This window comes from Pangasianodon hypophthalmus, chromosome 25 (assembly GCF_027358585.1).
Source record: "Pangasianodon hypophthalmus isolate fPanHyp1 chromosome 25, fPanHyp1.pri, whole genome shotgun sequence".
NCBI classification, from domain to species: Eukaryota; Metazoa; Chordata; class Actinopteri; order Siluriformes; family Pangasiidae; genus Pangasianodon; species Pangasianodon hypophthalmus.
Genome location: NC_069734.1, coordinates 18,076,862 through 18,148,950, shown reverse-complemented (window position 1 = coordinate 18,148,950; position 72,089 = coordinate 18,076,862). Strand labels below are relative to the sequence as shown.

At 44.7% G+C, this 72,089-nt stretch overlaps 1 protein-coding gene and 1 long non-coding RNA gene across 2 annotated transcripts in view; both read right to left on the bottom strand.

The window, feature by feature from the left end:
* The window catches only part of LOC113524260 (uncharacterized), a 95,448-nt gene extending 85,927 nt beyond the window's left edge, over positions 1 to 9,521 (bottom strand). Inside the window, exon 1 of the long non-coding RNA XR_003402524.3 lies at positions 9,235 to 9,521. This is a non-coding gene — a long non-coding RNA (uncharacterized LOC113524260). The remainder of the gene's footprint in view (positions 1 to 9,234) is intronic.
* A 12,953-nt stretch (positions 9,522 to 22,474) lies between these two features.
* Positions 22,475 to 71,234, bottom strand: bcor (BCL6 corepressor). Its single transcript, XM_053229369.1, is given in 15 exon segments — positions 22,475 to 23,669; positions 27,576 to 27,729; positions 30,486 to 30,563; positions 33,199 to 33,344; positions 35,088 to 35,254; positions 44,227 to 44,379; positions 44,381 to 44,428; positions 47,429 to 47,628; positions 51,613 to 51,894; positions 52,948 to 53,169; positions 56,410 to 56,599; positions 56,893 to 56,949; positions 58,276 to 61,311; positions 62,007 to 62,085; positions 71,164 to 71,234. Coding segments are annotated over 14 exon segments (5,019 nt in total). The 5' UTR covers positions 62,010 to 62,085; positions 71,164 to 71,234; the 3' UTR covers positions 22,475 to 23,386.
* Between the last annotated feature and the right edge of the window lie 855 nt (positions 71,235 to 72,089).

Here is a 72,089-nt window from a genome sequence, read left to right as displayed (position 1 = left end):
TCATTGCACTCCTAATTTGCACATGACGCCTCAACACGCCGGGCCATTACTCATTTGTACAGCTCCGGTTTAAAAACGCCTGAGCCAGCAGCCCTGGACACACACACACACACACACACACACACACACACACACACAGAGAGAGAGAGAGACGTGTGTGTACAAGCACACACGAAACACAAACCAAAAACCACTAGACAAGCACAGAAGCATAAAAACACCCACACACCCACAACACACACATGGACAAAATTAGCATAACAAACTGGATTTCCAGATTTGACCGAGCGAAGAGTCCCTGGGTCAACATGGGCGGGGCTTGGGTTAAACACGAGCTGTCAATCACAAACTTGATCATGTGACTTCACCCGCTAGTTTTTTCTTTTCCCTTCTTCTGCCTGATGGAGTGTTTTGAAATTTGAACTTAGCTACATGGTTTATATTAATATTAAACAATGAAATAGTTATCTTAAATGTTAGCTAGTTAAGCTAGTTAACTAGTTAATCTAATGTTAGCTAGCTTGCTAGAGAGGGTCAGTTTTAATTACAGAATAAAACAGCTCATATATCTTTACCCTATGTCCACACTTAGCAAGTACCAAGTCACTCGTGTCACTTGTAGTTTGTCCTGTGAGTTTGTCGCGAAAGATAATGATGTCACTTGTGGGCGTGGCCTGCCTAGCTTTTTTTTTTAAGAAATGGCAGCGGCTGTATGTAGCTTCTAAGGCTAACTAGTTAAAGACAAATTAAACAACGCTCTAATCAGTGTGAAAATCAGTTGCGTGATTTACATGTCAGGCTTCGTAGCTTCGCTCTCAGATTAGATTAGCAAATTAAGCTAGCTGTACTAGCTACGCACATTCACCAGACGATCTCTGCTACTTCCGTCCTAGGTTTATTTTTCTTCTTTCTCTATACACATTTAATGAGAGGTATAGGACCATAGGATTGGTCCGAGGAATCATTCGAGACAATCGTTTAGATTGATTTATCGCATCAAAAAATATGCACAGAATTGAGAAAATCGCAGTTTGAATGTCACTTGTTGCGTTGTTGTCCTTGTTACGTACTTACGTAGAAAATAAAGTCGTCTGTCGCTTTGTCTCATGCTAGTATGAATGTAGGATGAACCTGCTACTGTGGACATTTTAATGCTAGTTAAGCTAACTATTTAGCACTGTGTTGTATTTAAGGAAGCTGGCTAGCTTAGCTAATGCTAATGTTGGTAAATTGTTAAAGTGTGAAAAATAAATCCAGTATTTTGTCCTGAGCACTACACGAAGTGGACGAAATGAAGAGAAAAGCGCACAATCACATTCTCAACTCATCGATCGAAGTTAACGTAAACCGTCGCGGTTTTAAAATAACCCGTCGATCCGACTTCATCCTCGCTCTTTTCGCCGACTGTCGATCTCAGACGATTCTTCGATTCACATACGGACTCCTACAGTAACCTGCAGGCAGGCTGAAAGGTCAAGGTCAAAGGTCACCGACCCTGAGGGAGCGTGTCTGACGCAGGCCAGCTTGTTTCAAAACGGTGGAGCGTAATAAACGCTTCCCGCCTGTCAATCAGCGCAGACGCACGCGCGCGCACATGAACAGGCCACGCACCATTAGGCCTACACACACACACACACACACACACACACCTGCATGCACTCGCAAAGACACACACACACACACAGGTCTGCGTCAGATCGGTCCCCGCGTTTATGAACGCATAAATCCTGCGCTCGCGGGGTGGAGGCTGGGAGGATTCGTGAAACGCGCGCGCGCCCCGACGAGCCCTCCTCGCGCGAGAGAGTAATCGAATCGCGCTGTCACGCGGAAAGAATTATTCCCCCCGTATCGCCGAGCAGCCGGTAATTGGATACGATTTAACATTCGCCGCTGCTAGACTGGTTACACACACACACACACACACAGCGCGCGCACGCACACATTTATTTATTTATATTAACGTGGAGAAAAATCCCGCTGAGGCTTGTACCCCCACCCACCCACCCACCCACCCACCCACACACACACACACACACACACACACACACACACACACACATCGAGCGGCGCGAGGGAGGCTGTGGCGGAGGAATCATCTTTCAGCGCTCGTAAAGCACGCCTCGCCGTGACAAACGGATTAACGGCGGTGTGTGTGTGTGTGTGTGTGTGTGAGCGAGGCTGCGGGGGGGGTGTGTGTGTGCGCGCGCGCGCGCGCTCCGCGTTTAACCCACACACTCACACACACACACACACACAGAAGCACGCGCACAGGTTAAAGAACATTTGGCAGCCAATGGAACAGAAGAGTTAAAAGGCGAAAAGAGGGAAGAGGGCCGCGCGCGCGTCTGTGTGTTTGTGAGATCTGCCTTTAAGGGCCCGCAGTCTCACACACACGCACACGCGCACACACACACACACACTGAGCGAAGAGACCTTCACGCACTGAGGGAATGCGTGTGTGCGTGCGAGCTCGAGCGAATGACGGTTTAAAAAAAAGTGCCTCATAAAGTCCCGCTTTAACGAGACCCAGGCTCGTTAAAGCTCCGCGTTTCTCAGGCAGTCCAGTGAAAGCTGACCAAACGAGCTCCTCTCTCCTGCACTCGGACCTGAGGAGGAAGCCAGAGCGATCAGGAAACGCAAACTGTACAGATTATGACGTCACAACACGCTATTCACCTCTTCACTTACGCAAACTTATTTAAATGAAGGAATAAGACACTGTGTCGGAGTGCCGTTACAGGAAAACAATCGGCGACAATTATTTTCCGACAACACGCTGACGCTGGAGACTCCTTCCAGAAACGTTAAACAAACGTCTCCGTACAAAAAACTTCACCATATCAGCGATGCGCTCGTTCCGATACGCTGACGTGGAGTTCATCACACGTGTACTTCATGTCTGCACCGATCGTAACGTTGTGACGTTAGTAAGCGCTACGCTCACGGTTAAGCCTAGCTAGCTCTCAATTTGCGCAATTTTAAAGCTAGTAACGTGGCCACATTGTAAAGTCTTTTCTACTTATCTCGGGTTCATCCTTCAGTCTCAACACTCAGAGATACAGCGTGAATTTAGCATTTTTCAAGTCACCGAGTTACGCTGAAGAACACTTCAAGTTCTAGATTTCTGCGCCTTCTTTGAGTTCCTGCCTTTCTGTAGTGCAAAAGCCTTTTAAGGGGCTCGAAAAAGGAATGCGTGTGTGTGTGTGTGTGTGTGTGTGTGCGCGCGTGAGAGTGTGTGTGTGAGCGTGTGAGACGCTTGCTGGCGCTGCGGGAGTTTCCAGAGGGATTGGCCCTTTGTGCATTCATGTCAGCCTGTGAATTTATTGCCTCTCCGCCTCCACAGCCTCGATTGCAGCCATCTGGAGTTTCGCCTAATCTGGATCTGCTGCAGTTTCACCACGGAAGGAGATCGGACCGGCTCCGATTCACATCCTGAGTCTATACGCTGTGTAAATATTATCATGTGACAACGACAAAACCCCATCTCTTGCGTAGCAGTTAGATTTTTTTTGTTTTGTTTCATCGATCCCTTCATTTTGACCACCGGGTTCGTAGCTAGCGTTTGACTTGAACCTCAGAAGCTACCAATGAGAGATCAGCACACGATTACGCAAAACCCAAGGCTGTTTCCAAACATTTTGTGAGCTTCACACACGTCATATAACTATATATCCAAGAATAAAGAGAATTCATCATCTCGGATGAGAGACAAACAAATAATAAAAAAAACAGCAGCACAAAAAGGAATTAAAAGTTGGCTTGATTCTTTCAGTCGGTTCTAACACGGACGAAACCTCGTAACGCCTCCTTACAGCACCTGAAAACGCACCATTAGACCATTACGCTACTTAGCATTTCGTCATTGGTCACGATGATCTGAGTTGCTACGGTTCTGGAAAGAACTGTAGATGATTGACGTTTCGCCACATGAGCCGTGATTTTAAAGATGATCATTATAGCTAGGCGTAACAAGCTAGCAATTTCATGTGTGCGAGACTAACACTTTTTACTCCAGATACTAGCTAGCTCCCTAGCTAGTCACTAACTTTTCCCAGTTCAATTACCTCAACGAGAAACTTGAAGCAAGAACGCAGACAAAATTTATTAGCATAACATTCTTACCATTTTTTTTGTTTGCGTTTTCCAATCTAGACAGATAAAGCTATAAACGCTTCACGATCGCAGCTTTTTCGTAATTTTCTGACAGTACTTATCTAATTTTATTGCGTTGTTTTCTTTTTATACCAAAGGAGGTGCAAAGTGACTGTCTGATACGTAAACCTTTTCGCAAAAAAACTAGCTTTTTTGCATATCTATTTTAAAAATCATGGCGCCCTCTGGTGGTGTGGAGGCCATAAGCGAACGCTAATAGCAAGAAATCTTTACTTTGAAGAATGCTGTGTTTATGCGCAAGCTGATTTCTGCATCACGCTGATCGACGACGTAAACGGTGCACAACACAGTCATTTTCTTTAATCGCGGGTCTATCATTAGAGGATCTTCACCGTTTAATCTGACATGCAGACGTTAACACACCTTATCACGCAGTCTGGGACAGAATTAGGGCAAGACTTTACTGGGGTCTCGTACAGTGTGATGACAGGTTTAAAAGATCGTGGAAATCGCACAACTAAAAACGACTAGAAACAGAGGTGCAGTGGATCCAGTCGGAAAGAAATCAATGTCCCTCTTGACGTACCGGCTATTCTTAGCGTCCAAAACCCAGAGCATCCAAACCCGTGCACCTCCTTCATTGACCAGCTCCAAATTCAATACCCCTCCCCAAAAAAAGAAAAAACACGTCTATGCACGGGCCTCGAGGCTTTTTGCTCACGCTGCTGAAAAAGCCTCTAATGCAAACATTCTGTACGTGCAGAGAATAGGAAGAGAGCAGAAAGAGGTGTGTGTGTGTGTGTGTGTGTGTGTGAGAGAGAGAGAGGGAGAGAGAGAAAGAAAGCGAAGACAGCAAGGAACCCGACGCTCTGCTCAGGCAAGACGAAAAGAAGAAATATTGCCCTCGGGGAGCGGCGCAGCGCGAGGCGGGTGAGGAGGAGGGCTCAGATCCAAAATAACGAAATTAGCGAGGCGACGGGAAGCTCCTGAGGGTAATCGTCATCCGGATTCCCAGCACTGTTTCAAAGAGAAGACAGAACAGGCTGAGATAACGCTGTGATATCGAGCGGCCTCGAACTCCAGGTGATAAGACGTCGCCTGAATTCACAAAACCTCCGCCATGGAAGAAAAAACATTCCTTCGTGAAGGACGTCTGTCTTTTTTTTTTGTCTGGTTTAAATCACAGCCACTAGAGAAAGCAGACGTTGTTGAAAAATAAAGTTGGAATCCAAACCCTGATTCATGAATATCTGGTAAATGATTTATAAAAGCTGGACTTCAGGACTTTCTGTTGAAAGGAAAGTGATGAAAGCCACAAGAACCAACCATGTTTAGGTCCAACGGATCATTTTAAAGTAACTGGCACTGAAGGCATCAGATACGGAGAGCTCAATTTATGATAAGATGTTCCTGGTTTGCTAGCTAGTTAGCCTAATAAATGGCCAGGGCATAGACTACTTTGTATGCATCGTTGTGTGGTTGAACATAAAGATATGTCTTTTGTATAGCCGTAAATGAATCTCTAGCTAACTTGCTAGAACACCTGCAAGTACAACAGCAAGCAATCATTTATCAGTGGTTCAGTAAAGTTGTATGAAAATGTTTTCATATCCAAATGGAACTTACAAATATTTTGCTGACCTTCTTCTGTGCGTATGTTGATAAATGATAAAACCAGCCTGCTTACAGAGAGCTAAAACCGAGAAAAAGCACCTAAGCACGGCATGTGCTAAAATCTTCCAGTAATACAGCTAACTAATACACACTAACGCTTCCTCCTTTGATAGGGTGCCATTACTTTTGTCACAACTGAAGTATAGTTCTATTTGACATACGGTTACCTGGCTTCACATCTTTTCAAACGGCTGCTCATGCTGTATCACAGGACAGCGCAACACAATTGAAGGAAAGCGCTATCCGCCCTTTTCCGCATATATGAACTCACAGAAGTTGACGATTGGCTAGCATCGCTGTGATTGACAGGAGAGAGAGAGAGTTTGCCCCTCCCACCCAGACAGCACAACCAATTCTGGAGGGTCAGTTGAAACTTTTCCAGCATCGGTGCTACCTGCCCTAAGAGGAGAGCGTAGCCTACAGCACTGTTTACGCAACTTCTATAGCCTACACACAGGTTATATAACGCGGGAGGCTAGAAACGAGAGCCTGAGTTCAGCTGTATGCTATGCTAAGCTTGTTACACTGACTGCTAAACTGAGCGCTCTAATGTCATTACAGCAACCGGATTTGCATGCGTCTCTTCAGTGTGTGTGTGTGTGTGTGTGTGTGTGTGTGTGTGTGTGTGTGTGTGTGGAGGAAATATAGACTTTGGATTCCCAGGGGGTGCAGATGCAGTTTAGTGGGGTGTATTAACATTATCACTGCTCACGTGACGATTTGGACACCTCATGCACGCTCACGTGGCGAGACAATTTTACAATTCACCCGAGGTTTTTTGTTGTTTTTTTTTCCCCCAAATCAGGACAGTGAGAAGTCCTTGTTGATGAATTTCTTGCAGTGCTCTTTTTTTTCTTTTGTGACTAGCCTACCAGCAGGTCAAAGGTTAAAGGTTAAAGGTCAGGGTCAGGGTCAGGGTCGTTCTCAAGGGTTAGCCCTGCATTCACGCTAGAGTTTCACGCCGTTCCTCTTCACAAACAATCAGATTAGGACGCGCTCGAGCCGCCGTGTGTGAATCAGAGGCGCCTGCTCTTCACACTTCACCGCTTTCTGATTTTCCATTCGCTCGCGCGCATGAGAGGGCGAAACGAACGAACGGAGGAGCAGCACTCGCGCCCCGCGCCTCCCTCCGTTTCTCTTTCTCTCTCTTTCATTCTTGCGGGCGCAGACTCGGTGCCAGAGGTTTCTCACAGCGAGACGCTTGAAAGTGTTTATAGGCGCAGTCTCGAGGCTGCCGCCGCCAACACACACACACACACACACACACATAACAGGCTGCCAGAGAGCGAAGACAAGGTTTATCTCGGTTCCGGTTATACCACAGACTGAAAAAGACCGTAAATCCGATTGTTTTAAAAAACCACACACTCGCGTTCCGACATAAAAACACAAGAGCGGGCCAAAAAAAACCTCCCGGATGTAGACTAACTCAATTTAAATATCCGTTAGCCTGGAAATAAAAGTTGTTGGCAGTGTTTTAACATTTCTACAATGAAGATCAGGGGAAAGTAGCTAACGCATGCTCAAAAAGTCGCCAGATGATGTCATAGACTCATTTCCAGGTTCACTGTCACAATCGTTTGCATATCAAAATGTGTTACATGAAGGAGGAGTATTTTCTGAAGACACATAAGAATAGAAGTTGTCTGGTCAGGATACCACAAAACTAACTATTTATATATTTATAAAATTTTATAATTTCTATCAAGGATGAAACAACAGTGAGCAGTGATTGGCTGTTAGGAGCAGTGGGGAGCAGTGGTTGGCTGGTAGGAGCAGCGGGGAGCGGGGATTGGCTGGTAGGAGCAGCGGGGAGCGGGGATTGGCTGGTAGGAGCAGCGGGGAGCGGGGATTGGCTGGTAGGAGCAGCGGGGAGCGGGGATTGGCTGGTAGGAGCAGCGGGGAGCGGGGATTGGCTGTTAGGAGCAGGGATTGGCTGTTAGGAGCAGGGATTGGCTGGTAGGAGCAGCGGTGAGCGGGGATTGGCTGGTAGGAGCAGCGGTGAGCGGGGATTGGCTGGTAGGAGCAGCGGGGAGCGGGGATTGGCTGGTAGGAGCAGCGGGGAGCGGGGATTGGCTGGTAGGAGCAGCGGGGAGCGGGGATTGGCTGGTAGGAGCAGCGGGGAGCGGGGATTGGCTGGTAGGAGCAGCGGGGAGCAGTGGTTGGTGATTAGTGATTAACTCAGTCAGATATTACATGCTGGTGGTAAACTGACTGAACCTGGGGTCTCATTTATAGTGCGTGTACCATAGTTTTGTGTGTAAACTGCATATACACATTTCCATGCACAGAATGCGATTTATCTAGTTATTCTTGTGTGTGAGGATGTGCGTATATTTAGAACTAGTCGATTTCATTTGCCCAGCACAGTTTTAGTTGATCTCTGCCAGCAACTCGGCCCATTTTTGGAGAGGCCAACAACACATAGAGCAATAGCATCCCTGTGGAGACTCTAGATCTTTCTACTGTAGGGTTTCAGCCGCGGGCACATTTCAACAAGAAACTGGAGGCAGGTCTGGCACTTTCCAAACAGCTATGAGCCAAAAAAATGATACATCTTACATGGATTCACATCACTCATGCCACAATACATTACAGTTCCATATACAGCAGTGGAAAATAAAACAATCAGGAATTTTTACACCATCTCAGCGTTTGTAAATGCAACAGTAACATGAACACACAGCTATAAAATTACCCTTTTAAAGCAAAGTTGGTTAACATATGGTGACTTGGGGCTTTTCTTTATATAAATGTGTGTGGCATCGGCGTAGCACAGGAACACACACACGGCAAAAACCTTAAACTTATTTATCATGCAGCAAGACCTTAGTCAAACTTTATAAATGTACAGAAATCACAGACATCATGTTCCCTCCATCTCCCCATTTATGGGGATAAAAAGACACCAAGTCTAATGACAAAAATCACAAAGACAGCAACACTAACACTAAAGTCACCCACTTTTTACTTTTCCCCCTAAGGGATGTCCTGAAGATGTTTGTCCCAGTGTTCTCCTGCTCCAGCATGACAACTGGCCACGCACACACACACACACACACACACGCACGCACGCACACACGCACACACCCTTCATATTTCATAAACAGTGAGCTGGTGCTCTTTACACCTGCTTAACATGCAGCACTTTCACACAGATACACACTACTGCACCATGATGTTCAGTGCTTTAAAAACCCAGCTCTGTAGAAACACACTAACAAATGAGCAAACAACAAACAACAACAACAACAACAGTCACGTGACTCAGCCATTCCCAGGCCTTGACTTTCCTTTCAGCAAATGGTGGCATTTAAATGAGTTACAGCAACAAAAACATCAATAAATCATAACCTGCACTGTTAGCTAACTCATTAGCAGACGCATTAAAAGCACCAAACTGTTCATTAGCCTTTGCTACCAGAGTTGTGAGAGTTTAGCACTTACCAGGAGCAGAGAGAGAGAGAGAGACCAGGTACCAGAAGCACCAAATGATCCAAACACTGACAGCTTTCCACTTTCCACCTTCCACTGCTTTGTCTTTCCTCTTTCTTCACACTTCTGCTCCATTTTCATCAAACTCATTCTGATATTTCCGTCTGCTGCGCGGTTACAAACAAACAGCTCCTACTTAGCCACGTGACGTCATTAGACTTCATTAGCGCCTTCACCTGATCACGTGATCTAATTAGACGCATCCGATTGGCTAGAATGTGCGTCTCTCAGCTCTGTACATAATCAAGAACACCTTGAAATATAAATGCCACAGCTTTAACACAAAATAAAGGAATAGTTCATGAGGGAAAGTTGTAATATTTTATATTGGTGTCATAGAAAATTAAGTTATAATCATGAAGTAGATTTATTTGTTATGCTATTAAACAGGAAGAGATTAAACAGACTAATTGAAGATTAGCAGTGTGCTGTTATCCACACTACCACACTGCACAGGCAGTAATTAAGCACACAGTCATATCACCTGGTACTGAGGAGAATCCGGCTCTTTTCACTGAATCGAATCATTTGACTCGATTCACTACTAAGAGTCGACTCTTTCCACTCCTTGGGATTCCTTGGCATTTTTTTCTCTTTGTGATATTGTTCTTTTTTACCTAACTATGGCTGAAATGATTCCCTGAAATCTTACTTTACTTTCTAATGAACAAAATAACATTACTTCACACTGACCTAGTGAAGTGTTGAGTTGTAAATCGTGTGTGTGTGTTTGTGCGTGTGATACGTTCAGGTTAGCTATTTAGCTAGTCTTGATATTATTATTTTCATTTCCTGCATAGCATCATACACACTTGACACTACACAGTAACCAGTCATAAAGGATGTTAATAGGCTAATACTACTAGCTAGTGGATAAAATGCTATAAAATTCTTCACTGCCATGAATGCATCGTCTTGTAATGCGTAACGTGACGCGCTCACCAGTTGCCATTGCGACCAAAGATGGCCGACGAGAAAGTTCTGTCGGTATGAGAAATTTTTTGTTTAAAATCTCAGAGTGTGAGCGCTGCTACGACGCTTGTCTAAAATCGACCAATAGGATGATGCCAAACTCAGGGGACAGCTACATATACGGTAGCGGCGATGGTAAAACGTAAACAAACGTAAATAAACACGCATGGACAGGGAAAAAACCTCTTTGTTACCTCAGGCTCACGTTGAAGAATGTTCGTTTTTATGCGAATTTTCTAATCACACTGACGTAAGCAGAACATAGTCATTTTCTTTATCACAGGTCTATCGGAAGAGAATCTTCATCGTATAATCTGACCTGGAGAACACACGTTATCGTACGGTCTGTAGCCGACATTTTTTAGGAATCTCGTACAGTGTGACAAGTAATAATCTTAAAAGACTATCAGTTAATCAATCATTTTTTTATGAGTGTTTATATAGTGAAAAGTCACGACGTGAAAAACACACAAAACAAGTCACAACGCAAATGTCACAGTCTGTAGGCGAGCCTAAAGGAGCTTGTTCGTGAATGCGGTGTAAACGAGAATTAGAAAAAGAAAATATTAAATAGTAATATGGCAGCTATGGTAATCTTGGGAACCAGTGGTGGTGTTTTATTTTGACACATGGTTTAATATAGTAGGTGTAGTGTGCGGTTTGGGACAGAGCCGACGAACAATTCCAACTCGCTCCCAGTGGCTGAGCTCAACAAAGCCTTGAGCTCTGCAGGGGTATTTTCTTATCCATGAAATTAAACGGCAATTAATCAGCTGGGTGAATAAGTCAGTGTGTGTGTGTGTGTGCGTGTTTGTGTATCTTGGGGGATAGGGAGTTTCTGTAAATTATACCAACCAATCCATAACGATCTGCAGGTGGAATGTAGAGAGAGAGAGAGAGAGAGAGAGAGAGAGAGAGAGAGAGAAGAGTGCATAGGCCTCTGCGTGTCTATGTGTGTGTGTGTGTGTGTGTGTGTGATCATCCTGATTGATAACGGCTGCTGGAGGCGCCGCTGCGTGCAAAGAGCTTCCTGCAACCTGAACCTCAAGCGCTCTCTTTATATCTCTCTCTCTCATATCTCTCCTTCTTTTGCTCTCTCTCTCTCTCTCTCTCTCTCTCTCTCTCTCTCTCTCTCTCTCTCTCTCTCTCTCTCTCTCACTTCCGGTGTGATTGTTGGGGGTGAGCGTGTGGACTGAGTGGTGTGAGTGCGTTTGGATTCTGTGAGTGAATCTTTTTTCTCTTTTCTTGGCTTTTCTCTCTGTTAGTTGTTTTTGTGTGTTTTTGGTTTACGGTGCAGTTGTTTTGGGCCGCGTGCTACCTGTTTTCTCGGGAGCATGCCGGCCCCGCGCTCGCAGTGTTTGAGTTCACTGACCCGGCGTCATGGAGTGAAAGTGGCGTCCGGGGTTAGTGTAGAGAAATGCTGCCTGGCAGTGGGTGATGTTGTTGGGCATGAAAACATATTGTCTGCCTCCAGGATGAATAACGCTACGGTTATATTTCTCAGCACTACTGAAAAGGCTAACGAACTAGTTGAGACAGGGATTGTTATTGATGATTTTTTTACCTTTGTGCTTCCACTTTCTGCACCATCAAAGAAAGTCACATTGTCCAATGTACCACCGTTTTTAAGTGATGAGGTATTAGCTAAAGCTTTGTCTCGTTACGGTAAACTGGTTTCTCCTATTAAAAAGATCCCCATCAGTAGCGAATCGCCTTTCCTGAAGCATGTTGTCTCGTTTAGGCGCTTTGTTTACATGATTATGAATGACGATGCTGAGTTAGATGTGTCCTTGCACTTTCGGGTTGATGAGTATGATTACATTATTTACGTAACAACTGATAAAATGAAATGTTTTAATTGTGGGCAATCTGGTCATTTAATCCGTGCTTGTCCCGCAAAAAACTCAAACGACCCGTCAGCTGATGGTGACGTTGCCGCTGTCGGAAGTGACGTGGTAGTTAACGCTGAACCCGATGAAGCAGGACCGTCAGACGAGGCCCCGGGTGTATCAGGGATAGGAGTAGTGAAGGATAAGAATGATGATGCTTTACCTGTGATCACACCAACTGATGCTAAAGAATTAGCAGCTGAAAACACAGTTTCTGGTGTAGAAGTGTCTAATGCTCAGGCGGAGATAGCCGTTACTGAGACAGATATCCTTTTAAACGATGCTTTCCACAATGACTTGCAATCTACTGTGAGTAATGTACATGATGACAGTCGAATGGAAACAGAGCAGGCAGATTTTAAAGTCCCATTAAAAAGAAAGAAGTCTGGTAAAGCTCCGATTGTTAGACATGCAAAGAAAGCAGATATAACCGAGCCAAGTGATCAGGATGAAACGGAAAGTGACAGTGAGTTTTCTGATTCGAGTGTTAGTCTTTCTCAGAGTGATTTTTCTGGACGTCATTATGAGGTAGATGACATTAAACTGTTCCTCAGAGCTACGAAGAATAAGAGAGGAGTGCGCATTAACGAATACTTTCCTGACATAAAGCAGTTTGTTGAGAAAACAAGGTGCTTCATGATGGAGGGCTCCTTTACAAATAAAGAGGTTTATCGATTGAAAAAGACATTGAGCAAACTTAACTCTGAGCTCAGTAATGAGGACAGTGAGAAAGCCTAATGCCAGGTATTGTAATAGAATGTTCCTGTGGGCAGGGATTTTTTTCTTTTCCTTAAGTATGTGTCATGTTAATGTTGCTACCCTGAATCTGAATGGTGCTAGAGATATGCACAAAAGAGCTTCATTATTTGAAGTAATTTATCAGAAAAAAATTGATGTCACTCTGTTACAGGAAACACACACTGATGTTAATAATGCTGCTGATTGGGCAGTAGAATGGAATGGGATTGCTGTTCTAAGTCACAATACTTCACTGAGTGGTGGAGTTGCTATTCTTTTTGCTAAGAGTTTCAGCCCACGCTCTTATCAGATTGAAGAGGTTATTAAAGGGAGACTTTTGAAAGTAAGAGCCTCTTTTGAAAATGTTGTATTTGTTTTTATTTGTGTATATACACCAACTTCAGCTGTTGAAAGAATGCTATTTCTAAATACTTTGTGCTCTGTTTTACAAAATGTTGGTGTTGATGAATATTTATTTTTGGGTGGTGATTTTAATTGCACAGAGTCCAACTTGGATAGAAATCACATTGAACCCCATTTACCTTCACGTCAACGTCTTGTTCAGCTAACAAAAACACATGAATTAATTGATATTTGGAGACAGCTTAATGGAGAACAAAGACAATACACTTGGACCCATGTTCGTGATAACACGATTTCATTGGCAAGACTGGATAGGTTTTATGTTTTTAAACATCATGGTAGTATTGTTCAGAGTTGTGTTATTATCCCATCATGTCTTTCAGATCATAGTATGGTGCAGTGTTGTATCTTTTTAAACTCTATTAAGCCAAAGAGTGCTTATTGGCATCTAAATACCACCTTATTGGATGATAAGTGTTTTAAAGAAAGTTTTAAAAATTTCTGGGATGTTTTTAAAACTACAAAGAATTCTTTTAGAACACTGCAGCAATGGTGGGATTTTGGGAAAGTTCAGATAAAACAGTTTTGTCAACAATACTCCCAGAATATCACTAGAGAGATAACCCTGACTTTGAACACCTTAGAGACTGATATTTTAAAATTGCAAGAATTGGCTCACTTGCCTGGGAATCAAAGTAATGTGGAGTCTCTTATAAAAAACAAGAAAACTCAGTTGTCTGATCTACTAGGGGTTAAAACACAGGGTGCTCTGGTCAGGTCACGTTTTTTAAGTGTAAATGAGATGGATGTACCCTCAAGGTTTTTTTTCAGTTTGGAAAGAAAAAATGGACAGAACAGGGTTATTCATGCTTTACGTTCTGAATCTGGGGTATTGCTGACTGACCCCAAAGACATTCGTAAGAGAGCAGTCACTTTTTACGAGTCTTTATATAAAAATGAACTGAGTCCAGATTATAGGCATGATAGTGATTTCTTTGACAACCTTCCTCAAGTGTCAGAGGAAGTTAACGCAAAGATTTCAGGTGCCTTGACCATGGGGGAACTCTGGAAGGCCCTCCAAGGTATGGAGCTGGGAAAAGCACCAGGGATGGATGGCCTGCCAGTCGACGTCTATAAGTCATTTTGGTCAGAGCTTGGAGAAGACTTGCTGGAGGTACTGAATGACAGTTTAGCCGGAGGGCTATTGCCGTTGAGCTGCCGCAGAGCAGTCTTGACTCTCCTACCCAAGAAGGGTGACCTGACGGACATCAAGTGCTGGCGGCCGGTCTCCCTCCTGTGCAGTGACTACAAGCTGCTCTCTAAGGTTTTAGCTAATCGGTTGGCAGAGGTTATGGACAAGGTCATACATCCTGACCAGACATACTGTGTCCCTGGTAGGTCAATCTTTGATAATGTTTCCCTGATTAGAGATCTTCTCGATGTCTCTAAGGTGCTAAATCTAGATTGTGGTTTAATATCATTGGATCAAGAGAAAGCCTTTGATCGTGTTGAACATGTTTATTTATGGAGAGTTTTGAAAGCCTTTGGTTTTTGTAAAAAATTTATAGATCAGGTGAAAGTTCTCTATAGTGATGTTCAGAGCATTCTCAAGGTCAATGGTGGTTTGTGTGCTCCTTTTGGAGCCTGTAGAGGTATCAGACAGGGGTGTTCACTTTCTGGTATGCTTTATTCTTTGGCCATAGAGCCTTTGTTACAACAAATAAGAATGAAACTTCATGGTATATCTTTGCCAAACTGTGATGGCAATTTCTTATTATCAGCGTATGCTGATGATATAGTAGTTATGATCAGTAAGCAAAATGATGTACAGGTTTTATCTGAATTGCTTGGAAAATTTAAAGTTTTATCTTCTGCTAATATAAATTGGAATAAAAGTGAAGCACTACTGATAGGAAGCTGGAAAAGTGGAAAACCGAAACTTCCTGCTGGTTTACATTGGGGAAAAGAAGGTTTTAAATATTTGGGGGTCTTTTTAGGCAATGACACAACAGTGCAGAAAAACTGGGAAGGTTTAATAGAAAAAGTCAAAGGACGCCTAGAAAAATGGAAGTCTTTGTCCCCAAAATTGTCATACAGAGGACGCATTTTAGTTATTAATAATTTGGTGGCATCTTCCTTATGGCATAAGTTTGCCTGTGTAGATCCTCCTTTGCAGCTGCTATCAAAAATCCAGGCTACCCTGGTGGACTTCTTTTGGGATAAATTACATTGGGTCTCACAAAATGTTCTGTTCTTGCCCAAGGAGGAAGGTGGTCAAGGACTAATTCATCTCCAGAGCAGAATTGCAACCTTTCGTCTGCAGTTTGTGCAAAGACTGTTGGATGGACCATCACGTTTTAGCTGGCGTGCTGTTTCATGCCTGATTTTACGTAGTTTTGCAGGTTTGGGGCTGGACAAAGCACTTTTTTTGATGGATCCCCTAAAACTGGACACCTCCACGTTGCCAATTTTTTACAAGAACATTTTTAAAGTTTGGAGTCTCTTTGCTGTTCAACGACCAGAAAAATCACATTCTCTTCATTGGTTACTGGAGGAGCCTTTAATCTGTGGCTCCCGGTTGGACCTAACAGACAGTTCCTTTTTCCCTGGACTTAGTAGGTTGCTGATTGAACACAACATTATTACTCTGAGTCAGCTACTGAACACTGTAGGGCCGGATTTCAAGAACAAAGCAGCATTAGCTCAACATTTGGGAATCAGGTCTATTCGTCTGGTTACCCAGTTGCTCATGAAATGGAAAGCGGCGTTTAAGACAACTGAAATGGACTTGCTAGCAGAGTATTGTGCTGGTTCCCGAGTTCCTGATCCTAAAGACTCTTTTCCTTGTCTACTACTGTCTGTAAATGTTGAAGGGATTACATCTCCTTTCATTGAAAATGTTACATCTCTGTGTAAAGACTTCTTTTTAAGTACTGGTAAATCTTTGTACAGGTCTTGTGTTTTGGTTTTTAGCAAAAAGGTTTTAAATGGGAAAGTTGATACTCCCTGGCGTGATGTTTTTAAACTGGATCAAAACACAAGACCTGAGTGGAGATCCTTGTATAAACCACCGTTGACCAAGAGAACAGGTGATTTGCAATGGAGAATTATTCATGGTGCTGTCGCGGTCAATGCTTTTATCTCAGTTCTAAACCCTGAGGTTACTTCTACATGTCCTTTCTGTTCTGACAGAGAAACCATCTTTCATGCTTTTATGAATTGTTGTAGATTGCAACCTCTATTTCTAGCTGTAGGTAATGTTTTCAGGAGTTGTAATGAGACCTTTTCTCTAGAGACTTTTATTTTGGGGTACAAATATGTGAGGAAGAAAAGATTTGTCTGTCAACTACTGAATTTTGTCTTAGGCCAAGCAAAACTGGCCATTTATACAAGTAGGAAAAAGAAAATAGAACAAAACTTAAATCAGAACATAGTAGCCTTGTTTTTTAACTTGGTGAAGTCAAGAGTTTTGATTGATTTTCTTTATTATAAGTCTATTGATGATTTTGTCACTTTTAAATGTATTTGGTGTTGTAATGAGGCTCTGTGCTCTGTTTTTGAGGGTGAACTGATTTTTATGCATACTTTGTGATTTTTTTTTTTTTTTTTTTTTTTTTTTTTTTTTTTTCCTCCCCCTCCCCCCCACCTAAACTTACTGTGTTGTAGGAGTGTATTGTGAATAGGAGAGGTTTTTTTTTGTAATAAAAGTCTTGTTAAAATTCAATTCTCTCATATCTCTCCTTCTTTTGCTCTCTCTCTCTCTCTCTCTCTCTCTCTCTCTCTCTCTCTCTCTCTCTCTCTCTCTCTGGCTCAGTGCCAGAGCCCTTGTTCCAGCTCGCAGCCACACAAGCCTTAAAGCTTTGGCTACCGCCGTGTGTGTGTGTGTGTGTGTGTGCGCCAGACTCTGATTGCACCAACAGATGGCTGGATCGGTGTTACCTACTGGAGAGCAAAACTCCTACGAGCCGTGACTACGAGCTGTGTGTGTGTGTGTGTGTGTGTGTGTGTGTACTTCCCCTTCCCCGTCAACACGCCGTTAGAGCGGCACTCTCTCACCCGCAACAAATCCCACCTGATCCTGCCTGCCCCGCCCAGTCCTACTGCTAATACCCCGTGTGTGTGTGTGTGTGTGTGTGTGTGTGTGTGTGTCATGAGTTGTGACGTGTTTGTGACAGGTGAAGCCCACGGGGACGGCAGCCTCGTGTGAGGCAAAGGCAACAACATCTGGATCTACTCTCTCTCTCTCTCTCTCTCTCTCTCTCACACACACACACACACACACACACATCTTACCCATTTCCCTCTAATCCTCGAGCCGCTCATTTTCCACCCCCCTCTGAACCCCCTTCCATCGACGCGCACTTAAAACAGCCCCGGCATCGCCGAGCTCGCGCGCTGTGCTATTACAACACGCCGCCGTGGTCCCGCGAGACCCCCTGCGCGCTCTCTGATTTCCTTCACGCCGCAGAATATAATACCGTCCTTTCAGCCTCGCGCTCCCCCCCCCCTCTCTCTCTCTCTCTCTCTCTCTCTCCATCCCTCTCTCCCTCTCTCTCTCTCCCTCCCTCCTCCTCCTCCGCTGCCGATCTGGCTCGCTGGTTCGCAGCACCGCGTGACGCCGAGAGCGCGCGCGGGCCTCTGAAGGGCCTCCGCAGAATTAATGAGTTTAGAAGCGTTTAGCCCGATCCGCGCGAGAGCTTTCTAACTCCGTGCCCCGAAACACGGAAACAGTCACGTGCAAAGTAGACTCCTTAATAAGGTCCAATCACTCCGGCTTTTTTTTTTTTTTTTTTTGCGTTAACTCCCGTGATTGATCACCCCGACTGGGTGGAATTTGCATCATTGATCAATAGCCGCCTTTGGTTGCGATATCCTCTTAAAAGATCCAAAATAGAGGAAATGCGCATTTTAGCAAATACGTGGTGTGCACGTGCGGTTAGGAGGCTGCATTATTCTGCGTTCAGAGCTGAGATTTCAGCAACAAAGCGACATTCGAATTGGATTTTTCTCAACTCTGTGCAAATTACGTATGTCACATAAGGCGACAAATCCAAACGTTTGTCTCAAACGATTCCTCGGATCAGTCCTATGGCACGCGTGGTCCGACGTTTCTTCGGTTCCCCGCTCACAACTTTAGTTCCTACCTGCGATTAAGTTCGCGTTTATTGTTTGACGCAAAAATTAAAAAACATATAACCGTGGTTTTGTCTTATCCTGTCACATAGGCTACGATCTTTCTTTAAGTGTGTATACTACAGAGTGATTAAGACAAAAAAAAAAGCTTGGAGCGAAAAATCAGCGATCGTTAAGTGTACATAGCTAGTAGCCTACAGGTAGCTTATTTTGCTAATCTGCCAACAAAACTGGTACGAATCCTGGCACAGTGCGTTAACAATTTTCACACCGATTAGTGCGTTGTTGCGTAATGTGTGTTTAAATAGTTAGAGATAGAAGCTACATATAGCTACTTTCTTGGACGTAAACAAACAAACAAAAAAAACGCTGGACAGGTAAGGCCACGCCCACAAGAGGCAAACTAAAAGGCACACAAATGATTGTTGGTTGCTATAGTAACCGCAGGGCTAGCTGAGTATTTCTTAGCTACTTTGCACAGAAAATGAAGAAATGAGAAAATCTTTGGATGTTTAGTGTTCTCTTTAGGTCACACACACACACACACACACACACACACATGCAAATTTACCTCCTGGCAGCTGTAGTAAATTGACCCCCCCCCCCTTTTAAACGCTCCGGTATGGCAGCTCCGCTCGCGGGCGAGGCAGACAGATGTGTCAGCGCTCGTGCAGCTGCTCGCCCTCCGTCTCTCCTCTCGGTCTCGCTCGCGCTCTCCACCGGTCGAGTGTCCTCAGTGTCACGGCTAATAGATAAAGAGCGGATTAGCCATCGCGACACGGAATCTGCGCGTGGAGGGAGGGGTGTAATTACCGAGCCTAATGTAATTGAATTGTTTTTTAATTAGAAGCCGACGCTTTTCTCCCCTATAGACTGCTTAAAGATGGAGTCCGGCGGATCAGCAGGCCTCGTCCTTATCTGTACAGCCACACGTATTCCTTTCCTTCTTTCTCTTTACACTTTTTATATTAATAAATACAATTACACCCATCCATAGTTAGTTTTTTTTTTGTTGTGCAAAATTGAACTTATCAGCTTCATATCATCTTGTTTTTAATAGGCAATATAAATTATATAAAACTAGTACAATTAGCTTATTATAGCAATAACTGCATGGCTAATTAATGTTTTCACATTTTCACAGCACACATTTCTGGAATAATGATCTAGAGCCCTGGTTCTCAGAGTGGTGTCACTATTTTATTTCATTATTATTATTTATTTGATTACAGTGTTGGACATCACAACATCACAGTGTGTGGCTGGAAATAATGTCAAACTGAATCTAATGCCAGTTTTAATGGGGTTTTAAATGGGTTCTATGGGCAGAAATGTCAGAAATTAAAAAAAGAAAAAAAAAAAACAACTCTCAGTGTTATTGTTGTAAGTGTTATTGTTGTAAGTGTTATTGTACACAATATGCCAAGGCTAATTTTTGGAATTTTTTGTTTGTAGAATAAATCTGTACTAAGAGGTCTGTGATTGATTGATTGATTGATTGATTGATTGATTGATTGATTGATTGATTGATTGATTTGTTTGTTTGTTTGTTTGTTTGTTTATTGGCTTGATTATTTATTTATTTATTTATTAATTTTACAAATAAAATGCTCTCTGAAAGTTTAAGAACCCCTGTTCTAGACAATATTAGGAATATAAAACCAATAGGTGTGTTTTTATTTATTTATTTATTTTATTATTATTATAGGATTAAATAATAATAATAACGTAGCCTGCTGGTGTTGTTATTCATGGTCTTATATGTTACTTAAATAAATTCTAATTTTTTAATGATTTGTATTTATTTTAATATACTCATGTTAATTTTAACATTAATTGTAGATTGTTGTATTTGTTGGTTTTAGCAGTGGAGCGCAGTGAGGACAGCAGTAGGCTACTGTAGCTCGGTATAAACACAGAGAGTGATTATTCATATTATAAAATACTAAATCCAAATGATTTTTTCCTCCTCCGTCTGTTTCCCCCTCTGCGGCTCCTCCGCGTATGAAAACACGTCGGCGGGATTTTCTGTCTTTCCGCAGTGACCGGGATGAACTCGTGCACCGATCAATCGCGTGCGCGCGCCCGCTGCCTAGTCACGTGATCCACCGGGCCAGCGGCTGTTGCCTTAAGTCAGTGTTTGCTGTTCATACGTCATAAACAAACAAACAAACAAAAATAAATGGCCTAAACAAACAAAGAAAGAAACAAATAAATAAATACATAAATAAGTAAATGGCCTAAACAAACAAACTAGTAGATAGATAAATAGCCTAAATAAATGAATAAATAAACAAATAAATAAAGCAGATTTATTAATGAACCAATTAATCGATTAATCAATTAATTAATTCGATACGAGAAATGCGAGACAGAAATGAATAAAATGAATAAAGTGAATATTCCTCTTTCTGCTTAGCAGCTCCATTAGGTGCAGGATTTAGCCTAAAAAACCCTTTTAAAATCCCAAAACATTCAGCTAAAATCCAGTTTAAAGTTATTTACAAGGTTAAACGCATGGAAAAGCATTTTTGTGAGTTTATTTTCGACTGAAAAGGTGAACACATGTCTCTAGGTCAGGACTCGTGAAGTGGATGAAATCGTGACTGTTGCTAGGGTCATGGCTGCTAAGCGTGAGCTAGCTAATGACTAAGGCATTTTCGCTAGCTACCACGTAGCATTTGAATATTTCATACAAACACTGACGGAACGAAAGCGGAAATTAGACAGAACTATTGAAAACAGCAACATTTTCCTCAGATGTGTTGGTAAATTGTAAAGAAAACACTCCATATGGTTAAAATTACCGTGTAATGACACTTAGCATTCACCGCTAACCTGAGTTCCACAGTAGCTACCTCAGACACAACGAACAGCTGAACAAATTAAACAACTGATTATTGATGCTTCTTATTAAAAGGTATTTATCTTCTAATATACTTTACTGTAATATGTAATATATGTTATATTTATTATGTCTATATAAGCATATAAGGAATAAAACACGACATGGCATGCCGTCGTAGGAAAATAATCAAGGATAAGGTGTTGTGGTGAAGCACCCAGTTAGCACCCAGAAGTGGATTATTCTCCTATAACACCACAACCAGAAGTGTTTTATTCCTCTTATACCACAGTGTTTTGCCAAAAACTGCTAATTTTAATTTATTAATGAACTACATGCAGTGCTTTTTAACCATTAATGGTTACATTTAATGTTGTGCAATGTCCACGAGACAAGCTGGTTCCTGTTCTCACTTACATTATAGCAGCTGTAAACAATCGTTCCTTCGCCAGCCTCTGTTAAAAAAAAGAGGCAGATTCTCATGTTATCGAGAAACCGTAAAGCGTTGACTTGTTTAGAAATGTTACAGCTTTACCTCTGATACTGTTACAAAGCTCTGACACTGGAGACTCCTTCCATAAATGTTAAATAACCGTCTCCTTACAGAAATTTCACCATGTCAATGATTATGTTTTTCTTTCTTTTTTTAAACACTTTTATACTTTAGCTTCCATTTGAACGAGTAGTTATTATAGGAACAGAATGACTGTCACGGCTGCTTTTATAGAAAATGAACCTGCACCTTCCGACCAATCAGGTTCGAGAATTCAGTGGTGACGTGCAAGTCTGCCAAAGGCCATAAATTCAGATGTGTATATATTGTTTAGCCTACATCATATTACCGTGTGAGAAAAGTTCCCCCAGTGTTATAGAGTCCCTGTGTGGGGTGTGTTATCAGTTTCTAACAGCCTGTATCATCGTTTTTCCATCGCCACTCTGGTTTTCAACAAAACTCTGTCCCTACGGCCATTTCCCCTACAGCACCGCTCTGGTCCTCTCATTTCCGGCTATTCTCCAGTCATTTCCGGTTCTATCCTGCAAAACAGGAAATGGAGCTCAGGTGTTCCGGTATAGATCAGAGCGATGGCAGGGGGAAAGGCTGCTGCCTGCTTTTAATGGTGGACACAGCACACTCTGCACACTCCTATTTATTCCCTTAACACACACACTGGGAAAATGTGTTTTCCCTTTAGATTGGTTACTGCCTAGAAAACTTTAGATCTAGATTGGAAAAATTGAGTCAGCAAGTTCATACAAGATGGAGGGGATCTTTTATTGCCATTTATCTAAAGGAATTTTTTGTAAAATATAAATACAAATGATAGCGCATGTAAATTACAAAGTTTCGACACGTCTCCAAAAACAATAGACACACAAGTCGGAAAACAAGTTACTGAAATCTCTGCCTCATTATGTACAACTTCGACTGTGTCCTGTTTCCTAACAAAGCTTCAATATTAGTATCTTACACTTATCTTTAATATTTACCCCCGAAAAGCCACATTTAAAATATCTTAAATTTTTTTTTGTAATCATAAATAAGAGACCAAAAAAAAAACAAAAAACAAAAAAAAAAAACAAAACAAAAAAAAAAGCTCACAAAGCTGACTAGCCTACAAAACTGTGTCTGCTAGTTAGGACCAAAAAACAAACAAACAAAACAAAACAAAACAAAACAAAACAAAAAAACGCTCCAAACTCAAACTTTGCTGAAATTGTCCCGGGAGGACAAACAAACGAGGGAACTCCATCAAGAAGTGCACTAGTTTAAGTCACAAACTACCGCACACACAGTTGTACGCTAGTCTCCCGCAGATTAGCGGTTAGAATTCAACGGAAAAAAACTTCATATATATATTTATATTTAGATCTATATATATAATCACAAATAAAATACAGCGATTGTATATTTATATATGTATATTTTTATAAAACATCTCAAACAAAAGTTCTTCTCTATGACTGAGTCTGTTTCTCCACGTAGCTGGGAGAGTAATCCACGTCCGAGATTCGTCCTCTTGCGCTATGTACACTTTGTACAGGTTTTGAAAGCATTCATTTTATCTAAGGAGTTCCAAACGCCTCCGCTGGCGGAAATGTTAATCTCCTCATTGTCCGTGGTTCTGACACTCCTGGAAGAAGTCCGTGTTAGCGTGTTGTAGTGTCATGAGCGCGGCTCCCAGCGGTTGTCCAGGTACTCGAGCGAGGAGCCGAGCAGTGCAGCGAGCTCGGCGCTGATCTCCACTAGGTCTAGCAGCTCCTTGCTGTCAGGCAGGAAGCCGTCAAGTTCCTCGGGGCACGAGAAGAGCGGGCTGAGCGACACCTGCTTGTAGAACTCGGCTTCGGCGATCGTCACCACCTCGATGTGCGAGAAGGTGGAGCGGAAGGTGCGAGCCGACATCTTCAGGCGCTTCAGCACGTCAGAGAGCAGCAGCCAGTTTCTGGGCCTGAGGGGGAAAAAAAAAAAGTGAGAACTTTAGAAATGTGGTGGAGAAGACTGATAGAAGACTTCTGTTACGTCCAAGATTTCAAATTCTTTCTGTACATCAATTTCCAATACTTCAGAACTTCAGAAGCTAGAACGATATAAAGGTGACCATATATATATGATAAAAAAAAAAATCTAACTTATTGTAAGTGTGATGCCACAAAAAAAATTCTAGATGTGAAAAGCAAGCTAGCTAGCTAGCAGAGTCAACCACCAAACACAGCGTAGCAAGTATGGATGCTAATTACGAAGAACATAACGATATGTTGCTACTGCAGTATACACTCAATCGGAAATTTTAATTTGTTACTGCTGATAACATTAAGCTACACTTGTATTGATGATGTCACGACAGTAAAAATATTTTCATGAATGAGATGCGAAAATCGTAGGAATCATTATTTCCAAGCGAAATGAACTATTGCGAAGGGATGCCTTGTGTTCCCGCCCTCATTCCAAGTGAATTAGCTTTTCCACCAGGTAAAGTTTATTATTGTTTACGTCACGTCGGAATTACGCAAATTACGAGATGATGACTTTGAGGTTCTACTTAACTTTGTACTTGGAAAATGATTCTATGGGAAAGCAAACGACAGCAAAATGGACACTTTTGTGTTGGTGATAGCGATCAGTTAGCTAGCTAAATTTGTAGCTAGACTACGTTATACTGTATAACATGTTGTGAGGTCATCTTAAGAGAATGTGTGCGAGATGCTTGGAGTTAAATCCTAACTAACTGGAAGCCGCTGATGTCGCTTCAGTCCCTGTCGCGATTTTTCGGTAAATTCAGGAAGACGGAGAAGACATGTTTGAGAGTTGTGTTACGCTTTCTTACAAAAGGGAAAGGTAAAACGACTGTAATTCAGACATGACAGGAATGCGCTGTTACGTAAGCTCAGTCATGTAATGCGTCTGTTTTTAAAAATGATAAATTCAGTGAAGAAACTGTTAGAATAAACTCTCGCGGTGCAGCGCTGGTGTTAGACAGCGTTCGTTGTAGACAAGAGCGCAGTGTTAGATCGAAAGCTACGATGCTGCAGAGACGTTCTGCTCTAAAGCTGCTCTGGCTGGAGGAAAGCTGGTGGGTGGATTCTGCTTTTTTCATTCCTTCCGTAGCAAGAGTGTGTTTTCGCATCCGACGTCAAAACCAAGTTTATGCAGATGTTCTCTGTCTCACAGGCGCACACAAAAACACACACACAAAATTACGAAAGCAGCCTCAAATGCACAAAAGATGCTTGGCCTCTCGCTCGCCCTGAAATACAATAGGTTACAGACGCACAAAAAGCCGAGACAAAGCCTGTCTGATGTGAACGCGCACACACGCGCGCACACACACACACACACACACGCGCACACACGCGCACACACACACGGGGGAGAGAGCGGTAACAGGCAGCGCTCGGTCGATGGCACTTGAGGCGGTGTGTGGGTCTTGCTGAGCGCCGGCAGGATGAATAGGGAGAGAGAGAGGGAGCGAGGGAGGGAGGAAATGCGAGGAGAGTGTGTGTGTGTGTGTGTGTGTGCGTGTGTGTGTGTGTGTGGGGCAGAGCGGAGAGGCCCCGGAGGCACAAGAGAGCCATTAATACTGCATCAGCCGGCAGCGCACAGCGCGAGCGAGAGAGAGAGCGAGAGAAGGATGGAGATAGAACGGAGACGGGGGAGGGGAAGCGAAAATTACACAGAACGACGAGCGCAGCAGCTGAGAGCGAGCTAGCGTGTGTGTGTGTGTGTGTGTGTGTGTGTCAGTAAAGCTGGGACGGAGACGGAGTGGGAGGTAATTAGCCGTGTCTGTTTAGCGGCACGTCGCTGGGATTCGAGCGTGCGGAGCCTCTCTGCCTGTCTGTCTCTTTCAGTTCTGTCTAACCGTGTCTCTCTCTCTCTCTCTCTCTCTCTCTCTCTGCCTGTCTGTCTCTTTCAGTTCTGTCTAACCGTGTCTCTCTCTCTCTCTCTCTCTCTCTCTCTCTGCCTGTCTGTCTCTTTCAGTTCTGTCTAACCGTGTCTCTCTCTCTCTCTGCCTGTCTGTCTCTTTCAGTTCTGTCTAACCGTGTCTCTCTCTCTCTCTCTCTCTCTCTCTCTCTCTCTCTGCCTGTCTGTCTCTTTCAGTTCTGTCTAACCGTGTCTCTCTCTCTCTCTCTCTCTCTGCCTGTCTGTCTCTTTCAGTTCTGTCTAACCGTGTCTCTCTCTCTCTCTCTGCCTGTCTCTCTCTTTCTGTTCTGTCTACCAGTCAGTCAGAGTCTCTCTCTCTCTCTCTCTCTCTCTGCCTTTCTGTCTTGCTCAGGCCATCTCTTTTCCATGTTTCTCAGCCTGTCTCTTTCAGTTCTGTCTTTCTAGCTCTGTCTCTGTGTATCACTTTCTCTCTCTCTCTGCATGTGTCTCTCTTTCTCCATCTCTCTGGCAGTCTCACTCTCTGTCTCTCCACGTGTCTCTCGTTCTCGGTGTCTCTCTCTGCATCTCTTTTTCCATATGTCCCTGTCCCACTTTCTCAGCCCATCTCTTTCAGGTGTCTCTCTGTGTCTCGCAGGATGCCTTTCTGAATTTTTCTCTGTGTGCCTACATGCGTCTCTTTGGCTGTCTCTCTATTTATTTCTCTTTCTCTGTGTCTCTCTTTCAGTTCTGCATCTCTCTATTTGCCTCTCATTCTCACTTTCTCCCCCCCTCCTCTCTCTCGCTCTCTCTCTCTCGCAGACAGGCCGTTCTGTCTGTCGCTATCTCTTTCAGACACTTTCTCTACCTCTTTCTTTCCATCTTATCTTCTTTCAGTCTCCCCTTCCTGTCTGTCTCTTTCAGTTCTGTTTCAGTTCACTCGTTCTCTCTCAGCTCATCTCTTTTTTCACTCGTCTGTCACCTCTGGGCTCTCTGTCTCTTGTTCCGTCACTCCTTTACACTCTTCTTTTTTTGTATTTCAGTCTGTTGCTTTTTCAGTCCTCCTTCTGTGTATGTTGCATCTTTCTTTCTTCCGCCTTCAGTCCATGTTTTTTTGTCTGTCTCTTTCTCTCTTTCCATCAACCTGTCTTTTTTGATCTCTTTCTAGATCTCTCTGTATCTGTTTCAGTTTGTGTTTTTCCGTCTTCCGCTCTCCCCCGTGTCTCGTTCAGTCTGAATGCTAACGCCAATCCAACAGTGTACCGTACTTCCTCTCTCCCACGTTCTGCTCCAAGTTCTTTTACGCTACACATAGCAGGGGCGTTGCCATGTTCTGGAAAAGTCACCACTCTGTGGCAATGTTTACTGAACAAATCAATCAAAGCGACTGCCAGATTCTCCATTACACTGACTAATGACGATCTGATTGCTCAGGAATGTCTAGCTAACCGTAACTAGCCACAAGAAGTGTGACCTGAGATGTAGGAAGTTTGACAGCAAGGACACGTCGATAACAGGCCGAGTTCATTTGCGTAGTTTTGTCTAGTTTCCATTGCCATTCTATCATTGTTTATATGAACGATTTAAAGGTTACATGATATTTAGCAAACTGATAGTCTCAATCATTAGCTATCTTATGCTTAGCAACTGTAATTCCCAGTTGCCTAGCAACAGTCTGACTCCTCATAGTTCGTGATAGTTTTGCCTTGTTTCCAACATTATAGTGTCTTTTATGCTGTCGGTATGAAAACCCAAATATAAATCGTTTGCCTCAGTCGTTACCTAGCTTAAGCTTGCCGTACATATTTTTAGTTTCCTAGCAACAGCTTAGCTTTAACTGTTTAAACAGAGAGTGTATTGTCCGTTCACGTTCCATAAGGTTCTAGAAAGTCTACCAAGTTCCACTCCTACTGTGTTTCTTAAGTTCTGAAGTATAGCACAATGCGGGCGGAACACCAATCCAATGCAAACACACACACACACACACACACACACTCACCCTTGTGAGAGGGACACCTGGATGTTGTAGCAGGGGAGCAGCGGTCGGTCAGAGAACTCAAACTCAAACACGTCCCTCTGCTCCTCCTCATCGTCCTCCTCCGGACCAGGAGGGTCGGCCAGGACGTCAAACGCTGCAGCGTCCTCAGCAGGCTCTGAGAGAGAGACAATATAAGTAATGTTCATGGATATAACATGGTACATTGAATCATCAATGTTCAAGAACATATTCATGAATACTTCATGCATATGCAAATCCAAAACAGAGTTATGTTCATATAATTGAGCCAGTGCGCTGTCAGACCCGGTAAAGGAAGTGAAAGAGGCGTGGCCTCTGTGCTTGTGTCACTGTACAGGTGATAAAGGAGGTGTGGCCTTTAGGCTAATCATTCTCAGAAAGAGGCGTGGCCTCTGTGCCTATCAGCCTCGGTACAGGTGGCGAAGGAGGCGTGGCCTGTGTGTGAACGTGGTGTGTGTAAAAGGAGGTGACTGAGGAGTAGCCTCTGTGCCCGTCGATCTCTCTACAGGTGGTTATGGAGGCGTGGCCTATATGCTGATCACTGCCAGTCAAGTAGGTGTGGCCTGTTAATACTCGAGTCATTATTTAATTTCTATAAAATTTTGCACATGATCCAGTGCTGCACAAACAGATTTCAGTTTTATTGTGCTGACTCAGCTGCTATAAATGTATTTTTATAGTATTTTATTGTTCAGTCACCTGATATTCACACATATTCAAATCCTCTTTACACACACACATGAACACTCACACAGTAAAAGACCTTGGCCTTGAATAGCTGCACCCATGTGACGTGAATAAAGCTCTGTGTGTGTGTGTGTGTGTGCGTGTGTGATAGGGCAGCGGTACAAAGCCTCATTTGTTTAGAGGGCTCGCACTGTTATCAGCTGCTCCCTCCCCCACTCAGCTCTCCGCTCGCCGTGCCTCCCTCCCCCTCGCTCGCAAACTTTATTACCGCTCCCTCCATCTCACGCCTCTCCAAACGAGAGCGGCAACTGAGAGAAGCTTCCTGTCGATTTCCTTCATCTCGGGTCGTCCTTGATTAAAAAATAAGGACACTTCAGAACCATTTCATCTCGTTGTGTGTGCGCTACGCTTTTCTAGGTGGTTTTCGAACTGGGAACCTTCTACTGATTGATCCACATGCTTCACTGTCCCGGGTTGCACCAATCCACAATTACAGTTCACCGTGTATAGTAGGCTATGCTAGGTTCACTTCTTATACTCACTAGGTTAGCTTTTTGTACTCGCTACGTTTCACTTACTAACTTGCTCTGATTTTGATAACGCTGTTCACTTGTGATTGGTCAGAGTGAAACTTACACAAGGTTAGCCCCACCCACTTTATCCTGAACAAATTCTGATGTTCATGTAGATTCAGACTTTATGGTGCAGATTGTAACCACAAGACCAACATTAACCTCATTAAACTACGAGCATGCATTTATGTTTATGGGGCAAAATGGTAAACTAGCTAGCTAATATTAGCTGCTCACGGAACCAACGCGTTCCCATCCCACGTGAAATGACATCCGGACCGCTAGAGGCATGACAGCTACTTTTGTTCTTGATTTTTTTTGAGACGTTACTGCAAACGCTGAACGATTTGGTATTTTTCTCTGTCTTGAACAACTTGCGACACCATGTTTCACTTCGAAAATTTTGCAACACTGCTACTATGAAAAGTCGCCCACACGTGTGCTTCGTCTCACGTGACCTACCCACCAGGAAGTGACACCTCCTGTCGACTACGGAAAATATCGCCGGCGCTCGCTCGATGGGCCACTCTTTCTCACTGTGCTCTCTCTCTCTCTCTCTCTCTCTGTCTCGCTCGCTCGCTCACGCAGGTGTTGTTGTCGTGAGAGCTTCCTGAACATTCCGCTCCACCGCTCTCTCCCAGAGGACGCCCCCCCCACCCCCCACTTCCTCTCTCCCTCCCTTCCTCTGTCCTTCACTCGCTCCCTCTCTTCCGCCCCTTCTCTCTCTCTCTCTCTCTCTCTCTCACTTGCTTTTCCGGAGTCCTTCTCACGTCGCTCGCGCTACGCCGGCTCCTATTAACGCTGCCTTCCATTAAGCTGCACTGCACGATGAGAGAGTGTGTGTGTGTGTGTGTGTGTGTGTGAAAGCTCTTCACTCTTTCCAGTGCGTGTTGGCTTCAGCGCAAAGCCTCAAAGCGAACGAGGGGAAAATCAGACCCCCCCCTTTTTCTCTTTCAGTCTCTCTCTGTTTTATAGTCAGGGTTTTTCCGAGGCGGCGCTTTAGCAGAGAGAGGCTCCCAAAAATAGCCGTCTGTCTGTCTGTCTGTCTCTCTCTCTCTCTCTCTCCATCTGTCTCTATGCCTATCTCTCTCCAGCCATGACTGATCCCTAGTCTCTGTCTCATTTTCTCAAATATTCCAGGAATTCCCAAAAGTGTTTGGCAGCGTTGCGCCTGTTTGAGACCAACTGAAGAGCTGACAACCCCACACCCCCGAACACACACACACACAGGTCACTGACACATGGCAGCCTGAGAAGTTTTTTTTTTTTTTTTTTTTTTTTTTTTAAATGTACCCCCGTGTGCATGTTTTGGGGGGAAAAGGACAGCAAGTTCTGTTTTATTGGAGAGACAGACAGAGAGACAGACAGAGAGACAGACAGAGAGACAGACAGGCAGAGCGAGATGATGAAAGCAGACGCACTTCTGTTTTCACTTCCTGTCTCTCGGACAGATGAGGAAGACTCAGACTTGCCCTTGGGCTGCGTCTGTCCCTCTCAGTGATTCTGCTCACGCTCGTGTGCGTGTGTGTGTGTGTGTGTGTGTGTGTGTGTGTGTGTGTGTGTGTGAGAGAGAGAGAGAGAGAGAGAGAGAGAGAGAGAGAGAGGGAGGGAGGACGAGAAAATCAGCACTCACCACACACAGCGCTGCCGTAAAACTCCCAGTACACGCCGGGGTCGTCGTCCTCTCGGCCCTGCAGGTCTGCAAAGTAGTCTGGAGGGACAGAGACACAGATTAGAGACGATTAGAGATGACAGAAAGTAGACGCCACTCGCTCCGACTTTTCCTGCCAGCGCGGACATTAAAACCTCTCACGGTAAACTCTGTCCACTCGGCGGCCATGTTGCTGACCCTCAAAAGACCAGACCTCAAAATCAGAACCGCAAACCTGAACCTGACGTTTTAAATCACGGACGTTACAGTTACAGCCCGAAAAACAACGCCAGAAATAATTTGTGGCTGAAATATCAGAGGTTTTTAGCACGTATTTCCATAAGAAGGGTGGAAAGGTGGACGGTAACCGTCATCGTCAGACCAGAGAGTGGATCGAATGCTAAATGACTTCTTATTCTCTATATACGTGCACTACGTAGGGTGTACAAGCTATTTTGTCATACCCTATATACCGGTTTCACAGCTAGCTAAAAATCAGCGAAGTGACAGTAACGCTAGATAGTTGAGGAAATGTAAATTTATGCACGAAATATGAATTGCGTACTGTATTTATTTATTTACTGTTTATCTACCGATTTTTATAAAGTAACACAACTAATGTGAGCTCACAGTTTTAACTCACTAGTCGGTCTTACATAGCTATTTAGCTAGCTAGCTATTTTAGTCAGTGACCAGTAATCTAGTTGTGTTCAGCAACACAAAATTAGCTATTGCTAGTGTAGGATCCTTCATTAAATGGCAAACTCGTGAGTGACTGCAAATAAACATAATTAAAAATTTTTAGAAGTTATGATCTTCGAAGATTTCGAAGACCCTGCTGATCACCGGAGGTCCTTTTCTTCGGTTAAAATGACACTCAAGGAGACAGAGAACTTCAAAGGATGTGGCTACTAGAGCGACCGATCCGAAACGTTCTCACAGTTTGTGAGCATTCGTTAAGCGAGGGAGAGTGAGACAAAGAGACAGATAGGTAGATAGTGAGAGAGACACAGAGAGACAGAAGGAGAGAGAGAAAGAGTAAGCAGTAGACAGATAAAGAGGGACAGATAGGGAGGGAGAGAGACAGAGACAAATAGGTAGACAGAGAGAGAGAAGGACAGATAAGTAGATAGAGGGAGAAACAGAAAGACTTAAGTAAATAGATAGAGAGATAGAAAGACAGGGAAAGAGACAAAAAGAGAGAAAGACTGAAAGAGAGAGAGAGAGAGAGAGAGAGCGACACAGACCAGGAGAGCGAGGCTTTAAATGGCAGACGGGGTGGAGGGGGACGTTTTAAATGCTAAGTAGGAAGAAGTGATTAGAGAGCGAGAGAGCGAGAGAGAGAGAGAGAGAGAGCGCGCTCTGATTGCTTTGCCTCAAAGGGCTCGGTGCAGCTCCACGTGACTAAGAAGGCGCACACACACTCGCGCACACACATTCGCGCGCACACACTCGCGCGCACACACTCGCGCGCACACACTCGCGTGGAGCACGGTTGAATGCGTGGAGGGCTCAGTGGAGGGCTCATCTCCCACTGAGAGCCCTTCACCTCACACACACACCTGAATGTGTGCTCCAGCTCTAAACTAGCCATCTCGCTAGTCGTGTTTTTAATGTGTGTGTGTGTGTGTGTGTGTGTGTGTGTGTGTGTGTGTGTGTGTCTAACCAGCTAGCTGTGTGTGTTTAGCTAACATGCTGTTTAGGCAAATTAACACGAAACTCATGCAAACTCGTGGGCTTCAAACAGTTTTCCTGGTTTTAATCATTCAAAACTATTTTCCAGTTTAATCATACACGAGTATGACGAGTGTGTGAGAAAGCAGTGTGAGCACCATGTGATAGATTTCAGCCAATGAAACGGCATCTAAGACCACTGCACGCTTCACATCATATACTAATATCAAGCCAAAGCTCTGTAGAGTGTGTGCGTGTGTGTGTGTGTGTGTCTCTGTGTGTGTGTGCATGTCTGTTTTCAGAAGTTAGTTCCCTTCAGGTTTTGAGTAAAAAAAAAAATCCCCAAACCCATTTGAGATTAACACACACACACACACGTAAAACCTTGTAGAGTGACACCATGTTCCGGCGCAGATAACGACAGGAGGCCAGATTACTGCTCAGCCAAACCAACCAGACACACACACACACACACACACACACACACACACACACACACACACACACAAACAATTCCCAGATAACACAATCAGAAGCAAACACACAAACACACACACAGATGGTTCGCTAAAATGGCTCCTTTGGGGAAACACTCAGCTTTCCCAAATACCACCATGAGAGAAACACACACACACACACACACACACGCACACACACACACACACACACACACACATAGACAGAATATACACAGCTGTTCCAAATAACACACACCCAAGCACACATGGTTTTCCCAAATAATGCAATCGGCAACACACACGCGCACACACACGAGTCATAGTTTTCTGGAATTATCCGTTTGCCTAAATAACAACACTGAAGCAGTGAACGCACATTTTTTATTTTATTTTTTTTAATTTAAGCTAAGGTTCTAAATGTACAAATATTTAAGCTAAGCTATTGTTCTGACAGGCAGCAGTTGCTTAGTAACCACCTCCTACGAAGCCACACCCAGGAAAGAGGGATAAAAAGGAGGAAGAGAGAGAGAGAGGGAGAGAGGGAGAGAGAGGAAGGTACTGACCGGAGAGGAAGGTCTCCATGACGTCGCTGTGCGTCATCTTGAGCAGGCCGCGGCCCGAATACGTGGCGAGCGTTGGATCGGCGCCGTACGACAACAAGAGCCTCACAACGTCCAGGTGATCGTTCTCCACTGCGTCGTGTAGAGGCCTGTGCAACACACACACACACACGGTTCATTTAACAAGTCTCACTAGAGAACCCCACACATGAACGTGACTCACATGTCCCAGTTTCATATGATAGCGGGATCACAAAATGATTAAATATTAATAAAACAAAAGCATAAAATCATACATGTAAATAATGTAATAAAAATGATAATGTAAAAAATGTTAAAAAAGCATCCTGGAATTTAAAACCAATGTAAAATAATACAAATAAAATTTGTTTTTATTGACACAATGTCATATGCTGACAACGATTTTTTTTTCCAGTTTTAAGTAAAAAAATATTGAATTAAAAACAAAATTGAAAAAATAAAAACAATACATGAAAAAATACAAATAAAAAACAATGATCTGTGATTAATTTGAATCAATATATTTAAATAAATTCTAGCTAACAGATATTTGTGTGTGTATATATGCACACACATTTTATATATATATATATATTTAATACATATAAGCAGTTAAATAATTTGATTTTAAAGAACATATTTATTATCAGGCAGGCAATATTCAGAACACCAGAATGAAATAAACAATACTAAATATTAAACAAGTTTTCCCGCAATATTTCTCAATCGTGTTAAATCAGAATAAACCGACGATATTTCCAGATCGTCATGTCGCCAAATTCACATTACAACGCGACCGTAATTACGGTCATTAATTGTCGGCGTGCTTTATCGTACGGCTGTAAACAGCACCGTGGCTAATTAGTGCGGTGTTTTTTAGCACGACTGTGAAGTGTTAAAAGTTAAACGTGAAGCGATGTGAAGACTGACCCGTCTGTCCTGATCGATCTCGCGCTCTCTAATTATCCGACGCTCACACACACCCTGTTATTACTCACCGTGTAATTACACGCTCCGGGTATGTGTGTGTATGTGTGTGTGTGTGTGTACGCGTGCGTGAGCGCATGTGGGTTGTGTAATTAACGCTGGAGTTACACACTCAGAAACACACACCCACAAAACAGAAAAGGAATTCCAGTATTCAACAAGGCACGTGAGTACTAGTTTGTACCATATATAGTTTATAGACTAGTCATAACTGTGTTAAAACTCTTCTGGAAAATTTATTTCCCTCAACGTTTCTCAATATGGCGGAACAAACGAAAGTCAATGCTAAGTATCATTTCTGTGTAATTTTACTGAAAGGAAGTGTTTTCTCAGTAATTTTCTAACACATCTGAGGTAAAAGTTGATGTTCTAGATGGTTTTGTATCCTTTACACTTTCACTGAGTCTTTACTGTCCATAAAAAACACACAGCTAGCTGGAAACTAGCTTAAGCATGGCTCCGTATTTCCCAGTTGCCTAGCAACAGCATTCTCACAACTTTAACCAGAACAGCAAATGTTTTCTTGGTAATTTTCCAACACATTTGCGGTAAATGTTGACATTCTGGATGGTTTTATATCGTTTCTATTGTCACTGGGTCTTGATTGTTCATTTAAAAAAACAAAAAAACAAAAACCACACAGCTACCTGTTAAATAGCTTAACCTTGGCTCCATATTTCCCAGTTGCCTAGCAACAGTTTTTTCACAACTTTATCCAGAACAGTGAGTCAGCTGTGAGTGTTACTTCCCATGTCGAAAGCCTGAATTCATGACTCACTTAAAGTGTGACTGAATAAATGTGTGAGAGAGTAAGATGTGCGTGCGTGTGTGTGTGCGTGTGTGTGTGTGTGCGCGTGTGTGTATGTGTGTGTGTGTGTGTGTACCTAGTGCCGTCTTGCGCGCTGCAGTTGATGTCGGCTCCGTGCTCCAGCAGGTGCTGCACGATGTTGATCCAGCCACGGGCGCACGCTTCATGCAGTGCGCAGTAACCGGCGTTGTCACGGTGATTCACATCACACACTTTATTCTCCAAACAGTACAGCACTACCTCCTGTGCAAAGAGAGGGGGCGGGGCCAAGAGAGAGTTTGTGTTACAGACAAATCGAGACCACGTTAACTACGTAGTTAATGCGCTGTCTAGGAAGCACACCCTTTTGTGGTTCATGTCTGAAAGCACAGTAGAGAAGATTCCTGAAATCCCAGAATGCACTGCAATTGCTAAATGCAAACCCACGTTCACACTAGTGAGCGTATTTTCTACGTATGGACGTGACACAAATGCAATTTTGGTGTCATTTGAAATGAGATTTTCTGGATTCTATGCAAATGAGGTATGACGTGGTAAAGAGACAAATCCAAATGACCGGTTCGAATGATTCCTCGGACCAATCCTGTGGCACGTGTGGTCCGACGTTTCTAGCTACAGCTAGCTAATCTGCCAACAAAGCTAGTACAAAATCTAGAACGTAACACAAACTGATTTTCACGGTGATTAGTGCGTTATTTAATTCGTGTTTAACTAGTTTAACTAGCTTTAGAAGCAATACATAGCTACTACTATTTCTGATCGGAACAGGAGCAGGCTACAACCGACAAAAAAACAAACTACAAAATACACCAGGGACTTGTCACTTGTTAGTGTGAACGTTGCGGACTGATGATGGGGTTCATCATGTGACCGTACAGTCAAAGAAATGTTAGCGTACAACGCCATCCTTTACTAGTGCGCTACGTAGTGCCCTTGAATTTTGAACGTAAGGGACAGGGGAATAGGGAGCGAAAATAATGAAACACAGCATAAAGGAAAAGTGGACACACAGGACTCTGCAAGCTGCAGCTCCCCTTTCAATAAAACCGGACCTTTTAATATAAGTTATTTTCATTGGGGAGCAGTTACAGCAAGCTGACTGGGGAGCTGAGCTGTCAATCACAGTTCAGGGGGCGTGGCCTATTGGTGTGAGAAGACTTGTGGGATAACACGGATTTCACAGAACTGCTGACTTGTTTTGGAAGGCTGTATGTGTATACATACACACACACACACACACACACATACACACACACTCTTCTCCCAAGTGATACACCCCCTCCCCCTGCTCACCCGCTTACTCGGTTTCCAGGATACGGCATGTTGTGTGCATGTGCTCCGAAACAAGACGAGCGTACAGGCGCCACTAATGAAGCCCGACTGCACGCACGCACAACTTACGCTACCACTATTGCAAGCCCGGACACACACACACACACACACACACTCAAAAACATACCAGATTAAAAACACACACACAAGCAATTAGCAACACAGTGATGTCGGCGTGTTTTTCATTTCCTTTCTAATTTCTACCGAAAGGCAGATTTCTGCACCGGCATGGAAATTTTCTCTCTCTCTCTCTCTCACACACACACACACACACTTACACACACACTCCCACACGTGGTGCGTTGGCAGCCTGAGGAGCCCAGCGATGCATTATACAGACAATAAAGCTGCATTTAACACCCCAGAGAGAGAGAGAGAGAGAGAGAGAGAGAGAGAGAGACGGATAGAGAGAAAGGGACGAAGAAGGAGAAAAGTAGTGGTGGAATGCAGTAAAGGCATGAGACCCCCTCCAACACACACACACACACACACGCACACACACACACACACACACAAAACCAATCCTCCTCCACTTTTAATCTCCCTCAATAAACACAGCTTCAGGCGAGGGATCGCAATCAACACATCACTCATTTTCTCTCTCTCTCTCTCTCTCTCTCTCTCTCACTGACTCACTCACTCACTCACACACACACACACACACACACACACACACACACACACACGAACTAGCACAGCCGGACACATCCCACACTTTAGCCTAAGTGGAAGCCGGAGGGGACAAGAGACAGAGAAAAAAATCTAAAACGCAGATAAAAAGATATGAGGAAAACTGAGAGAGACCAAGACAGAGAGAAAAGAGAAAAGAGACAGAGAGACAGAGAGAAAGAGAGAGAGAGAGACAGAGACAGAGAGAGGCTGGTGGAACAGAGCACACTGCTCTGACGAACGTTCTAAATTTACACACACACACACACACACACACACACACACAAAGCTCGGGAACAAAAACAACAGGCCCGGGGCGATGCAGACGGATGTCACAGCGGCTCAGGAAGCACGAGGGAAGTGGAGGGTCGAGCGAGAGAGAGAGAGAGAGAGAGAGAGAGAGAAAGAGAGAGAGAGAGAGAGGACGGAAGAAAAACAAAGACGGCGGAACAATGAGAATGAGAGAGAGAGACAGAGAAAGAGAGGGAGAGAAAAGATAGAGGAGGGAGAGAGAGAGAGAGAGGGAGAAAAGATAGAGGAGGGAGAGAGAGAGAGCGAGAAAGGGGAAAAGAGAGAGAAAGGAGGAGAGAGAGAGGAAGAGAAAGGGAGAGAAAGGAGAGAGAGAGGGAGAGAGAGAGAGGGAGAAAAGATAGAGGAGGGAGAGAGAGTGAGCGAGAAAGGGGAAAAGAGAGAGAAAGGAGGAGAGAGAGAGGAAGAGAAAGGGAGAGAAAGGAGAGAGAGAGGGAGAAAAGATAGAGGAGGGAGAGAGAGTGAGCGAGAAAGGGGAAAAGAGAGAGAAAGGAGGAGAGAGAGAGGAAGAGAAAGGGAGAGAAAGGAGAGAGAGAGGGAGAAAAGATAGAGGAGGGAGAGAGAGTGAGCGAGAAAGGGGAAAAGAGAGAGAAAGGAGAGAGAGAGAGGAAGAGAAAGGGAGAGAAAGGAGAGAGAGAGAGGAAGAGAAAGGGAGAGAAAGGAGAGAGAGAGAGGAAGAGAAAGGGAGAGAAAGGAGAGAGAGAGAGGAAGAGAAAGGGAGAGAAAGGAGAGAGAGAGCACTCTGAAGCACTCATGATGTACAACTTATGATGTTTAATTAATAAAAATTGTAATGGCTGGCAAACTGGTGTGGTGTAAGAGGAATAAAACACTTGGGGACACGCGGTTTTAGGAAACTAATCGTTTCATCACACCACTCTGTCACTCGGCGTTTTGCTCTAACGGCACATCCTGAAGAGTTTTATTTCTCTTATACTACAGCGATTTGGCGACAGTTACAAATTTTGTTTTTATTAAAGAACAACGCATCATAGTTTTTATCCATTTGTAGTTACACTTAACATTGTGGAACATCCATAAAACAAGTTCTCACTTACGTTATAGCAGCTATAAACAGTCGTTCCCTCACCAACTAAAAAACCCTGCAGCTCGTCATGTTACGAATAAACCGTAAACTCCTGTCAGGAAGAGTTACAGCTTTACCTCTGACACTGGAGACTCCTTCCCTAAATATTCTCTTACAGAGAACTTCATCGGATCATACAATTTATTATTATTATTGTTATTATTATTATTACTATTACCTCTTTAATAGTTAGTGTCGTATGGCCGAGCACAATGATTCCTTCTGACAACTTGTCAATCAAAACAACAAAAAAACTTGGCACGTGACTTTTTGGCGCGCGCTGCTCCGGTAAAAGAGCAGTACTTTTGTCTAGGCGTGATCAAAAGAGTTTCATATCATTTTTCTGGTTTAATGATATTTACTGGTGCTGGTGGTTGCTGGTTAAAAAAAAGTCCAGCTCGCTTTGATGCAATCTCAAAAAAAAAACAAAAAAAAAAAAAGAGAGAAAAGAGAAGCACGCGAGCGCAATAGCACGCGCTGAAATGCGTAGCCTACACGCGCACACCGGTTTCTTTCCTTTTCTTTCTTTCTTTTTTTTTTTTAAACAGACCGCACCGATTTTTCCACTCGAGCTCAAACCCTGCGGAGTGCATCCGGAATAAATCAGACATGAGCCCAGACCGCTATTTCTCTCTCTCTCTCTCCCTCTCTCTCCCACCACACACAGACGGATTGCCTGGAGGAGAATCACGCTGCGAGCGATTTGTTTTGGAAGCGGCTGAATGAGAGAGAGAGAGAGAGAGAGAGAGAGAGAGAGGAGGAAAAGAGGAAAAATGGAGCGAGGGAGGGAAAAAAAAAGAGCTCGTGCGAAAGCGTTGGCTGGCTGCGTAATGTTTCCGTGTTTACTGCTGCTCTTAGGTGTGTGCGCGCGCTGCTCAACCACACACACACACACACACGCACGCACACGCACAGAGAGGGCCGAGCGGCGTGTTGAAAGGCTCGAGCGCGCAGCCTTGTCATATTTCAAAGCGGCGGCAGCGCCACACAGCCGCTTGTGGCTTCACACACACACACACACACACACACACACACACAGCGCGTTGAAGAGTGCTGGCAGGGCAGTCAGCTCTAGCGGCTTATCTCGCGCGCACACACACACACACACGAACGCAAGCACGCACACACACACACACACACACACACACACCGAGCGCGCGGCTTCCTGTCTAAAAGCCGAGGGGGGCGCGAGGGAGGGGCAGGAAAAAGCAAGGACTAGAAAAACAAGACACTGCCAACAGACTGAGAACACACACACACACACACACACACACACACACGTCCAGGCTGTCCTCGACCGTTAAGGCCAGCGAAAGGGCGGGCGCGCGAGCTCGAGAGAAAGATATTAAAGCTGGCGGAGAGGGATGAATACTAGACGTCACGGGATTACATTGTGTGTGTGCGTGCGTGCGTACGTGTGTGTGTGTGTGTGTGTGTGTGCGCCCCCTTTGCCCTGAGCGCTCCGCTCCTTTCTCTCGCGACTCTTTTAAAGAGTAGCGCACGCGGGGCTCTGCTCAGCTCAGCTCCGAGCGCAGCGCTGTCACCGCGCGCGCATTATAAAGGCATTAGAGCGGAATTAGAGCTCGCGCGCTCTTATGGGAAAGGACGGGAAGGGGGGGGATTGGGAAGAGGGGGGGTTTCGGAGATCACGCTCGTGCAAAGGCGTCGGAAAGATTGGCGGGAAAAGAAAGCCCAAACGGAGCTTTAAAGCCCTCGCGCCAGCCGAGGAATTTCTTCCCAAAACGGCTCTCCGTAGCTACAAGCCCGCCATGCGCGTGTCGACGTTTGTTTTTATTTATTGTTGACGTATAGCACGTGCGATCGTGTATACGTTGGTGAAGGCGTTCGAGGCCATTACCGTCCCACGCGCGCGCGTTTTTCCCCCCCACATCCCCTCCCCCCCTTTCCACCCCCCCCCCCCCCCCTCCCTCACCCCAACCGGCGGTGTTAATTAGTGCTGCGCGCGGCACGGTGAGAGCGAGAGGCGCGGCGCGCGGGCAGCTAATGGCCTAAAAACCTCGCGCATTTAGCGCCTCCGGGCCGGTGATTAATTAAAACGGAGATCAGGACGAGACCTTTAATGGCCGCGCGCCAGTCGGGGGGCGGGGAGAGAGAGAGAGAGAGAGAGAGAGAGAGAGAGAGAGAGAGCGAGCCTGAGACAGTAGACTACAAGTCAAATCCATAACGTTCGCACATACAACTGTTACCATGACAACAACGCAATAACGACTGCGTGACTGCGTAAAAACAAAACAAAATCACTTCCGTAGTGAATATTAAAATGGCTATACTGATGTATTTTGACGTATATGTTCACTACTCCATAAATCAAACAATTTTCACAACTCCATGCTGTGACGCACTGCTGGTCACGCTTCTCAAAATGGCGGAAACCCGCTAGCAGTCGATGCTAACAGTCATTACAGGGTCATTTCTACTTATAAGGAGTTTTTTCCACAGTATCCAACCATCACATCTGAGGAAAATGTTTCCCCGAAAATTCTCTGCCCCTATAAAAGACTTAACAGCTAGCTGGCTAGTCATTAGCTTCAGATTCGGTGACAATGTTCATTTTCCTAGGCACTAACTAGCCTACAAGTTAGGATACAAACACGGGTAGTGTATTAACCTACAGGCAAGTAGTCATGAGATTACTCAAAAGGCCCTTCAGCATCAGTATGATGTTGAATACATAGACTACAGTGGCTTTAGCTAAATTTAATGAGTAAGGTAGCTATTAGCTAGCTAACAAAGAATCTGAGGTGAATGGATACAGTACTTGAGAGACATGGCTTAGCAGAGCAACTGTCTTCCCCCTACACATCACCGCAATGTAATTCACCACTCAAAAAAGTAATTTAACACAACAAAAAAAGTGTGGTCTTCCCAGATCAAGTAAAGTCGATATTTATAATATCTGGAAACATCATTTATTATTTATTTTGTAAACGCTAATCAACAATAAAAAGTGAAAAATGTAGCTAAGGGCATGATAGGAAAACTGGTTGCCATCCCACTATCTCTGATAAAAAAAATTTGCTTGTAAATACTAATCAATCAATAAAAAAAACCATTCTGGTTGTTGTCCAAGTTAAACTGACTTTTTAAAAGCAGCATATTGACATGTTTGGGGTAAGCCAAGCGATGGTGGCCAGGATTTCTGCGAACTAGCTAAACATGCTAGTCAGAACACAAACACGCAGGCTGGAGCGTAGCCACATAGATGGAGGGGGACATGCAGGTTGTTATTGACAAAACTGGACATGGAGATGGTTATGCTAAGCTTGGATCTCAGGCCAGTAAAAGAAGAAAAGAAAGAAAAATAAGTGCATGTCACTGTCTTAGGCGGCAGAGTGTCCTTCACTGCTTTTCCTTCACTTTTCATTCACGGGTGGAGAGAAAGACAGGGAGAGGGACGACGAGAGAATAAAGTCGACGGTGTGCAAACAGAGAGCTGACTGGGGGAGGGCAGGCTGTCACTGGCGTGCGTGCATGTGTGTGTGTGTGTGTTATCAGAGTCTTGCATGATATAAAGGTAGACGGCTCCAGTAAACAAGCGCGGTGACACAAAGTAAACACACACATACGCAAACACACCTAAACCATACGCCTACATCAAACAGGAAGGGAAAACGGCTACACCCCGAGTGGAACGAGAGAGAGAGACAGATGGAGAAACGGAAAAATGCAACCACAAACAACCCCTCCTCTGTCCGTCACTTTCGCCCTACCGAGTCCTGCTTCAGGGAACATCACTTTCTCTCAGCTCTGCCACGTGAGGAAGGAAATGAGGGAGAGAGAGAGCGAGGACGAGAGAGCACGAAGAGCGAGTGAAACGCCTCGAGAGAGAGAAAGAGGGAGCGAGCGATCATGCGCTCGCTGCAGTAATCGCTCATTTCCTGTGCTCTGTGCCAGTCCTTTCAGCCTCGCTGCCGGAACTAATCCAGCTCGCCATTAATCTGCCTAAATCAGGCACACAACGCCAAGCGCGCAATTACACACAGCCATGGAAACGCCGCTGCAAAACGCAACATCAACCGGACACCTCAGTTTCACAGAAATGCAATTGCTACTTCACACAAAGAAAAAAAAAACAACAACAACAAAAAAACACACACAGCTAACAGCTATTTAGAAAGCTATGCTCGCCTGTCTGTGATTCGTCAGTTGTAACGTTAACAATGAATCACAACGATTCTAGCAATGACAGACTTATCGCAAAAAAGCTACGATAGCAATCGTCACATCAACTGACAAAATTACAGAAGCAAATCTAGTTAATTTTCATCATCGCTAGCCAGAAAACAAATGCTACGAACATTATTTACGATAGAAATTTACATAGACAGTTATTTACTCATTATAATACTGTAAATTGGCTAGCTGCTTTATAGCTACTTTATAGCTAGCCCTTAGTCAAAATTTTTGTTGGTAGATGCCTTGAAATTTATTCTATTTTGAATTGTAAAGCAAAGCATCTTGGGAAATATCTTGGCATTCCTCAGCTATAGAAATCTGAAACGCTAGTACAAAACTATAGAAAGAAAAGTAAATTGTTAAACAAATACAAAGCTACTTTAAAGCTATTAAATAAATGCTACACTGAAAAAAAAAAAACCAACAATTGCGAATAAACAAAATAGAGTCCGGAATAAAAAATAAAATCCGGAAATGAAAACCAAAAACATAGCTAACAGATAACAGCAAGGAAATTTCCTTTTAGCCGTAAATGTGAAAGTATAACAACGCAAAAAAAAAAAAAAAAAAAAAAATTTTAAAATTGTCTAATACGTACTATTGCTAGCTAGCTAGGTTGGCAGCCATGTTAAATTTGACAAAACTATTCAAATATTTCTAAATCTCCTAACATTCCTGATAAAATGACTAATTACTAAATTATATGTGATTGGTGTGTTTCCTGTGTAGTACGACTGTATTACTGCGCAACGGTAAATGCTACAGAAATGCACGACGAAATCCGAAGTGTCAAGAATTACGATTTCATTTTTTTTTAAAGCTTTAAGCATGATTTTGCTGTTAGTTACTCCTACTTGTAAGGATATATGTACAGCATATATAACCCAAGATCCATTTGATGCTATATTTGAGCAATGTTTAAAAAAAAAACAAAAAAAAAAACAAAACCTACTCTCTTTTTTGTATAGAAAAAGGCAGACTAAACTTCCTAGTAAGAAATTCTGCTTTATTTTAGAAATTGTTTCTCTGAGGTTGAGACTCCGAGAAGAGAACAGTGAAGGGAGGAAGGAAAGAGTTAAAGATTTTCCGGCGAGAGCGCCAGGAGAGCGCAAATCGTTTAGAGAAAGCGAGCGAGACAGAGTGTGTATGTGTGTGCGTGCGAGTGAAAGCGTGTGTGCGTGTGTGTGTGTGTGTGTGTGCGCGAAAGCGAAAAGAGAAGAGAGAGAGAGAGAGTGGGAGAGAGAGCGTGCGAGGGAGAAACGAGACAGCGAGATATAAAAAGGAAAAGGGAGGGAGAGGCCTTGCGCACGCCAGCGGAGGAGGAGGAAGGGGAACGAGCGCACAGGGTGTGTGTGTGCGCGTGTGTGTGTGTGTGCGCTAAGCGATCGCTCCGTGCCTGTCAGGGGCTCTCACATGTCACACTCCGTCTCGCGCGGAATTAATGAGATGCGAACGGGGAGAGGGAGGGAGGGGAGAGATACAGAGAGAGAGAGATACAGAGAGACAGAGAGAGAGAGAGAGAGCACAACCGATTTTGGGGGGGGGGGGGGGGGGGGGGGGGGACTACGAGAAAGGAGAAAAACACACACACACACACACACACACACACAAAGCAGCTTACCTCATAGCCCAGGCGAGCTGCTCTCTGCAGCAGCGTCTCTCCGGCGTTTTTGTTCACGATGAGTCTGCGAGCCTCAGGGGGCATCGGAGCAGGCGCAGACGTCGCCGTGGCGACAGCAGCGGGCACAGTGGTGACAGCGGCGGGCACAGGGGGGTGACGGCTTGGGCTCGTAATCTGACTTCTGAGAGCTGCGCTTCGCAACCTGCGGGCAAGAAACACACGTCTCAGGGAGGAAGTTGGTTCACACACACACACATGAGCAGTTTAAAATAAACAACACCCACGCACAAACAGTTCGAGGCACAGAGAGGTCACACACCGTGTATAAGTGTGAGTGTGTGTGTGTGTGTGTGTGTGTGTGCGCGCATGTGTGCACGTGTGTAAGTTTGTGTGTGTGTGTGTGTGTGTGTGTGTGTGTGTGTGTGTGTGTGTGTGTGTGTGTGTGGCTGACTGGAAACCACAGCTCGGCAGACGTTCCTCCATCAGCGTGCGCTCTCTGCCAGGGAAAGCTAAACAGGAAACATGCGCGCACACACACACATACACACACTCTCACGTTCGCTATCTATGGAGACCAGCAGGGCGGAAGAGAGGAGGGAGAATGGAAAATGTGTGCGTGTGTGTGTGCGTGTGTGTAAGCCAGCGGGCCAGTGAGATCATGCGAGCTGAGCAAGGCCTGGGAGTCCGCCCAGCCCAGAGGAGCAGCGCAGCAAAGCAGCTGTCAACACACACGCATGCGCGCACACACACACACACACACACACACACGGAGCACAGCGCTGTGAGGGCTGCGTTCAATATGAGCGAGAACGAGACCGCCAAATCCGCGCCTACGAACATAAAACTCACCCTCGCCGGAATAACGCAATCCTGTTGCGCTAATTCCAGACGGCGCTGTCTGGACGTGCTGAAACCGGTTCTTACATTTCAGGGAACTGCAACTGTTTTTTCCCCTTCTTAAAATACGACCTTTCCATAGCCAAGCGGAGCCGGACGACGTTCTTAGTCATAGTTAAACTAACCACTTTTTTTTTTTCCATTCTTAATCACAGAACTGAGTTATGGGGACTGTTTTGATCTCCTCATAAACTACAACTGAGCTAAAATTGTTGAGTTGCTGAGCTAAACAACAAGTAAAGTACAACGCAATGTAAAAGACAACTCAATGTAAAATGCACCGTAATGTATAAAAGATAATGGAAAGAAAAAAAGACAACACAACGTTAAATAAAATACAGCTTGAGAAAAAGACAACTCAAGTGAAAGACAACTCGCGTAAAAGCCAACTCAAGCAAAAGCCAGGTCGAGCAAAACCCAGGTCGAGTAAAATACAGCTCGCGTAAAAGCCAACTCGAGTAAAATACAGCTCGCGTAAAAGCCAACTCGAGTAAAATACAGCTCGAGCAAAAGCCAACTCGAGTAAAATACAGCTCGAGTAAAATACAGCTCAAGCAAAAGCCAACTCGAGCAAAATACAGCTCGAGCAAAAGCCAACTCGAGCAAAATACAGCTCGAGCAAAAGCCAACTCGAGTAAAATACAGCTCGAGCAAAAGCCAACTCGAGTAAAATACAGCTCGAGTAAAATACAGCTCAAGCAAAAGCCAACTCGAGCAAAATACAGCTCGAGTAAAATACAGCTCGAGTAAAAGCCAAGTCGAGTAAAATACAGCTCGAGTAAAATACAGCTCGAGTAAAAGCCAAGTCGAGTAAAATACAGCTCGAGTAAAAGCCAAGTCGAGTAAAATACAGCTCGAGTAAAATACAGCTCGAGTAAAAGCCAAGTCGAGTAAAAGCCAGCTCGAGTAAGATAACTCAAGTAAAATACAGCTTGAGTGAAATACAGCTCAAGTAAAAGACAACTCGTATAAAATACAGCTTGAGTAAAAGACAACTCAGGGAAAAGCCAGCTCGAGTAAGACAACGCAAGTCAAATACAGCTTGAGTAAAATACAGCTTAAGTAAGACAAATCAAGCAAAAGACAACTTGATGTAAGCCAACTCGAGTAAAATACAGCTCAAGTAAAAGGCAACTCAAGTAAAAGTCAATAAGAATTCTCTCATTCTCTTCCACATCAGATCCAGATGATTTTGCGAAGTTGAGGTTAGTCACTTCCTGGTATTTATTCTGGGTGCCGTTTTGCACCAGAGGATGTCAGATGCTACAACTAGCGGAGTTCATGAACAGCTAAGCAAACTTAGGATTTTTTTACATTTCTGTAGACAACTCGCGGGCAACACGCAGCCTGCGAGTTATTTAAAAAAAATTTTGCAATATTTGAGCCAATAATTTGAGGGAATAATTGCTTTACATCTTCTTTTAACCACAATTTGGAAAAAAATAAATAAATCTTGTGTTAGCACTAAAGGAGTTGGAACAGCTGGAATCCTTGTGTATAAATACGCAAATAAAACACTGCTATTTTACAAAATGTGCTTAAAAATGGAATTAAGGAGGTTAATGATGTTTGAAGCAAGTATATAAAGATTTGGGCAAGAATTTACAGAAAAGATTTTGAGTGAGACAGCCTTCCATTACGTTCACTACATTAGCCCCATAGCTCCAGTACAAACATCGGAAACTAACCACGTCTTGGCTGGAAAGTGGTGTAAATTTGATTTTTTTTTTCGCCCATCTGTCCCTTTAAGATTGGAAAGCTGCGTAAACGAGCGTTTTGGAGGCCAGCGTGGAGAAGAACGGCGGTAATTTATGTTCCCGTAATCACTTTTCAAGTCAATGCCTGTGCGCTCATACAGGCACGTTCAGGGCAATAAAACGTGGGCTGAGAGTGTGCGAGCCGGTCAAAGAATCTGCTTCGCGAGGGAGACATTTCACTCCGGAGGCGAAAACAGAGCACAGAGAGAGAGAGAGAGAGAGAGAGAGAGAGAGAGAGAGAGAGAGAGAGAGAGAGGAGTGAGCGAGAGGCCAGACTTCCTCCCTCCCCCTACTTCCCCTCCCTCCGCTGGGAGATTGCGTTTCAGTGCAAGAAGAGGTCACGACAGTCACGCTCTGAGCGCTCGCGCACACACGCACACACATACACACACGCACGCACACAGCTGAGTCGAGCGGAAGGAGTGGAAAGGAGTGCACAGCTCCTAATTGGGAAGATTAACACCGCTGCTATTGGTGATACAGCCTCAAACTAGCTCAGGCGAAGCATGAAGACCAGGAAACTTCCATAACGCACACAAAGCACTCACCTTGAGCAGGTGGGCGGGGCTAAGCTCCTCATTGGCTGGCTGCGTGAGCGCTCTGAGCTCCCGTTGCCCGAGGTGTTTGGTCTTGCACTGGCGCTTGCCTTTGGGTTTTTCAGGGTCGCCGTGACGCCGTGGGCGAGGAGAAAGGGCGTCGTCAGGAGAAGGTGAGGGGCGGAGCTTTTCTGCAGACAGCACCGGGACGGCTGTGGAGAGAGAGAGAGAGAGAGTTCAGGGATACGGAAATCAATGCCGAGGTCTCGTTAGGTAACAAGGCCAGATTGAGCCTCGTTAAGGGAAGGGAGAGCCCAAATAATAAACGTGTGTGTGTGTGTGTGTGTGAGAGAGAGAGAGTGTAGCTGCCGTGGGATTGCGGATTTGGATGATGCAGCACGATGAAACAATAACCGAGAAAACGAGAGAGAGAGAGAGAGAGAGAGAGAGAGAGAGAGAGAGGGAGAGAGAAAGAGAGAGAAAGAGAGAGAGAGAAATGAGAGCAGGCGAGAACGTGAGCGCGAGCAGAAGGCAGCTCGGCTGAAACAGAGCGAGACCTGCGCTCCACATCTGTTCCATTATTCATCACTCGCTCTCAACCCCGAGCGCACACACACACACACACACACACGCTCGTTGAAAGCATGCCGAGAGCCCTACAGCGCTGGGGAAATTTCTCACACGGACGCGTCTGCAGACACGCAAGCGTGTGGGTGCGAGCGAACGAGAAAGAGAAAGAGAAAGAGAGAGAGAGAAAGAGAGAAAGAGAGAGAGAAGGGGGGAGGGTGTGAGGGGAGGGAGAAAAACGGCGTCCCTCTGGGCAAACTGCGCAAAGCGCTTTCCTTCCAACAGGCTAATTACGTCCCCGAGACCCTCTGGGACCACACACACACACACACACACACACACACACACACACACACACACACACAGAAATGAATAGCAGCTCTAGAAAAGGCAGAGCAACGGCTTTTAAAGTGAATCCAAAAAAACACGATCAAACAGAAGCTTCAAAACACACCAAACTTTCTCTCTCTTTCTCTCTCTCTCTCTCACACACACACACACACACACACACACACACACACACACACACACAGGAGCCTGAGGCTAACTGTTAGGAATTTTGTGTGACTCGCGCGTGCGACTCGTCTCTCACACCCTGTCACAGGCGACGCAAATTAGTTTGTACATGTGTGTATTGGTTTCCATCTGAAAAGTGTGTGTGTGACTCTGACAGGGACATCTGGGGGACATTAGCCTCCCATTAGCACGGAACTGGACACACACAAACTCTCTCTCTCTCTCTCTCTCACATACGCACACACACACACACACACACACAACACACAGAGTTCCCGTTTCGTCAGACAGAGAGAACGAGGCAGGCGAAAATCTTTCCACCTCACACGCTCCGTGCCTGCAGACGCTTGATAAAACGCCAGCGCAGTGTCCAGCAGCCAAAACACTTGACAGGCTGACGCACACACACACACACACACACACACACACACAGTTGTAACGGCATTGCCCAGACAACGCATGCCTCAGCCCAATGAGCCATGAGATTCCACAACTGTGCAAATAGCTGTTTGTCTGAGTGTGTGTGTGTGTGTGTGTGTGCGCATGAGCAAGTGAGAGAGAGAGAGAGAGAGAGAGAGAGAGAGAGAAGCAGCCTGCCGTCAGTCAGCAGGACTCATTAGCGCGGGCCGACGGCAGTGAGAAAATCGCTCCTCTAATCTGCCTCGTGCTCTTTATCCCTCCGTTTCCTTCCCTCGCTCCGTTACCTCTCTCTCCCTGTCTATCATTCTCTCCCTTCGGTTCTCTGGTCCGCCTCGGGGCTCCGTGTTCTTCCGTTTGTCTCTGGACGCGGGGAGACCAGATTGAGCTGTTGCCCTGGAGCCGACGCTCGTGTAATGAAAATAGTCGATGCTGTCAAATATCGCAGTGGTACGCCTTCTCCTCAACAAAATGGCCGTTTTAATGCTCTATAACAATGTGATGAAAAATTTCAGTCATCTAAAAATCTTCTGTGGTAGAACAATGATTTTACATCGTCGATTCATAAGAACCCTATCGTTAAAAAGGCGCTTTATCACACAGTTCAAATGTCACATTTACTGTGTCAACTTTTTGTTGTTGTCCGTCAATTTGTCACGCAGGCCTCAACCTGCAAACTGTTTACTAATCTCACATGATTAAATGTTGGATAAGCTACATTAAAAATGCAGTTAGCTAAAGCTAGCTACACTTGAACTAGCTGCTGCTCAACAAAACGGGCGTTTTAATCGTCAGTAACAACGCGATGAAAAACCTCAGTCGTCTAAAACTTTTCGGTGGTAGAACAATGATTTTACACCACAGCTAGCTACTCTAGAACTAGCTTAATGATATAATGACATCCAAGATAAACAGCGTCTTTTTCGTTCAATAGAAATAACACCTGAACAAAAAAGAGGCCAACTTTTCTCCAAGAAGCAGCTAATTAAGTTGTTGGATTAAAATCTACGTTATGTACGATAACATATAGGAAATATAGCGTAAAAACTAGTTTAACTGATTACAAGCTAATTGTTAGTTATTGAGTGAAACTAGTTATCCTATAGTTATATTTGCAAGCGATGCCAAACTGTTCATCCACTGACAAGTTTTACATCTACAAGAAAATTGCGTCAACTTTTGACGACATCAGCTAGTTTCTTGCTTGGGGATTAGGGAACATATGGCGGAGTGTGATGTTTGAGACGCAGCCCTCAGCATCTGAGTCGGGGCTAAAACAGTCCGTACTTTGGCGTTGACTGAGCGCACACATGCGTCTAAAAACAACCCAACGCTCACCGCACATGCCCAAAACCACTCCATATACACCCTCCTAAAACCAGCCCATCACACACCCCCAAAAAACATCCAAAACATGCAGACACACACACACACATTCTCCCACCGTCTGGCTTGGACCAACACACACTTGTAAACTAATCACCAGCTGGCTAGAACGACGTAATAACGAGTCTCTTGCTCTCCGTACACCATTTCCCTGAACACGTTTATTGTTCGGGCACTTTATAGGTCAATAACGTACATTGTTCACGGTGTCACAAACACAAAGAGTAAAAATCAGCTCAAGAGCAACGAAAAAAAGAAACCATTTGCTTGGAAATTAACACTGTGTTCGGGCCACATTTGGGCTTTTTTGTCTCTTTAACTCACGCAAAAAAAGAAAAACGGGAGTGGGGGAAAAAAGCTACAACAAAGACGAGGACAAAAGAACAGAGGCACACACTCAGAACCCAGAAAGGGACAAGGAACGAGAAAGGAAGAGAAAGAAGGAACTTGTTTAGAAATTGGTTCAGTGTGTTTGGGTCACATTTGGGTTTTTTTTTTTTTTTTTTTTTTAGTTGGAATCCCACAGACGGTGTCAGAGTGAGGAAAGAAGAGACGGAAAAAAGAATTAGAGAGGAAGAGGAAAGAACGTGGTTGAAATTCAACATAGTGTGTTTGGGTTTGTTTTTTAGTCTCATGGTGTGTGTTCGGGTCGCTTTTGGGTTCCTTACTTGCACCACACAGATGGAGCTAGAGATTGAGGAGAACAACAAAGAGACAGATAAAAGCAGACTCAGAACAAAGCTAAGACGAAAGAAAGAAAGAAAGAATCTGAAAGTGTGTTTGAGCGACGTTCGGGCCTCTTCAGCCACAATCCTACAAACAGAGAAAGAGAGACAGGAAAAATGAGAGAGATAGAGAGAAAATGAAAGATATTCTGAACACAGAACAAGAAAAGACAAATAGAAAATGAAAGCTTTTATCTGAAAATCAGCCGCATGTTCGGGCCACGTTTCTTAAGGAGAAAACGACGTTTTTACAGAAACTCAAAGCACAACTTGGAGCCATTTTTGGATTCTTTAAATATGAGGAAAAGAAAGAGAGACACAAAGTCAGAATGTAACTAGTAAGAGACGGAAAACTGGAACTTGGAAATTTTTGCAATGTTTTCGGGCTGCTTTCGGGTTCTTTATTAGCATCACGCGTACAGAACTAGCGAGTAAAGCGGAAAAAAAAACTTGACCGAACAAGACAAAAGGACAGAGAGACTCAAAACACCCACAGTCTGAGAGAGAGAGAGAGAGAAAGAGAGAGAGAGAGAGAGGAAAAAAGGGAAAGGGAGCAAATCTTTACGTTTGGGCCGGGTTTCTTACCTGCATCAGCATCTATGTATCCCAAAGCGTCTCTGCTCCACCCCCTCTCCTCCTCCACCCTCCTCTTCACTCCTTTCTCCACGTCCCCATTTGTCTTGCTCTTTCTTTCAGCGCAGGGTGTGACCTTCGACCCGTCACGAGGGCAGAGGTCAGGCTTGTCATGGCGCTCCCAGAGCTCCTGGAGATGCTGGAGCTGCCGTGGTTTGCTGAGCCTCAGGCCCGTCAGCTCGATACACACCTTCAGGTTCTTCACTTCCTGTTCGGATGGCTGCCGCCACGCCTCTGTCAAGCCGGTAAACAAAATAAACAATTTTTACTACAGGATCGCAACAGATAGCAAAAATGCGGTTGGGCCGAGAGAAAAGGAACGGAGAAAAAAAAAAAAAAAAGAACGTTCTGAGATCGCCTCAGGGTGTGCTGAAGAAATACGGACAGAAAAAGACACTCATTTCTGATACCACTTACGTTAATCGATACAAAGCAACATCTCAAAATGAACGATTACTGAAATCAAGGCATACATTTTTAACAGATTTTAGTGTCGTTAAAGTTGTTACATTTGCAAGCTTGGAAAGCAAACACCTTGAACTCCATACACACAATGATCTACTATAAAGATAACACAAAATGCACATGCATGCTAACATTAATTAGGTTAGCTAGCTACTTATTCCCTAGTACTGGGAACATTCTAAAAAATAAGTTCTTACACAATAAGTTTGCTAAATGTCTAAATCTGTTGTGCAACATGACTTGGTCATATCATTTTGCTAGAATTTTTTATTTTTTTCCCAACATCACTACAGCAACACGTACACAATTTACGTAACGGAACAACTTTTTTTCTTCCAGTGGCAGCTGAAAACCTGAAGAGAAACAGGAAGTAGAAATTCCCCAAACTGAAATTACTGCTTTGGGACATTTAGGGCTTCTCTTGTCGAGTTCCCCCAAGACAGACACTAAAAACCACAGATTTACGATCTAAACACATGCACACACGCACGCACGCACGCACGCACGCGCACACGCGCACACGCGCACACGCGCACACGCGCACACACACACGTAGGCTGGGAGAATGCTGAAAAGAGTAGTGCTACACAAAGGCTGTTTTGATGTCGGCCATGAAAACGCCCTTTAGGCTGAGCACAAAGCCACGGCGACCCGGAGTGTCAGATAGACAGACACACACACACACACACACACACACACACACACAAAACGTGTGGGTTTATACGAAACATGTGACGCCAATAAAAAAAAAAAGACTGAGACGATCAAAGAGAACACACACGCACACAAGACGGAATAAAAGGAAAGGAGGTCGCTCTTTACCTGGCATGAGTCGAGCCCGTTTGGCCGGCACGATGGCCTTTTCCTCCTCCTCCTCGTCTTCGTCTCTCTCCCTCTCCCTCCCTCGCTCTTTCTCTCCATCCTTCTCTCTGTCCTCAGCCGTGCGCTTGGCTTCCTGGTGGGCTTGGCTGTGTTCCTTCTTCTCCTCCCTCACGTCTCGTTCTGGAGGGCCACAGCGCTGCAGGACGGGGACGCGGTTCCCACCTGCATGCACACACACACACACACACACACACACGTGTTAACCACAACATGTCTTTTTGTTCAGAGTTGAAAGATAAAGCTGGAGCTGAAGACCTAGAGGAAACCACACACACACACACACACACACACACACACACACACACACACACACACCACCCTCACACTTCCCCCATTTCCCCCTGTTTCCTGGACACCCTCATGTTTGCGTTAGCTTCACCACACCCATTAGAGCAGGCTCTCTCACACACACACACACACACACTCCGAGCTTAAATTAGCCTAAAACATCCGTGCTGAGAGCTTAGGCAGCACTCCAGCTCTCCGACACCCCCCTCTCTCCGCTGTGCGTGGCAGTAAAAGGCTTCTTGAGAACGTCTCCAAGCGGCAGCGTGGATCAAAAACAGACCCCACCAGGGGCTTGCTCTCCAGACCCACTGCCCCACACACACACACACACACACACACACACACACACACAGTCTGTATCAGGGCTGTCAGAAGAAATTTCACTGCTTAGATACTTTTTAAAATTTTTCACTTCAACTCATAGTTTGAATTGGAAAACATTTGGATGTTTAAGATCCCGAGAGCTAGTTTTCCCCCACAAACTGTAAGTTTAAATGTAAAAATGAGCACACTACTTCTCTACTAACATCTCCATGGCTGCACGTGAAGTGCACTGCATAGGGCGGATAATTCCCGTTACGTTACACCCTATGTAATGAGCGTCAAGAGTGATGCATTTTTCAAAAATAAGTCGAAGATGTTTGAGTGAATACTGGGTAGCATAATTTTAATAAATAAACAAACAAACATACAAACAAACAAATATGAATGATGATCGCATTAATGTGTGTAAATAATTAAAAGCAAACAAAGTTCACAATAAACTCGAAACAAAGTTCATAATAAATCAGTAATTTGCTTCTCCATTTTAAGTATTAAATCTTTTAAATAGATTTTACACCCCTCACATTCACATTCACACACACACACACACACACACACACACACTTCCTTTTATCAGCGCACACACACACGGACTTTCCAACTTTAGCCACCACACTTTCCATTTCTGACCGCAACAGGCGTGCATACACACACACACACACACACACACACACACACACATTTACCATCCTAATTCCTCTGAGGTTACTCACTGGAACCCCCTGAAACAGCCACACACTCTCACACACACCCGCACACACACACACGCTTCAGTGGGCCTGCCCTTCTGCTGGCCCAGACAAGAAGGCTGCTTGTTGTGCCCCAGGCTTGCACGCGCACACACACACACACACATGGACATCTCGTGACACATGCATCCCATAATTCATGGCTACGTCAGCTCCATGGCAACTCTCCGCCAAAGTGGGTCTCCATGGCAACCCTGTTCCGTGGCGCCCGGATAGAAAGGGGGCGGGTGGGGAGTGGGGGGTTGGGGGGGGGGGGGTTAGCGAGACCGTTCCGGTGAAAAATGTCCACTAATAACAGAGAGTGAGAGAGAGAGAGAGAGAGAGAGAAAAATAGAAAGAGAGACAGACACAAAGAGAGCAAAAAAGACAGAGAGAGAGAGAAAGAGATAGAGACTGAGAGAGAGAGAGAGAGAGAGAGAGAGAGAGAGATATACCTCCGGAACAGAGAGAAACTCGGCCAAGAATTTTACCCCCTAAACACACACCGTCCTCACACCTCCACCTCTCCCCACAAACACACACACACACACACACACACACTTCTCCAGGGAGAGGGAGGTCACTGCCACATTTATGCAAATTTGCAAATATAATGGCAACGTTCCATTAGCAGGAGAGGAAAACAGATAGCAAAACACCACGTGCTGATCGAAGAGAGTGTGTGCGTGTGAGTGAGTGTGTGTGGGTCTTTTGTCTGAGTGCAGCGGGGGAGGAAGTGCTGTTTACCGCGCTGGGTTGGCGCTACTGTGTGGAGAGCCACAGCAGAAGGGACTGTCCCTTTTTCACGAGAGAGATGACAGAGTAGTGATGGAGAGAACTGAGAGAGAAACAGCGGCTAACAGACAGATAGACAGATAGGGTGAGGGCATGAAACCAGAAAGAGAAAGCTGGAGACATCCTGCATTTTTTATTTTTTTTAATAAAGACTGTACTGTATGGCAGGCAGCTTTCATCAGACGTTTGGCAAATTTTAGCGCAGTAACATACATGACGGAGTAAACTTCATGGATTAAACTCAGAGCTAACGGTTGTGTTTGTGGTTTCTGTGATTCTGTAGTTAAAATTAATTAGCTAACAGTGCAATTTATGAGGCTAACTTATGCAGCAACGATCCTAGCTGCTAACTTGCTGGTGACTGAAGCGCTTTATAAGTCATTCTAGCTAGCTGTTATTCAGTGAACAGCAATCTAGTTGCTATCCTCGCATGGTTTAATAAAACACTCAAAGCAAAATAATCAACAATAGGAGTTACTGTTACCATCCCAGAGTTGATTAGTTTCCTATAAAAGCATGTCCAAAAGTGTTGTATTCCTCTTATACCACAGCCATTTGCCCATGATTATAAAGTCATTATATAAATTTATATATTCACGAACGACATGTCGTAATTTTAATCTGTTTATTCCGATATTTAACGTTGTGAAATGTCCGAAAAACAAGTTCATTCCTGTTCTGGCTTACGTTAAAGTAGCTATAAACAGTCGTTCTGTCACCAGCCTGTTACCGAGAAAGCGCAAAGCACTTCTCTGTCCTGAAGATGTCAAAACACTTAACATGACTGCTTTAACTTCTGACTGTCACAAAGCACTGACACTGGAGACTCCTTCCATAAATGTTAAATAAATGTCTCCTTACACTAAGAAAACTTCACCATATAGATACGATTTTTTTAATCCGTTTATGTGGAGCGTTCGCTGTACAAGTCCCTGTGAATGAGCAGTTACTATAGAAACGATAACGTATTAGAAAGAGCGCATTAATATAAACCTGTGATTTGCAGCTGCACTACTGTCAGAGTTGCTGGTACAGAAAATTAATCAACACCTTCTGACCAATCAGAAGCCAGAGTTCAACAGTGCCGAGGAAACCCAGGTAGTGAATAAACACTGGTAATTGAAAGGTCTCCCAAACGTGACGGTTTCGTTTTCAGCTAAATTGCTGCCCAATAAGATGGAGACTAAGAATGTCACACAGCTAGCGAGAGCATAGTGAGAGCGAAAGTGTGATTGTGTGTGTGTGTGTGTGTGTGTGTGTGTGTTACCGTTGTGCTGCTCTGTTGGAGGTTTGGAGCAGCGCTGGCTAGGCTCCCACTCCGTTTCTCCACGCTGGCTCTCGGCCAAACTCTTCTCTCTCTCTTTCTCTTTCTCTCGCTCTCTCCACGGCCCGGTGCTGGAAGACGCGCAGCCCTCCTTCTCCTTCAGCTCCAGCTCGGAGAAACGCATCATTGCTCGCTACACACACACACACACACATACACGCAATCCATGACCAGGAACGCTAGATGCAAATTTTGCACACTTCACCGCTAACCTTTGCGCAAAGCTAAATGTACTTTAAATCATTACATTTGCATATGGAAATAAAAAAAAATGTCAATGTCACGCCACAGGATTCATTTTCCCTAAATGCATGAAACGCACAACAATCTGAGTCACTACGCAACCTTCTGTGTGGTGCACAACACCAAGTGTTACTCATTTTACCTTTGATTAGCAATGGAAAAAAAAAATATTAAAGCACTAACCTCCCAGTTAGCGGCTGGCTGACTGAAATTACTGTCCTCTGCTGATAGGACTTCGATCTAAGTGATTAGAACGTGTGCTCAAAATCATTTTTTTCCCAGTAAACACAATCATTTAAACACAGAAACATTGATTTCCAAAAAATTAGCAAACATAAACACAGGGCCATTGTTATGACGGAGTTTACGCTGTTTTACCTAGGTAAACAATAAAGCAACATGTTTCCTGTTCTTGTTCTGCCTACATGAATGTGTCAGTTAAATTCACTTTAATATATATGTCATTATATGTTAAATAAAGCTACATGAATTTACAAGTTGAGACGGGTGTCAAGTGCACCCGTTAGTTTTTTTTTTTTTTTAAATGAGGGTTTAAGCTGAAAAACATCCTAAAAATTCTAAGTTTAGTCCTCTTAGGACTCTCCTGAAGAGAGAACATTCTAAATATTTTATATTAAACCAGAACTCCGAATCCAGGAAACCATCGCATACGGTTTTCTTTAAAAGTCCTCAGTCCATCATGGATAGAATATGGCGTTCGTTAAAACGCCTACTGCCCATCCGTCTGCACTGTGTGTGTGTGTGTGTGTGTGTGTGTGTGTACACTAATGACTGCCAGGCAGAGCACTCGTCTCGCTGCTGAAGACCTCTAATCTTCCCCATCAGAAATGAATGGGCCGGATTTCACTTAAGCTGGGAGGGCTGCCACTGCGCACACAGCAAGCCTGGGATGTGTGTGTGTGTGTGTGTGTGTGTGTGTGTGTGTGTGTGTGTGTGTGCAGCATAGAAGACAGTGTGCAGCTACGTATAGCTCTTATATCAGTGACATACACCCTCCCAGGTCTTTAGGTCTTGCCTGTAGGTTAGTGGCTTCCTCAAGGATTACTACTAGACGGTATGTTGTGTTAACCCTTAATATACACACCACATGTGCAAAAAAACACGTTGTGTTAATTCCCCTCCCTTATGGCTGCCGCAAAACCTGCCCGCTGTTCAATAGCCTTGCAGCAGGGTGTCAAAAAGTGAGGGGGGGGGGGGGGGGGGGGGGGGAGAGGGGGCGGGGGACTGGTGTGTGAATAACAGCCAGCCGTAATTACTGAGGCTTTCAGTATGACTAAGCGTGACAATCTGATGCAAGAACTGCCTTGTAGAGCAACTACAGCTGTTAGAGCTAGGATTTGAGAGAACTAAAAGAATTTTACTGACGGGCCTTTTCCGAGAAATTAACTAAGCGTCTTCACTGAAACAAAAATGTGTCATCAGAACCACTTGAACCTTAACCCAAAGTACATTCTGACATTGTATTTGGTGTTTAAGAACTCAGTATTTAAAAAAACTCTCATATTTTAAAAAATATATCAGCAGAAATCTGTATCTCTTGCTTACCTGCAGGGCACGCTGTTCCCGGCTCAATTTACTGGAATCGGCGTAAAGCTCAGTGGTAACACACTTGAAACGGTCACCCACATATCCTGACGAGTTGGCGATCCTCTTAGCCAGGCTGGACCGTTTGTTTTTAGAGCACCCATGTCCGTCTTCCTCATCCTCAGGAGATTCCATGTTTTCTCGTTCTTTGCCCAGATCCATATACTGCCGGATGGCATGATGCCTATCGGGTTTGAAATTTGCGGCGTCTGGTCGGACCCTGTCGCCGGAGGTCCTGGCGCAGCGCAGAGTCTGCTCTTCCAGCAAAGGAGGCAGTGGGCTGTGCTCACTGGAACTCTCCTCGCCCTGGCTTTGCCCAGGAGACTCGGCCCGCTCCCGTGGCTCTGGAGGACTGCAGGGATCTGGCCGCCGCTCAGCCTCAGCTGGCTTGTATTCAACTGGCTGGCTAGAGCGCAGGATCTGCATGAGTTCTGGCTCCTTCACTTTGGAATTACCAGTACTCCTCGTCCCATCCCCTGTGCTGCTGCCGGCTGGCTTGGTGGGCTCTCTCTGCTTGGCAGGTGTAGTGCTGTACTTGTCTGGCTCAGGACTGCCATCTGTGTCGTCTTGGACCAGGTCAATGCAGACGATGTCATCTTTGCTCGCCGTGTGAGGTTTACAGCCCAGAACTTCTGGCCCCTCAGATTCCCTCTCAGCTGTGTAGCGCGTGTCTGTGTCCGACACACTGTGCTGTTTGTAAGGGGACTCCTCATGCTGCCAAGACTTCTCCTGAGGCGTGGACCTCAGCTCGAGTCGCTCATTGACTTTGGGGTCAAGAGGCAAGTGGGGAGACATTAGGGGATGTACCATTTCTTGCGAATCATGGTAGGTTACATATTCTCCATGACTAGGTGGTATTCCATAAGGAAGACCAGGCTTGTGAGGCAAACGATTGGAATACAAGCTGTTGCTGTTCAGCAGGACTGGATGGGGGTACACTGGCCCTTTGCTGGGCAACTGCAAGTGTGGGAGCGACATGCTTTCTGGAACAGAGTATGGAAGGTATCTGTTAGCATATGCCAAGCTAGTGGGCAAGTAGGCTTCCCCTTGGGTCATGTAGAGGCGAGGGGGAGGATGTCCATTTTCTATGTGAGGCTGCTGGGGTTTGAAGCCAATTTCAGGCGTATCTGATTTTTTAGGGGTCTTCGCAGGCTTTGAGGCCAATGGCTGGCTGCTACCACGATTAATGGATTGCACCTTCTCTGGTGGCGTGGGCGCAGACTTTGGCCAATCACCGTTTACCTTAGGAGATGGTGAGGCAGACGATGGACGACATGCTGAAGTTACAACAACAGGAGCAGGGTTTGATATGACACTATTGTTGGGTTCTCCAATCCTCGGACACGAAGAGCTCCTTGGCTGTGAACTGACATGCTCCAGATTCTTATTTTTGATGACCGTGGAACCTTTGCTGTGGTTGGATTCGGAACAGAGCGGCTGGGTTGTGCTTGGCACCACCCAGGAAGAGTGTAAAGTGCTAATAATCTCAGGCCTCTCTGGAGTTTTAGAAGAAGTGCTGACAGCAGAGGATGAGGGGGAAAGAGTCTCTTTTAGAAGCTCTCTGCTCGGAGGAAGTCCATAACGAGAGTTGGGAGAATAGCCCAGATTTGCTAAAGCCTCCAGCTTTGGAGGAAATCCATTAGGTGGTCCTTCAAAATCCATGATCTTGGCAGATAGGTCTAATGGCTTGTCTGCTGGGTCTTTGGTAGGGGGCCCCTGCTGTACAGGTTTCTCAGTGGAGGTTTTAATGGGTGAACTACAGCCTTTCCTCTCGCTTCCTCCACTCCTGTGCTGCTCTGAGCTCCCTTCTTTAGACTTGGGCTTCTGACTAGCAGGCCTTAGTGGGGAGCGATGCTCTTGGGATATGTAGAATGGATGGGAAACCGCCGGAGTGGATGATGTCGAGAACGAGGATGAAGGACTCCGAAATACGGTCTTTTGAAAGTCTGAAGCGCTGTCCACAAGAGGTGGGGGAGCACCAGAGGGGTGGGAGGGCCGTGGAGTGGGGCGGGGTGCCTGCATCCCCAGAGAAGGGCTCGAGACTACAGGAATACTGGCACTAGAGTTGCTGGTTATGCTAGCACTACTACTACTGGAGCTGCTGCTACTACTAATGGTACTATTACTACTACTGCTACTGCTGCTTGAGCTCTTGCTGGAAGGGATTCGATTGGACTTGCTGCTGCCGTTATTAATATTTCCACTGCTAGAGTGTTGCCTCTCACTTTGTGCCTGGTGGTGGGACTGAGCTTGCTGATGTAAGGTTTGCTGCCCAAATGCAGAGGGCTCATGGTGAATTCTTGGACCAATACTCTGTAAGGTTTTGTCCTGATGATGCACCAGTGGGGACAGTGCTGTAGGGGCTACTGTAGCTGTGGAAATTCTTAAAGGAGGAGCAAGAGGCGATGAAATGGGGGCCGGAGGATAAGGCGGCATGTAGAACAAGCGCTCAGCACCGGCTGCGCTCCCTCCTGCCCCAGGACAAAGCGACTGGTAGGCCAGGTGTTGGGGCAGGTATGGTGACGGCTGTGACATAAAAGATGCTTTGTACATACTCAGAGCAGCATACTTGCTGGAGTCTAGAAAGGGATACAGTCCCGCCTCAGGGTAGGGGCTTGACCACGGGAGACGCAGGTAGCCGGTGCTGCCGCCACCATTTAATCCCAGGTCAGAGGGCTTGTCAACAGGTCCGACACGCCTATCCAAGCCCAAAGCTTCTGGACTGGCTCCGGGCACAACCAGAGGTTTCTGAATCCCCGGTGTTGGGGTTTTATAAAGTCCAACATAGCCATTAGTGGCCTTTCTGCTGTCCAGCGACACATCAGGTTTATAGAGTAATTCTGGCAACCGGTCATAGCCTTTTTCCGTTGGCAGGGTTTGGATTCCTGGCGGATAAACCATTCCCCCGTGAACATGGAGGCTTTCCCGCATTAGGCTGCTCCGATCAAAGCCAAGTGCTGTGAGTGGGTTCATTCTGCAGGCTGCACTTGCATCCACCTGGAAGGAAAAGAGATGAAAAAGCAAGCCAGTTCAACCCCAAAATTACTAACTCCAGTTAATTCAAGTGGATCACAGTAAACGGATATGATGATAAAGCAAACGGTGATTACGAGAAAACACGTACATTTTTATAACTACAATTATAAAGTTTCATATTTGTGGTCAAATTTCATAATCAATACCAAACTTATACAACTCAAGCATAAAGTCAGACTTAAATAAGGAGTCACGAAGGGTGATTTTTTTTTTGTTTCCCACACTAAAGTCTGAATGGTGCAGACGGCGCAATGTAGTCAAGGTCACAAGAGGGAAATTGTTCATAAAAGTCGGCCTCTCCAAGGCTTCTGCGGGGGCAGACGGGGCTTTGATGTATGCTGTAGACGATGCCCAGCAGACAGCTCAGATCTGTCTTCCCATCAAGCCCCAGAGAGACCGCATCACGCATCTATGCCAATAAGATGGCGGGGATTTAGATTACACAGATCCCTACTGCCTACATACGTAAATAATCGAGAAAACAACTGGCAGGGAATAGAAATGTCATATGGAGGACTGATGCACAACAGGAAGGGTGGAAAACTTATGTTTTATTATGGCAGTTAAAAAAGGGAGTGAGGGGAAGAAAGGAATATCATCAAGGGATCCATTTTTTTAATGATGCATATGATAAGCAGTCTTAAAAAACGCCTTACCATGCTTTGAATCACGACTTCTATTGCTTGATTAGTTCACGTTGGATGTTCTAGTCAGCACCATCCCTTGACTGTCTTCCTAAGAGAGGAAAAATAAAATTCAAGAGGAATTCATGTATTAAAATAGCCCAAGTTTCATTGTTACATAGCTTTTCTTTCTATATCTTTAAAAATTGTGCCGTTTTCATGTTTCCAATTTTTTTGAAAATTTAAGGTCATATCTTTTCATTTTCTCACAAACGCACAGTTTTCACATAGTTCCAGTTCAAGGTTTTTTAACCAGTTTGGCAGGACGGAATGAGTGCTTGGTAAAGAAAAAAAAAAAAAAAAAAGGAGGGGAAAAAAGAAAAGCAAACAGTCTCTCCGGTCAGGCCTCAGTCTGACTGTCTCTGCTAAAGACGCCTGCGTTCGCATGGCCCGTATCCAGGCTGCGGAGCAGGATTCAGACCACGTGACATTGTTATCTAGTCACAAGCACTCTGATAAGGAATGCCGCCGTGCACTGCTCCCCCTCCTCCCTCACACACACACACACACACACACACACACACACACAAAATGCCCAGCGCCCGCAGATGAGGAGGAGGGGGAATTTCATCATAGCGCCACTGAGGGAAAGATGCTATCACCCAGCCCCACCGCTTGGCAATGACATAAAAGCGGAGCTTTGTTGAGCTTGCAAGCCGCGCCTCCGTTATTGATGGCTCTACAGAGCCCTCGGATTTCAATAAGGCAGACCCGGGGCTCTTATCTGCAGATGCGGTCTCGGCCGCTGCCGTTGAAGGAGGGAGGCAGGCCGCCCCCGGTCTCATCAATCAAAGCGGGCTTCGGCCTCACGCGCTCAAAATCCTCTCGCTGCTGGAGTGTTTTCGTCACTTCCATGGCAACCCATGTAGCAACAAGGCCAGAACGTTTAAACAGGGAGGGTTCGTGGCCTGCCATTTCAGCCTCGCTGCGCGTGATCACAATAAAAAACAGTCGATTATAATAACGGCCTACGTAGACCAGCATACAATTTTTTTTTTTAATTCAAAAGCCCTTTTATTTCTACAAAGACACTTTATTGTCAGGATCTGGATCATAATCCACACAAGAAATTAACAGTGACAAAAGTATTTTAATTCCCATCAGCACATCAGAAAATCCTCCGCATAAATTCTAGCTTTCCCCTTTGAGCTGCAGTTCCCTCCCTCTGTCCATTAAAGACTAATCCGAGCGGATCGTTCGGCCACACGCTCCCCTGCGCGCTCGTTTTCCGCGCTCTTAACGACCCTGCTCACTAGTGTGAGTACATTATGCGTCCCGGGCTGCTTCAGTGGGAGACCGCTCGCCTCCTTGTAGAGCAGAAAATGCAGCTCAAAGGCAATCAATCGCAAAGCGACACTCTCGGAGGCGCCTTTGTTCGGTGCTAAAAGTAACCTGGCTCTAAATCAAGACTCAAAACAAACGTGGAAATCTGCCGGGTTTTCCCGTTAAACAGGCTCGAGCTTTGGTGCATGTGTCAACAGTTTAATAAACTTTATCAGGATGTTATTATATAAACTTTCTGCTTCCACTATGTCCTTGCTTTTGATTGATATGGAGAAGACGGAAAAAGTGCCTGAAAGAAGTTTTTTACTATCTAGTACACCTGTAGACCAAAAACCGAGAAATGAGTTACACAAATATAAATAGTCTAGCAGTTCCCCATTATAAACCTAACGCCTTAATAATTTATCAGATTAGAAAAAAATAAGACCTAACTGTTTGCCATGTTGAGGACAATATCACACGCCAATGATTGTGCAACTAGACTGTGGAACAAGGACAAGTATTTACAAATAACGAACAATCAAAGCCTAAACACACTCCTTTTTTTTTTCATTAATTCGGTGAAAAACAAACCGAAAGGCATTTTGCGTTTTCGTTTAGACTTTGTTTTTAAAGCTGTGTATGTGTGACTCTCATGGGGAGATGCCAAGGGCACAAGGAAGGCGTGTGAGCAGCTGCGTCGCTCCGTGTCGGCAGCGAGACAGGCGATAAAAAACCTTGGCACGCAAAAGACGAGAGAGTGTAAAATGTGCCAGTTTTGAGGTGTGGATTTAGGCACATAAAACCTCATAAATCCTGTGGTAAAAGGAGGAGGTGTGGCTTCTTAGTCGGTTGACAAATATATGACACAAGCGCTTTATCCTGGTCAGGGTGATGGTAGATCAGAAGCATATCCCAAGAACACTGTGTGCAAGGTGTGAATATACCCATACATCTCAGCACAGCATATATACACACACACACCCACTCACACACACACACTCCAAGGGCAATTTAGAATCGCCAATCCACCTACTAGTAGCACAGACTTCAGATTTCCACCTTTACGAATAAAGCAAGCCTGGGCAGATTTCAGCGTGTGGTCATTTAATGTGATGAGAAGTGAAACTGCTGCGCTGTGGTGAGCTCACAGGAACTTCAAAGTTCATGGCTTGTTGCCGTGGTGTAATCCATCAAAAAAAAAAAAAAAAAAAAAAAAAAGTTTCTGGCTACGTAACAAACCAAATGTATGACACTGTCCTAATTAGAATATTAATACACTTGAAAGTAGGTAAGAGTAGGCCACATTCCAGTGCTGCAAATAAGCGTCCATTTTGGTGTATTTTAAGATCATCATTAGTTACTTTATACGAGATCCCAATCAAATCTCAACTCGCGGCCAAAGAATTTTGTACGACATGCGATTTTTGCCTGCGACAACAAAAACATTTATTTTAGCCTTAACCTAGCTTTGTAACAAAAAAAGAAAGTAGAAAGGACCGATCAAATAGATTTGAAAAATAAAAACTTTTTAGATGCAACAGTTAGATGCAAGTGGACACAAAAGAAGCAGTCAGCGTGGACACAAAATTTGCCTGGCAAAAGCACTCATTTACTTAAACACAATGAAGAAATTTGGGGGAAAAAATGGAAAAATGTATTTCCACCAGTGGGTAATGTCATAGAAATGGTCAGCAATGCTGATTTTTTTTTTACTTCTGCCTTGCTGCATAGATAGCTAAATCCCACTAGCTAGCTAACATGGCAGCCATGGCAGCTTCTCTTCAGAATCACAACACACCAGCACCACATCATTTCATTTTTGTTTCACTTTGGTGAGGAAAAAAAATCTGGTGGCTGTTGTTTAAGAGTTAACACTGCTCTCCATGCTTCGGTCAATGAACAACTCCAACTCCAGACGTGCTCATTGTCCCGAGTGTGTTAGCGCTGTACACACACACACACCCTACTACTAAACACAGTCATAAACTGGCGAGAGAAATCCCGATCATGAAAGCAGCAGAATGACCAAAAAACGCAGCCAACAGTCTTCATGAAAAAAAAGAAAGAAAGAAAGAAAAAGAAAGAAAGAGGTTATTGCCATGAAGGACAAAGCGGCCTGGATAAACGATTAGCCTACCCCGGTGATGGGGGAGAGGGGGGGTGGTTCAGACTCTCGTGCGCCCGCGGGATCTTTGTCTCCAACGGAGAGCGAGAGAACATGCCAAGAACAACAGCACACGTTCAAGATCAAACTCCAGGCGAGCTGGTGGCCAGAGGAGGGGGTCACTTTCAGGGCTGTGTTTAGGATTTTAACTGCTGATACATTTTCAGTTGTTTAAATGTAGGCTTTGAAACGGACAGAGAAGTCACACGTGGCTTTTAGACACTTCACTTCATGGTATGTGTCACGTGTGTTTTCATTTTCCCTCATGTGATTCATTTCTTTGCGTGTGAATCAGAATTATTCATGTGGTTTTATTTTTCCACCTGTGATCACATCGTCACACATGGCCATAACATGACGAAATGCACTTTGACTTTTTTTCCCCCATTTGAGTCATGAGTGGAGATTTATTGTGTTTTACGTGACCTCCATTTCCCTCCTTTATATATATATATATATATATTCTCTCTCTATACATGTGTTTTTTATCTTACGTACATTTGGAGCGGCAATGTTGTTGTCCAAAAAGGATGACAAAGTCTTAAATCTTCAATCACATGATCACACATCCACAATAACGAGTGGAAAAACGTGATTTTTTTTTTTCCCCCGTAAGGGATATTTACCTTGTTTATTTTTTATATTGCAATCAACACTATAAAGTATTCTAATGGTAACTGATCACAAAAGTGTCAATTATTCATCCTTGACCAATCCGCTGTCAGAAAACCATGAGAGAGGGATAGAGAGAGAGAGGGATAGAGAGAGAGAGAGAGAGAGGGATAGAGAGAGAGAGAGAGAGAGAGAGAGAGATTTCAGTTGCCGAGCCTGCGAGCTCCTACGCTATTAGTCTCGACAGCTCACGCGGCACCACCATTTCACAGCTTGTGAGCTTAGACAACTTCGCGGAAGAGTGCACAGGATGGTGGGGGGGTATTTCAGTAATCCAGAACCGTCTTCCTCTTAATATTTACCTCTACAATATCAGATGTTGTGCACAGAAACAGTGCCCAAGTGTAGGTTTGTGTATACACGCATAGACACATATAGGTATATATATGCATATTAAACATTTTCTGGGAGTGACTACAGTGTGTGTGTATGTTGGGACTTATTTTCCCGCACGTGCGTCTCAGGAAACTTCCAGAACCTCTGGACGTACACGCATCATTAGAAACGTTCTTGTGTGGCATCCAAGTCTCATTTCGCAGCACTTAAGCACTCTCTGGTCTCTGCACGGCTGCTTTAGTGTTATGAAAGGAGGGGAAAGAGCACGCGCCGGTGTGTGTGTGTGTGTGTGTGTGTGTGAGAGAGAGAGAGAGAGAGAGAGTGTGAGATGCTTAGGCCAATATGACCGTGGTTTTATACAAAGAAGTTTCTAAGAGGTGAGATATTGGAGGTCTCAAACTATTTCAGCATGACATGGTGATTTCCAAAACCACACACACACACACTACTGTAACAAAACAGTGTCACGCTAATGGTGCTGTAAAGGTCACATGCTCTGACGAGACTACTTACATCCTGAAAACAGTGTAGAGTCAAAACACAACGCTGTCTTGTGAAAGGCTCCGTCTGAAATCGCACACTAGTGTGTATACAGTTACACAGCGTAGAACACTGCGTTAGGATCGATAGCTCCCAAAGTAGGAAAATTTTGACGTTTATGTTTGCGGATTATATTCCTAGCTACTAATCTGAGTCTGACAGATAGAGCTTGAGGACCAGTGTGATGGTAAATTGTCTGCTTTTGAAGTGTGTATGAGAGATTTTATCTTAAAAACATTCAGGTGAGTTTAGAAGCTTAGACACAATCAAGATTCAGAAAAACAGAATAATAATAATAATAATAAATAATAATAATCCTTTAGTATGGTTTTAGTGTCAGGTATTGCAGCCTACTACTACTACTGCAGCATGCGGTTTGGAACACTTACTGAAAATAAAAGTCGTTGTGTGTGTGTGTGTGTGTGTGTGTGTGTGTGTGCGTGTGTGTTCACGGATTTAAAACTAATCTATACCTGATAACGCAATGCACGGCTTTATCTTTCCGCCCTGAGCGCGCACTATACCGTATAACATCGCGTGCACTGTGGTGTTTTTTTTTTTCCAGTGGTGTTCCGTCCCTCGCGCTGGCTGTTGAAAAAAAAAAACCACACACACACAACGAAAAGGAAGAAAAGAAAACAATGCGTAGGCGTCGCTCCGGGCGCTCCTGCTGCGGCACGGAGAGAGAGAGAGAGAGAGAGAGAGAGAGAGAGAGAGAGAGAGGAGGCTCGGTGAAGCGAGGTGATGAGAGACGAGACGAGACGGAACGAGCTCTCGCGTTTCAGCGCTGCCGTCCCGAGGGGGCCGCGCGCGTCCCGGGGAAGGCAAGGCTTCCATTCAAAACCCGTGACGTCTGCGGCGCGAGCCAACTCGGCTCTGAAACGCGATCCGCGCCAGCGCGAGGTGAGCTTGTCCCCCGTCGCGCCTCGCGCTTTATTTCTCCCTCACGTCGGCTCTCGCGCGAGATATTTCCGCTCAAAGCGCTCGTGCGGGGATGAATACAAAGCAGAGAGCAACAACAAACTGGAATTTAACAAAGAAACCTATTTAAGAAAGCAACCCGACTTCAGCACGCGGATGGAAAATAAAAAGTAAAAAATTACACACACAAAAAAAAAGAGCCTCGTTTCTTTCTTTTCATTTGTTCCTCTGAGTAAAACACTTCCTAAACAAAGGCGCGCGCTAATCCCGGACCCGCGTGCGCATAACTCAAACAGCCACCCGATCCCTTTTGACCTTTGACCTTTTTTTTGTGTGTGTTTTTTAAATCAAAGGAACTTTGCCCTCTTGGACCTGTTTTTGCACCACTGATGCAGGAAAACACACTTCCGGTTATAATACGAGTGATATCATAACGCGCGAGCCGGTTTCTGGGTTGTTGGTGGGTTTTTTTGTTGGAGAGTCTCGGGCGTGCACGCGGAGCCCCGTGCAGGCAGGCAGGCAGGCGCGAGCTCCCCGCTGAGCCGCCCGCGCTATAAATAAACAAATCCGGATAGCGGAGATGAACATGGAGAGAGGGAGAGAGGGAGAGAGGGAAGGAGGGGGATAGGCAAAGCGAGAGGAGGCGAAGTGCGCGCGCGGGGTAGGGGTAAATAGGGTGTGTGGGCGGGTGTGTGTGTGGGGGGAGATGAGGTAGGAGAAACCAAATAAACGGGCCGCCGGCTTCTGATAGATAGATAGACTTTAGTTTATTTTTCCACAGCCGTCGACCTGCGATTAAAGCGGTCACGACACATGACGTGGAATTTCACCTCTTGAGCAACACGTCGCACCGGGCCACCCACGCGCCAGCGCCATGACGCAACATTCAACCGGGACCCGTTTTTTTTTTTTTTTTGGCCCATTTCCACCTCACGGCTGCCTCGAGCCCCGTTTTGGCTTGCAACACTGATTATGCACGCGCTCTGACGTATTATTTACCCCAGTCACGAGTTGATTAATGGTGCACCCGCACGTGCTTGATGAATCCTGCCTTTATGCCACTTTAAATGGAGCGGAAGGGGACCAAACACTTCTAAAGAAACAGCTCTTTTCTGTTTTTTTTTTCCCTTGTGTCTTGTGGATTGGTGAAAAAATGGGTAGCTATAGCTACAACTTTCAAACAGGACCGTAACAAAGGTGTGCTCGACATTATTCATCATTCAGTACCATTAACAGAACTTGGGCTGAATTCTAATGGGTGCGAAAACACACGCAGTTTTAAAGGTTCAGTCTGCCTGTAGCCCACTTTACAGAAACTAGCTTACCCAGCCTAGATATATCACGCTAACTACTCAAATGCACGTAAAGGTCCAAATACATAAAATTCGTTGCTCACAAAAGGTCTGAATAAGCGACTAACATGACAACATGAATTGCGACAACATTCCGTGTCATTACTTAACCATTAACGATTTACGGTTTAGATGTTTTGTTTCGTAGTGACGTCACGTCACCAGTTTTGACTAACGGTTTGACGGAGTGATAATAAACGCACGCTTCTTTAAGCATTATTTTAAAAGTCGTCAACCTTCTTGTTTAAACACACAAAAAAAATCTGAGCTAAAGTTTGTAGCCCTGTAGCTAGTCTCTGGTCTGATGAGCTGCCTTTAGCAAAATCATTTACATCAGTGAGAATTTACGCTTCAGAGGATCTACAGAAGCCATGCTGGATCGTCTTTAGCAAGCTAGCGTCAATTTCTTTCGCACGTTTATCAGTTGTTTATTTTTTTAATTTCTTGGTTGGGTCTGGTGAAACACTTCGCTGGGTCCACATCCAGAACTCAGTACACCGAAAGCCAGATATAATCTTACGTGGGGGGGAAAAAACATCGGAATTTGACGTCATCGTGTCGCACTTCACAACGATTCGCACGACTCGGTTCGTATGAAAGGTTAGTACTGGTGTAGTGGGTGTCGCATTAGTGGGGTACTTTTTCCACACCACTTTACTGAAACCAAATGAAACGAAATCCAACTGTGGTGTGTTCGAATGTCTCGCGAGAGCGAGTTGTTTATTTTCATAATCATACACTGTGAGGGAAAAGGGGACTAAACTCTCGCTGGGGTGGTACCATTACGCGTACACCTTCTGTCCCTTTACAGGTGTATCTTTTACCTGAAAAAAAACCCATGTATATAGTGTACTTTAAAATGTTCCTCGAAAAAAAGTAAATTACACTCCAATTACGTATTGCAAATCTTTTTTTTTTTTTAAAAGGCACACCAGCTTCCAGGTACAAAAGATACGACAGGGGTGCCATCATAGCGACAAGGAAGGGTAGAGTTTGCACTAGTGCTGTTTTTTTTCCTGAGAAAGCTGTAGACAGTCATATGAAAAATTACAAACCCGAACCTCGAGCCTGACCTTAACCTTCATCCAGTGAGACCGTTGTTAAAGACACCTGTAGCAAAATTACTACAGACACTGAACTAGTACCTAGCACCATACTGGGGGGCGTGGCCTGTTCTCCAGGCAATCCTAACACCCTTGGTGTGGTGTTCTGCTGTGTTGACACACTACACTGGGTGGTTTGGGACGCAGCCTGCAAAGTCCAATTACGACTTTATGCCTTTTCCGCGAATCTCGCGCCCACAGGCGGGGAATTACTGGAGGATTTGACGACGCCGGGGCCGGTCTGCGTGCACATAAAAACACACGCACGCTATAAAACGTGCCTTTGTTTTTACAATGCACTTTTTGTTTTCCGTTACGTGGGAAGGCGACGCTGGGTTTGAGAGATTAACACAAAAAAAAAAGAGAGGAAAAAAAAAAAGAAAAAACAGCGTCTGAGCGACAAAAGAGGACAGGACTGTCTGGGGGGGAAAAAACCTCAAGAACGAGACAAACAACTTAAATGTAAAAGGCGAGACAGCTCACGTAGGGAAGGAAAGAAAAAGAAAAAAAAAACGCAGAGACACCACGCGAGATATTTCGTACAAACTACGATTCTCGTCTCCTCCTTTGCCTCGCACGTGCCTTTCCGAGGCCAGAAAACAAATTAAATGCAATGCAAAGTGACTTTAAATCGCGTCTCATGTATGAAGGTGAGATGTTATTTCCACTACTGGGGGCCAAAAAAAAAAAAAAAAAAAAAAAACAGCGAAATGGCGGTGTGCGCGTGACCTCCAAAAGCGCTTAACTGCAAAGTCGCGAGCACAAGGTGAGCTTACCGTCTGGAAAAAAGGGCGAGGCTTCAAATCAATAAATCTAGCCGTATCTGCGCTTTGGGAGAAGAAGAAATGCAGCGCGGATCGTGGTCGCGAGCTCCGACAAAACTTGACATGAAAAACAGAACACGTGCATTTCCGAGAAAGCCGCCGCTTCCACAGAATCGTGGTGTGTTTTCGCTTTGAATAGACGCCGAACTAGAAGAAGAAAAAAAAAATCCACAAAGGTCAGCTAAGAGGAAAGTCCCGTGATATATATGTATTTATAAAAAATCACTAATGAATGACAAATATCCCGGAAATACAGACATTCAGACAGGAAGGAACGCGAACTCAAATCGAGTAACGTCTCGCGCACGTTACTGTGGTGTGAAGTCAAGTGAAGTGAAGTGAAGCTCGTGCCGACCCGGTCACCGGACTGCTCACGAGCCAACCGAGGAAACGCACACAAACATGTTTACAAACAACTTTTTGTTTTTTTTTTGTGAGCACGCGATTGCCATAAATGCCTCCCTGACTCATGTGCGCGAGATGATTATTTGTAAAGGATTACAAAACTCGGACACACACACACACACACACACACACACACACACGAGAACCGCTATAAATAAAGTTCAGAACTTCTTACCGGTAATGAATGATAAGTGTGAAATCCGGTGCTCCGTGAGCACGAGCGGTGTTTTCCTCTCGCTCGAACTCACAAAGGACGGAGCGCGAGCGCCGTGTCGGGACGGGACCAAAAAAAAAAAAAAAAAAGAAATATCCGAGTTGAAAGTGGAGACGAGTGAGCGCCCGGCTCGACTCGGTGTTTTCGGCACTTCAGCGTCTCCGCGAATATCCGCTCAGAGAAGAACGCGGTGCCGAGCGCGGAAGAGACACGCGCATCTTTGAATTCCCAAAAGAAAGCTCCGAAAGCGAATCCCGTT